Source organism: Larus michahellis, chromosome 10 (genome assembly GCF_964199755.1).
Source record: "Larus michahellis chromosome 10, bLarMic1.1, whole genome shotgun sequence".
Taxonomy (NCBI): Eukaryota; Metazoa; Chordata; class Aves; order Charadriiformes; family Laridae; genus Larus; species Larus michahellis.
Genome location: NC_133905.1, coordinates 23,669,678 through 23,740,268, shown reverse-complemented (window position 1 = coordinate 23,740,268; position 70,591 = coordinate 23,669,678). Strand labels below are relative to the sequence as shown.

General features: G+C 51.5%; 1 protein-coding gene across 4 annotated transcripts; it reads left to right on the top strand.

Moving 5' to 3' along the window:
- The first annotated feature begins 13,576 nt into the window (after window positions 1-13,576).
- On the top strand, window positions 13,577-37,905 carry PTPDC1 (protein tyrosine phosphatase domain containing 1). Of its 4 annotated transcripts, none has more exons than XM_074602748.1 (10): window positions 13,577-13,626; window positions 26,167-26,259; window positions 28,992-29,163; window positions 29,972-30,052; window positions 30,275-30,393; window positions 31,174-31,311; window positions 31,987-33,182; window positions 33,921-34,106; window positions 36,090-36,200; window positions 37,035-37,905. In XM_074602748.1, the coding sequence occupies exons 2-10, from the start codon at window positions 26,175-26,177 to the stop codon at window positions 37,149-37,151; spliced, it is 2,205 nt and encodes a 734-aa protein (XP_074458849.1). In that variant the 5' UTR covers window positions 13,577-13,626; window positions 26,167-26,174; the 3' UTR covers window positions 37,152-37,905. The 4 variants fall into 4 exon arrangements, with proteins under 4 accessions (XP_074458849.1, XP_074458850.1, XP_074458851.1 ...); XM_074602749.1 differs by lacking the exon at window positions 13,577-13,626 and adding an exon at window positions 13,794-13,931; XM_074602750.1 differs by lacking the exons at window positions 13,577-13,626; window positions 26,167-26,259 and adding an exon at window positions 27,948-28,439.
- Window positions 37,906-70,591: the final 32,686 nt, after the last annotated feature.

The following is a 70,591-nucleotide window of genomic DNA, read 5'->3' as shown; positions in this document are numbered from 1 at the left end:
TGACCTTTCTCAGGGAAAGCCTGGACCACGCTCTAGGTCTTTTATCCTAGTGGATAAAAGTGCAAATTTTTATCCTTGTGGATAAAAGTGGACTGGGATTCTCAGAAGGACTCAAGGCCCCTGATGCTGCAGCAGGTATTCTGAATTCTGTCTACGCGGGAAAACCTCACTCACACTGAAGTCACCAGAAGGAGATTTACTACCCGCCCCAGGCGAAACAAGAACCGATTTTCACACCACCCACGCTGCGATTCCTACATCTGATACGGCAAATTTCTATATACCGCGTCCAGAACTAAATTTCAAACCCATATATGGCCGTGACCGCTAAAGAAGTTTAAACAATTTTGCTTTCCGTATAGGTATTGTGGCGCTTGCAAATTTCTGGACTCTAATACGAAATTCCACGACCCCGCTGACAGTTCCTGGCCTGAGCTACAGCCGGATCGATTCCACGCGGCTCCGTACCCTTCTCGCCTTGCTCAGCAGCACTTCCCCCACTGGTTTGCTCCCTTCTCCCTTCTTCTCCCTTCTCTCCCTCCTTCTCCCTCCGTCTCGCTTCTTCTCCCTCCGTCTCCCTTCTCCCTTCTCCTCCCTCCGTCTCCCGTCTCCCTTCTTCTCCATTCTCCCTCCTTCTCCCTTCTCCCTCCTTCTCCCTTCTCCCTTCTCCCTCCTTCTCCCTTCTCCTCCCTCCTTCTCCCTTCTCCCTCCTTCTCCCTTCTCCTCCCTCCTTCTCCCTTCTCCTTCCTTCTCCCTTCTCCTCCCTTCTCCCTTCTCCCTCCTTCTCCCTTCTCCTCCCTCCTTCTCCCTTCTCCCTCCTTCTCCCTTCTCTTCCCTTCTCCCTTCTCCCTTCTCCCCCCTTCTCCCTTCTCCCTTCTCCCTTCTCCCTTCTCCTCCCTTCTCCCTCCTTCTCCCTTCTCCCTTCTCCCTTCTCCTCCCTTCTCCCTTCTCCCTTCTCCCTTCTCCCTTCTCCCTTCTCCCTTCTCCCTTCTTCTCCCTTCTCCCTTCTCCCTTCTCCCTTCTCCCTTCTCCCTTCTCCCTAGCCCAGCCTCTCCTGTTTTCCCCGAAACCCATCCAAGGGCTCCACAAGGCGAATTTAAACCCCGCGGCCGCGGCGGCGGGCGGAGGGACGGGCGGGAGCGGCGCTGCCCGGGCGGCGGCTGCCCTCTGCCGGCACCGGCACCGGCACCGCCCGCCACCGACACGGGGACAGCGCGAACATCCCCCCCAACCCCGGCGACATCCCGCCCCCTCCCCGCCACGGGGCTCCCAGTCGGAGGGCGGCCAGGGGAGTCCCCGCTCCCGTTCCATCCCGCCCCTGCAGCCAGCGCAGCCGGGGAGCTGCAGAGAGCGGGGAGGCGTTTGGGCACCGGTTTGTTGTTTTCGCGGTAGTGTCAGTCGAGAACAACTCCTCAGATTGCAATTAAAACCTCAAAAATAAAAAGAAAAAAAAAAGGATACTGTTGAATAGAAAGAATATTAGAAATATATTAGAAAAGGTAAAGAGGAAATAGAATCATAGAATCACAGAATGTGTTGGGTTGGAAGGGACCTCTCAAGGCCACCTAGTCCAACCCCTGCAGTGAGCAGGGACATCTTCAACTAGATCAGGCTGCTCAGAGCCTCATCCAGCCTGGCCTTGAATGTCTCCAGGGATGGGGCCTCCACCCCCTCTCTGGGCAACCTGGGCCAGTGTCTCACCACCCTCAGTGTAAAGAACTTCTTCCCAATGTCTCATCTAACCCTGCCCTGCTCTAGTTTAAACCATTGTCCCTCGTTCTATCGCTACCTGCCCTTGCCAACAGCCCCTCCCCAGCTTTCCTGTAGGCCCCCTTCAGGTCCTGGACGGGGCTCTAAGGTCTCCCCAGAGCCTTCTCTTCTCCAGGCTGAAAACCCCCAGCTCTCTCAGCCTGTCCTCACAGCAGAGGGGCTCCAGCCCTTTGATCATCTTTGTGGCCTCCTCTGGACCTGCTCCAACAGGTCCATGTCCTTCTTGTGCTGAGGGCTCCAGAGCTGGACACAGTGCTCCAGGTGGGGTCTCAGGAGAGCAGAGTAGAGGGGCAGAATCCCCTCTCTGGATCTGCTGGCCACGGTTCTTCTGATGCAGCCCAGGATGCCATTGGCCTTCTGGGCTGCAAGCTCACATTGTTGGCTCATGCCCAGCTTTTCATCCACCAGGACCCCCAAGTCCTTTTCCGCAGGGCTGCTCTCTATCACATCATCCCCCAGCCTGTATTGATAATGAGGATCATGTAGTAATAGCTTAGCCTTTAACTACTAATCACAGAATCATAGAACCGTCCAGGTTGGAAGGGACCTTTAAGATCATCAAGTCCCACCATTAACCTTATGCTGCCAAAACCACCACCAAACCATGTCCCTCAGCACCACGTCTGCCCGGCTTTAAATACCATTGAATACCTCCAGGGATGGTGATTCCACCACTTCCCTGGGCAGCCTGTTCCGATGGCTGACAACCCTTTCTAATATCCAATCTAAACCTCCCCTGGAACAACCTGAGACCGTTTCCTCTTGTCCTAAACTAAGTATTAGCCTGCGGAACAAGGGGAGATACACAGAAGAGCAAACTCAAAGCATGTTGCCAGGAAGGCAAGCGCAGAAATGCCAGCAGGTGACGGCTGGGCCCCAAAGCCACGCAGTAGGGCAGCGGCAGGTGGGGACTGACCTTTTTGTCTCCCGTTCTACAGATGGTTTTACAGATTTGGTACGCTTCTCACCGAGAGCCAGATCAGCCTAAAGCCTGCCAACTGCCGGGCGCTTGTACTCACGCAATAGAGCTGAACACCAAAGTCACCAGGAAAAAAGTACAAGCGCTTTAACATTAGAGACACATTCAGCACTACAACACTACACCACTATTAACACAAACATTTCGACTACTTTTAAGCAGGGAATTAGGCCCTTGGCTTACTCAGAAAAAGCAGCTGTAGATACTTCTTATTCCCTTCACGTCCCAAATAAAGTTCTAGCAACAGGCTTTTTTTTTTTTTTTATTAAGTCGATAACATCACAAGATTTTGGTTCAGAAAGGGAAAGCTCTACTTAACATATTTCAATGAATGGCAACATGAACACACAAAGGCTGCGATTTTAGCAATGAAATCATTGGGTTTTGGAAGGTTTTGCACGGTTTGGAAGGTTTTCAAACTGGAAGAAGGAATATTTAGATGACACCTCAGGAAGAAATTCTTTGGTGTGAGGGCGGTGAGCCCCTGGCCCAGGTTGCCCAGAGAGGTGGTCAATGCCCCATCCCTGGAGGGGTTCAAGGCCAGGCTGGACGGGGCTTGGAGCAACCTGGGCTGGTGGGAGGTGTCCCTGCCCAGGGCAGGGAGTGGCACTGGATGGGCTTTAAGGTCCCTTCCAACCCAAACCGTTCTATGGTTCTATGTAACTGGCAATACCAACGAATCAGCACATCCAACTGTTCTGACATTGGCTCTGGCAGATCATCAACAGCCTTTGCAAAACAGCAGGTACGTGCCCGCATGGCCCCACTCAGCAACGAACCTCCTGCTTGGCTCCACAGGCCTCGGTGTACGCGGGGGCCGAGAGCTGATGCTTCAGCCCCACAGCAAGCAGGATGCCGTGAAGTCCACAGGAGCATCTCCTCAACCCCACACCAGACCCTGCTTCTGCTCCCTCTTTCTTACATAGGACCTGCACACCACCTCACCCCTGTGGAGCTCCAGGTAGCATTACCACAGCACTGCCTTTCCAGTTCCGCCTCCCTCCCATCAACCGTGACAAGTAATTTTGCTCCTCCTAACTGCTACCGAGATCTTCCGCCTCAGAAGGCTGAGATCTCTCTACAACAGGCATTCCCAGGGAGATCACGTTTTGAATCAGGACACTAGTTTTCAAAGTCTTTTGTTATTTTGAAGCTCCTACATCAACCTCAGTTCTCCTAAATATCTCTGTAGATTTAGATATTGCTGATATTTTATTTGATTCCAAGGGAGGAAGCTGCTCAGTCACCGCTGGGATGGTGCCTGATGACTTCGAAAACTCTCCCACCTCATCCTGTGACCGGGCATTGCCTTCCAGCACCTACTCAGAGCTGTCGGTAAACGGCAGAGACACAGGACAACTCCATGACTTTTAATGATTTCTCATTTGTCATGTTGCCTGTGGAAGAGCTGAGCTTTTCAACACCCTGCCGCAACGGACCGTTGCATGACTGTCAGCTGCACCACGCTCAGAGCTGCTTCATGCCGAGCTTCTAAGCCCAAACCAAACACGGGAGCGAGCAAGAGCTACGTGCTGGAGAACTCAATCATCCCACAGTCTGTTTCGCATCTTTTAAACCATGTCCAGATTTCTCTGGTCTTCCTTCAGCATGGCTGCTGCTGATGCTCTGCTGAGGGATCACGCCAGTAACTCACGGGGGGAAACTCAGGATTAGCTTTTCTCTCTGGAGGACTTCTTGAATGACTGGCTTTTGAGTCTTAAATGATAGCAATCCTCTAACAAGTTATGGAAGAGCCTTTGAGTTTGACGTTTTTATAAACACCAACCTTTTTATCCTCAGTGTTTGTTGTTTAAGGAAATCCCTTCTAGTTCTTACGCATGTATAACACATAAAACAATTGAATTAATACCATATGAGGGTAGAGGGGTGAAAAATCACGTCTATAGCCAAAATACTTCAGCAAAACCGTACAGCTGAGGTTTAAGATTGCCTATAGTGACTTTGTATTTTGTTTAGACATGGTGTTAATACTTCATATAGATTATGTGCAGTACAGATTACAACAGTATGTGCTGTGTGCTGTATAATTTATGAACTATTAAACTTAATTCTTAGGTTTTGGGGTTGTGAGTTACAACTAAACAGACTCTAAACTACCAGCAAATGAAGATAGTTTTTTTTTTCTTTTTTCATGTGTGGATTAAACTGTTCTGTGGGGCGCGGGGGACATGGACCCAAAGCCAAACGCTTGCACACTCACCCTCGGCAAGCTGGAAAGCTCAAGCTTTATAAATTTAAATATCTTTTATGTTTTGCCCATGTATAAGCTCTACTGGTGGAGTTCCAAAACAGGGGTCATCTAGCTGGCTTTGTGCTGAGAAGACGACCTCGGCAGCTGAGGAAGGCAGTGGGGAAACACTTCTGCTTCCCCTGAACTAGAGGGATGCCAGAGGAAGGGCTAGTGGTTGCAGGACACAGGTAGCCCAGCAGCATTGACTACGAGTCTGCACTGCCCTCAAAAATGGAGTTGCAGCTTCTTGACTGTTGTTTTGATTGCCTAGCTCAATTAGACACCAAGAAACTTGTGACAGCATGGAGCTCAGGGGGCGTAATGCTCGCCCCACTCCTCTCCCGTATTCTCAGCCCACGCTAAATTCCATCCACGCTGCCGCAGGTACCTACAGCTACTGCCACCGTACCCCAGCTGCGAGTCCACAGCCCCACTGCTGTGTCTGTGGAAGTAGTGGGCAGCCTGGGAATACCAGAGGCAGCTGGGAAGCATATAAGGAAATAGCTGTGCAAGTAACTAGGGGAGGGAAGAAAGGATCTTACAAAGATTAACCTATTAATGCTGGTTTTCCTTGGTTCCCTATTGTCCTGGTTTCACCTGAGATAATTTTCATTCTAGTGGTTGCTGTGTTTTGAGATATGGTATGAAAGGAATATCAATACTGCATATTGGTTTAGTTGTTGCTAAGCGATGTTTATACTAGTCAAGGACTTTTTTTCAGCTTCCCATAGAAGCTGAGAAGGAGCGTAGACAGAACAACAGAATGGCCAGTGGAATATTCTGTACCACAGACATCATGCTCAGTACGTAAATGAGGGTTGGCCGGCAGGCAGAAATCCACAGTCTCTGCTCAGGTCAGGCTGGGCAACCAGTTCACCAGGTGGTGAGAGTAACTTGTGCCTTGTATATTCTTTTACCATTATTATTATTATTGTTGTTATTTTCCTTTTCCATTATTGTTCTATTAAACTCTCTATACCTAAACTCATGAGTTTTTTTTTCCCCCTGTTCCCTCCTTTTCTCCCTCTTCTCCCTACCCTTCTGGGGTCGGAGGGAAGGGGGATGAGCGAGAGGCTACGTGGTCCTAGTTGCTGGCTGGGGTTAAACCATGACACCTACGTAGTCAATGGAGATTCTCAGGTGCAACCTGTAACTCCAAGAAAATGTCCTCCTACAACTCAAATCCTGTCTTTTGGGCTCTCTCTCTCCCCCTTAGTGGCGACAGCCCTTAGTGATAAGCAGGTCCTAGTCAGAGATGCCACGGTGCAATTAAGTTTAGAAACAGACTTCCGCTTGCAGGCAGCTGAAGAGTAGTATTTACCAAGTAAAAAGGTCTTGTTGTTCCCTCATCTCAGCTCTCATATGTAAATACTACCTGCTGCTAGACTGCCCCAGACAAAGTTTTGCAGGGAAACACTTGCAGCTATTTTAGTTAATGACCAGTATAACCAGAACCTTGCCGTCAGTCACCGCTTTGCAACAGAGCACCAGGGACAGCTGGTCGAGGGTCTCCACTGAAGATGCTCAAATGATACTGGAGAGCTGCATTGTTTGACTTGGGCTCGCGAGGAGGAGCGGTATTTTTCACTCCCGTGCCTGGAGTTTACACAGCAGCATTTAAACAAACAGCTTTACGGGGAGGGGAGGAAGGAGGAACCCAAATAAAGAGCAAACCTGGAAACCCTGAGGAGCTAACAGAAGGTGAGCACCGCCCTCGGGGCACGTTGGCAATGGCGGTGGACACACTCCTCCTCCAGCTGCAGACAGCTGCTGAGGTAGCAGCCACTACCTTCTCCCCTGCTTACAGCTCACTCGTCTATCGTCAGGGCTCCGGAAAAAACCCAAGTCTTGGCCAGATCAGTCTCTTATTCCTCATGGATACTCAGCGTCTGGGGCTCTATCCAGCAGCTGAATCACCATAAGGATTTTTGCAAATTACACTTTTCAATAAATTCTATTTTACTTTGACGCGTTTTATTGTTTACAAGGTTTGCTCGGGAGATGAAACAAAAGTTAATTACATCAACTGATACGTCAAGAAAACGGATTGATTTGCTATCCCTTCCAGATGGGCTTCCTTTGCGTGGCAGTGCGCATACCACATCCCAAAGCCAGGAGACAGGGGACGCTGGGAAGGCACATTTGAGCCATCAGACTGACACGTCTTCATTACAGTGTATTTATTTTTTATCATGTGCTTTGACAGAAGTCTCATAAAGTGTTATGCTCCTTCTGTAGGGTCAAAGTCTTGTGACCTTCCATGATTTTAGAGAGAAGGAACATAATTTTAGAGGGCATGTTTATTATTTCTGTAAACAGTCTGTTTTCCATGCCAAGAGAACAGTTTTTCTGTATGTACTTAGATGACAGCTCAACTTTTCTGGCTCACTTTCCTGACCATGTCTTGCCTGCCAAATGTTTTTGATCATAGTCTGGCAAACAAAACAATATTAATAGGAGAGCTGAGCAAATAATCTCCAGAAAACTGCTGATTTTTTTAAACCTCTTTTTATTGCTTCCATAATATCCCTGAATCAAATGCAGTTTCCTTGAGTTCAATTACAATTTTAAAGCACCCTATTTTTAATTAAAAACAAAGTAGCTCCGCTCCATGGAATCAGAAAAGCCGCCCGCAAAACAGTTGTGACCGAGCAGGTCCATCACGTTGTGTTGCTTACTTCCCCAAGAAACAAGTGTCCCTGTGGTTCCGGCATGAATCCACACGCTTGTCAATTTAAACTCCGGACAGACAGCTCCCAAATCTGTTGTTACTGGCACAAATGGTGGTAGACACGGTGGTAGACAAGACCACAGCCAAAACAAATTTGTTTTAAAATCTGAACAGTCCGCTTTTGCAATATATACTGATTTCTGATAAATGCACTTATTTTCCCTTCAAATGATGAAGACGTTTTTCAAATACACCTTTCTGAATGTCCTGCATTCATGCATGACCCGATGCTTTGTTAATGAGGTTTTCGTACAATGTATGCTCCAAGTCTTTGCTCTCTGATGGTCCACAAAAACTCCTGCAGCACCCTGCAGATGTTGTGAGCCTGAAGCAAACGGACTCCTTACCTAAAGGTTTTGGGGTCTTTTGGAGTGGCACAGAGCTCACAGAATCTCTCCACGAGTACTATGTCAAGAAAGGGAGAATGACGGTACGTACATTTGGCTGCTTTTTGTCAAACAGCCATCTGGAAACCAGCACAGCTGAACACAAGACAAGCTTTAAGACAGGATGACAGTACTGATGACACCAAGCTAGACCATGTCCTGTTTTACTCCTGTTCCTGCACAGTGAACAATGGAAGAGGGACGAGGCTCGCTACCCGCTCCACAAACACCACAAACATTCAATCTCTTCTAGGGACGACTTTATTCAGGGACTTGGATGGGACTTAATGAAAAGCCTAACTAAACACATGCAAATCACCAGGCAGCTGTAGCTGGAAGGACCCTGCTTCTTAGACAATTTGCGATACAGCTCTCTAGAAATAATAATTCCATACCTATCAAGAGCCGCCACCTTCCCTCTGGCCACCCCGCTGCAGGCGTACCAATACATTCCTATTCCAATACATACCTGCAATTCTCTTTGTCGAAGTCCGACCCCTCCTGAGGTCCCTTTGGGTTTTGCACAGTGCCTTCATGGTCAGAAACCACAAGACTTCACTTCTGCAGCTCAGTCTTCCTGATCTACGTGTTTTACCTTCTTCCTACAGCAATCTTCTGGCGGGCAACCAAAAGGTTCACATTGACTCATTGCCTGACTCTGCTCCTTGGCCATTCCAGATGTTAAAAAGTAATTAATCTTCTTAGTCCTTATTCTTTCTTTCCTAACAAAAAAAAAACCCCAAAACCCCCCAAAATCCAACTCATCGCTTGGGTGAGTTGCTTCCATCCCTCTTCTTCCAGCATCTCCTTCAGGAAGCAGCCACTCCATTCTGCCAACGTGTTCTTCTTTGATGGAAAGAAAACTATTGTTTAGTCAATAATTGTTTCTAACCTGAGATACAGATAATACTGGCAGCACATTAGCCACTTTAGTGCACACAGTGGCCCATGGCAGCCGATCACTTTAAGAAATCGATCAAATTTTGTACAGATATGATTCTGAATTTTCACTGTCACTTATTACCTGTAGGTCAGAAACGCCAATCCAACCTAATGCAGAATTCACTGAAAATCCCCTTCAATTGAAGACTTATGATGTAAAAAGAAAAAGCTATAGACTGATAAGCTTTAAATATAAAAGAAAATTACCACTAGAATTACGACCAAAATGAACTACATCTCACTTAAGATATTTCTTACTAATGCTCAAGGCAGACTGGTAAGAGTGTATGGTTTAAATTAGCTCCCCGCAAACTTACAGCTGCTATGTATGCTATTAAAATTTATTTTCCTCCATTGTGGCTCGTATTAATTTGCAGCTATAGAGCTGCACGTAACTTCAACCATTACAGGCTTTATAACATGAAAAATACATAAGCATTTGTTTTAGAAAGTAAAATGGTTACACATATTTTGCGTGTAATGACAAATGATGAAAAGAGATTATTGAAATAAATGCAGCAGGTTACACCTTCAGCTACTGCAAAGTTATTTCTTTAACATCTTTCTGGAAGAACACAGACCGCATGAGAGGGGAGAAGAGGGTCTCAATGTCCCTGTATTCCCTACCCTGATCTGGGAAAGAATTCACCATAGTCAAAGCTGTAGACTTTGGCTATCAAATTTCTTAATCATCATTTTAAAGTATAGCCACTCGAAGCCCAGGACACTCAGACCTTTCCTTTTACCTGTGCTGTTGTAAAACGGGGGGCAGCTATTAGCTCTATGCTGAGGTATAGTTATTATTAAAAAAATTCCTTTAATGAAAAGTATGGGTAAGGTAAACTACAGAAATACCTACCCTTTTGTGACAACAAATTTACTTGGAACAACTTTTCACTTGACTTACCAGGCTACCGCAACTATAAAGGCCAAAGTACAGTTTTAAGGTCTTGAAGCTAAGAAATGTAAAGCACATAAAAACTGAAAAGAGAAGTAGAAGGAAATTCAATACAAAATCCCATTAAAAAAGTCAATTAAAAAAAAAAAGCAGTGAGAATAAGAAATCTCTACAGAACAGGGAAAAGACTGGTTACATGGCAGAGAAACACATCTTTTTAGAAGAAATAGGAACCAAATCCCCACAAAACCAAATGAAAGGACATGAAACGGGCATGACGGGAAGCAGAAGAGTATCTGCTGTGCTTGTCCCGCTCTGAAACCAAACCCAGCTCGCAGTGAGGGGTTTCCAGCCTCACGCTGTTGTGTGCAGGTCAGGAGGGAAGAGCGGGAGGTGTCACCAACACAGTACCCAGGCAAAATGTCTTGGAAAACCTGCGGTAGTAGGCATCACTCGTCTTTTCCAAGAAAAGGCAGAAAGTTAAAAAGATGAATGAGTTCCAGCAGAATACTCAGTATCTAGAAGATCCACCGGCTCCAGTGAATCTGCATATACCACATCCCACTGAGGACTCTTCTAACCCCAGAAGCTGCCTCTCCAGCTATTTTCTCTTGCCATTGGCATTGTTTCATTGCATCTGCTGATTATCCCTCCTAGTCTTTTGTTCCCTTCCCATCACGCTGACGCTCATCGCCAACAAGACAGATATTGTACAACGCGTGATGTGCCTGCATAAACAATGCAAATGAAAGGCTCGTAGCGAACACCGAAATCATCTCTGTAAAGGCTGTGTTTACGCTGGAAAGGAACACTGCTATCCCCAGCGAGCAAGTGGGATGACAGAAAGCAAAAAGAGGCATACAGCATTTAAATCCAGTGCTTGTGCAAGAGAGGTAAGCACCATGAACAATTTGGATGGAGACATGAAGGTAAAAGGTTAAAGGTAAACGTTCCACGTTCTTTACGATACCTTACTTTACGGATTATCTCCATACGGTTATTCTTCAGCCAGCTGCTCGCTTGGAATCGGAAAGCACTGAGAGCACCTTGCTGAAACGGTTGGCCTAACATCCAGGTGCAAAATACCACCGTGTTGAACAGGTGGGGGTTACAACAAAGCAGGAACTTCGGAGATGAAACCCGTCTTGCCCCCACAGCAATCCAAGGAATATAAAGAGAGGGCAGAACCTTAATAAAGAAAAAAGTGGTTTAGAGAGCTGGAAAAAGAGCAGATGCACCACGTGAATTTGCCACAAGGTGGCATGTGCAGATCTAAAATAAGTTCCAGTCAGGTAAAATCTGTAAGGTCTAACCAGCAAAACTCCGATGTGGGGTGAGGAGGTTCAGCTTCACCGGAGTTACTCCATTTGCGTCAGGTTTGAACTCGGCTCTACGGTATTAGAGAATCTCATCATATCCCTAGGATTACCACCGAACTTGATTTCACACTTCCTCCTGGAAAAGCAAAAAGTTTCATTTTCTCCGTTTCGCCCCTTATATTCTAGAGTTGCTCTAAGCAAAACCAACCTTTTCCTGGCTGTATCTGGGCGCCCGTATCTCATGTTCAATCTCCGTGAGTTTTCTGCTGGTTCTGGTTCATTCTCTGAACCAAAAAAGAAACCCCGTATCTTTGAAAATACGACATTTCTGAGCACTCCTGCAGCAGATTTCTCTGTGCTGCGGGATTGAGGGGGCCCTTCATGGTCCAGCCTGCGGAGAGGCACAGTGACAGAGGCGGACTCGTTCCCTCCGCACCACCGTACTGGCACAAGTGTTTATGCCGCTCCACCACGAGCCGGACTGTGGACGTGGTGTGGTGAAAACCAAACCTTTTTCCTTATTTCAGACAGAAAGGAGCAAAGCCAGCGTTTATTTTCAAGAAGTGCAGTATGCCTCTGTGGTTGTATCTTTTCAACAAAACAAAGAAAACGTTAAGCTTTCCTCTGTGAATTTTATAAATTCTTTCTGAAGTGCACAGGAAATTTGTTTATTCGTGTAATTATGTAATGATAAACACAAATTTTGGGAACAGATATCACATGGCGTGCTCACAGCTCAGCATTCCAGCCCTGAGCCAGCAAAACCCTAAACACATGAGAATGATAATCGATGGCAAAGGCACAAATCACACGCAGCGGGACTGAACACTAAATGTGTGTCCTGTAGTTAATTTAAAAAATGAAACTTGTAAACTTTAGCAATAGTTTCTGACAGGTAAACACAGGAAGGGAAACTGCATTGGAATCTTTTAAAGGGAGAGAGAGGTAAGAGTCACACAGCCATTTTTTTGCTTGTTTAGAAATCACCGTTATTGTAGGAAATGCGGTGCGCTAATGCTGTCAAAAACCAAGACACGTTTAAGACACTTCAGTACGAATAAGACTGACAGGTTTTAAGAAGCAAGCCCTGTCTCTCCAACACTGACAGCTCCTTTAGCTTAGGAGAAAGAAAAAGAGCAAGAGAGATCTCTTCAGTGCCTCCACCAAGTTCCCGAAACAGTTTTTATCTTTAAAAAAACATAACTTGAAAATTATATATGATATACTACAGACACTAATTCTCCAAGCTAATTTACTAATGTGGCTAATGAGACAGACACGTAATACTGTCAAAAACCTGCAAGTATTTTGATAACCACAACTTAACTTCACAAGTGTGTTACAAGGACACTCGCTCCAAAAATACCCTTATTACCCAGCAGACAGATGTTTCGGCCTAGCAACACACAGGTTTACAGCTCTTATTACTCCTTTAATCAGGAACTGTGTATTCAACTCTAATATTAAAACAAACCATTACAAAGCTATTCTGCTCTGTGTCCAAGACCCAACCACCTTTTATGTCTGTTAAAAATGCTAAAAAAAACTAACTAAGCCTCTCAAAACCCTAACCGATGTCTGTTTGGCATCTCTTTACCACCGGCACCTTTAATGAGTAAAATATAAAACAACCAAGAGAGCAGTTAGCTGGAGCTGAAACCCTTTGGGGTATAAATGTGGCTAATTCACCCCCCCACCCTCCCCGCCCAGCCCCATCAGCTGTAGGCACAATTTACCTCAATGGAAAGAAACTTTTGAAAATTTTCAATGAAGTCCCCAAATTTTAACCACTAAGAAGAATCCACGACTCACGATGATGCTAAAAACATTAAGCCGTGCCAGTGAATTTATTCGCTATTGTTTTGTGTACTTGTCGGTGGGGGGCAGCTACAGGAGGCCCGAGGCCTGGCTGCCAGGCCGGGCTGCAGGCGGCGGCGGCAGCCGAGGGCGACACCGACCCTTTGCCATCCCCGACCTGGAAGAAAACGAACAAGGAGACACCTCTGACAGCACGGGTGCCACGCTGCGGCAGTCAGCAGGCGGCAAGTTCTCCCTCGGGCAACCCTCCTCTGCCAGAGGAGGCCTGTGCTCCCCCGGCTTGGTGCCACGCCGCCTCAGCGCCTCTGAGGCCGCCATGAGGAGGCGGCTGCGCGGGGAAGGCTAAGGACAGCAAGGGCGTCTGGGACCGGGACAAGCCGCTGCCAAACCGCCGCCCTCCCCTCAGCCCTCAGCCCGCCGCCATCGCCCGCCCCTCAGCCCGCTCCCTCACAGCGGCGCATGCGCCCTCCCCCGCCACCGCCTTCCCCCCATGTCGGGCGGCGGAGCGGCGGCCTGAGGCGGCGGGAGCCAGGTGGGTCCGGTGCCGTCCCCACGCCCCCTGCCCGCAGCGGCGGCGGCCGCCGGCGGGGAGCACCGCCCCGCTCACCCCTTTCCCCCCCGGCCCGTCAGGGTCGCCCCGCTGCCGCCGTCCCTCGGGGCCCGCCCCCGTCGCCATGGCAGCGCGGCACGCCCGGCGGCGGCCCCTCGGCGGGGCGGCGGCCATTTCCCGGCCCCGAGGGTCCCGCTGCGCGGTGGGGGCCCGGCTGCTCGGGCGCTCCCTCTGCCCCAGGCCTCGCCCCCGGCCGCGGGGGGCTGCCCCCTCCCGCCCTCGCTGAGGTAAGCGACTGCAGTGTGCTCAGCACGGGCAGAAAAGCTTTAAAATACGCTTCCTTAGCTAGCGACTTTAAGTTCTCCAGCAGCTCCACGTTTTCTGCTCGGTGACACCCAGAGCAGAAGCTCTCCGTTAAGGAGCAGAGACCCCCAGACGCCCCTGTCTGCCCCCCGAGGGGGTGGGAGCTGCCCTGCTCCCTCCGGGGGGCTCGCCCGGCACCCGCAGCTCAGCGCAGCGGCCTGTGCCCCCCCCCGTTGGTAGCACTGCGGGGTAATCCAGCCCTTCCTGCCAGCCTTTGCTAAATTCCGCGGGGTTCAACCTCCGCCCAAGGCGTACGCCTGTCAGGGACTGAGAGGGCTGCGGATGAGGGCAGGGCAGCGCGGCTTTTGTAGACGATACCTGCGACGGAAAAGGGACTTGGCAGCAGCGTCTGCGTGTTTGGTGGCAGTTATACCCTACCTCTAATCGTCACTTCGTCACCTTCGGAAAAGGCAGCTCATCCAGTCCCCTTTGGAGTTGAAAAGGCAAACGTGCCTATGGCATATTCTTCAAACGCAGGATACTAATTTTTAGATGTAGCTATTGCTGCTTTTGCCAACAGACTGTAACTATGCTCTTCAGTATCCTGAGAAACAATTACCTGCTATATTAGTAATCTAGACTTAAGTATTTCCTTTTTGCACAGCTCCCTTGCTTTTCTGTTCTTCGAAAGAGCCGTGTTTTCAGGAGGCCTGCACCTCGATTAGTAAAACGGAGCACCACATCTGTGGAGTAATTAATCCCAAAAGAACACGTACAAAATAAGTATTTGCAACTACGTATCGCCTGAAAGCATCTTCCCGTCTCTTGTTTTGATCAGTAGTTTGTGTACCACATGTGTGTTACTTCCACGTAGGAGCCACACGTGCAAGACAACAAAGACAAAATAAGTTAGGGAGAGAGTCTTCAGGGCCAGATACTGTAAGAGTATAACCTCTGTGATATAATTAGCAATGTAATCCTCTCTCGTTATGTGATTGCTTGGGTGGCAGCATAAACGGATCTGAATAGATTTCTTCCACATGTTTGAGTAAATACTTTATTCATTGTAAATCCAGTTATACCACTATGAGTATTTTTTGTAACAGTAGTAAAATCACAAATGAAAGCCATGAGTAGAAATTGTGAAATCTGACATGTGAAGCTAGTTGCTGGGAAGGAATGTGCTACAAATACTATAAAAAAAATGGATTGCAAGTGCTCAGATAAGGTACAAGATTGCTTGTATCTTTTTGGATTTTGCTAGCTGGCAAATACATTCCCTCTTTCTGGCAATATATTCCTACTTTTCTGAATGGAGAATACAGTTTGCTGGCTTACTTTAGTGTTTCTTTCTCCTAGTATGTAATTCAGAATTAAAGGCTGACTTGTTTAAAGAGACTCGGTTCAACTAGGCAAGGTAAGTTTCTCATTTACTTCAGCGGGTGACTCAGAAGAGTCCCTGGTTGGGTATTTTTCTGCCTTGCTGCAGAGGCTGCTCAGCTGCTGCCTCCCAGAGCTGTTGCTGACTGCCACCCTCAGCCAGTTCACCTGTACAGGAAAATTAATACCTGTGGCTCCTTAAAATAAGTACGTTTCAAAAGGAACTCAGTCTTCTCCTGTTACAGCCACGTACGGTTAAAGACCACCTGCCTACTCTAAGCGGTTCATTGAAGGTCCTTTCCCTCTGTGTGAGGAAGGGTCCTGCCCACAGCGGAGCTCTGTGGGAACCCCGAGCAGCTCCGAGGTGCAGCGATCTTCTGCCGTCAGCAGGGACACAGTGATGCCCTGCTCCTTCCTCAGACACGTTGCCTAGGCATAGGTTTTCCGTTTCTTTGTGAAACAAGATTCAGGCTTCAGCACTGCTTAAGCAAATGTACAACAAAACGCCAATTATGCCTGACCTTGTATTCTGTAGTTGTTTTTCCAAGAAAATACAGAAATTTGTAAACATTTTTACTCCTGATCTCGGGTAGCTTGTTATTGCTGAAAATGATGAAAACATAAAAACATATCCATTTCCTCAGTTTTCTCTCAACGCTGGAGTTTTTCTTGGATTTAATTCTGTCACAGGAACATGAGGGAGATAGAGCCACCTGCAACTCTTGATCTCTGGCTACTTGGATTAAATTCCCTTGACCTTTTTGGTTCTTTAACTCAAACAGTTCCCTGTGTTACGGAGCTTGACCATTTTGTTCCTTAGCAAAAAGCACATGATAAAATGCCTGAAAGGACTGTCTGCCTTAGTGCTGCTTATTTTTCTTAACATTTCCTCGTTTCTTTTACTTAGTCTGCTGTTTTTGAACAGCTCAGTTTTATTGTGCATAAACTCGACAACCGTTCTGCATACCCGCAGCAGGTCCAGTGTTTCTTAGAGACGATATGTACGTTAAACAGTGCTTTTGCAAAGGTCATCACAAATGGCCTTCATATATGGTAGCTCTTCAGAAGTTCTAAAATTTGGGAAAGGATTTCTTCCTTACTTCTCTGTTTTCCAACAGCCTGACGTGTGACGGCTATTGCAAAGGCAGAGCTACCAACCCCAAGTAGACCGTTGCTGGACGAGGGCTTTGCAGCCGCACGGGTACCCCTGTGTCAGATATTGAGAGAATGAGCTCTCGCAATGCAGAGTTAGGCAGGGTTGCTACAGCTCTCCTTTCCTTTTTATGGCTATATCTAGTTTAAGTTGTGAATTTTTCTTTCATTTGAAAGACTGTGGCTACAAAGAGGTTCTAGACTATTTTCCTAGCCTTGCAGTCACCTTCTGCGTTGCAAGTCCATTGAATGACCTGCAAGTAATACCCGATAAATGTCTTCAGTTTTAGAACTGGCTTTTGAATCGAAAGCTTCGTATTACTATGCTGCCTTTACCTAACATTTCACTATCTTTCCATTTTATCATTTATTGGCAATTTTAGCTAACAGGGGAACAAACAGAAAAAGAGAGACTGTCAGAATTACAGAGGATGAAAGAGGATAGGGATCCCAGGTGGGCTGCTGCTCTGGGATCTCATTAAGCAGCTAAACATGTATATTTATCTCACAACTGTAACACTGCCGCTGTAGTCGAGGTCTGCCAAAGATAGGCTGTGACCCTGCTTTTATGTTTGCTTTGCAGTGGTACTGCATGATGCTTTAGGGGCAAAAATAAATGTATATATGTGTATACGTATAAAATCTAAAAGCAAAACTTACAAAAAGTCTTTAATAACATTTCATACAGTTTTAAAGTTGCACAAAACTAAAGCATTGCCTGCAGTATTTCAATACAAGCTGAAAGTAAAGCCACATTGAGCGATTTTTATTATCCAAACCATGAGAAGAGCAAAAAGCAAAAGGCAAAGCTGGAAATGTCCAAAGCCAGCTAGGAATCTAAGTACATAGTTTGTACTAAATTAAAAATAACCTTAATGTAAATTAGGTTTGAGTAAATTTTTTTAGAATAGTTTTGATGTTTTGATTCTGTCTATGTACCAGTGAAAACAGTGCAGCCTAAGCAATGGTCAAACATTTTAATTGCATCCAGCTCCTTATGAGACAATTTAGAGAGTTTTCTACCTGCCTAATCTGATAAATTAGTACCTGAGGTCGCGGGACAGGTGGATTTGCTAAGTCTGCTGTAAAGTAGCCATGAGGCAGCCCATGCAGTGCAAGAGGAATAAGCTGCCAGAAGCCTAGTGATCCCGTTCTACTTACCTAAAAAGCTTGTTAGTGTCTTTAAACGACAGTCACAGTTCAACAGAATTTTCCAGAGGATTTGGGATTCTTCATTTTGTTTAAACAGGAAAATGCCGAGCGCAGCGAGATGAAGATTATTAGTTTAGTCACTAGCATCCCACCTACTGTGTGTATTCTTTCCTTGGAAATGGCAAATTATTTCAACCTAATGGTTAACTCCCCCAAAAAGTCATCTCAGTTAGCGCAAAGCCTTGTCTTGACAAAAATATGATGTTTGAACAAACATGTTTGGCACCAGTTCCTGGAACTAGCTAAACTTTGCAGATCACTAGGAAAAATTAGTTCTTTAGCTGAATAAACTGCCATTAATACCAAAGAGTACAAATGTAGGAACAGATATAAGGGGCAACCCAGCAAACCTCTTAACACCTACAAACTGGTACAGGAGATTGCACCGAGAATCCAAACCGTCCAAGAATTACCCCCCTCTGGAATCAAATAGGTAAATAGTGTTATTTTATTATCCATATGAAAAGAAACACTAAGTATGTCAGTAACAGCTTCTCAAATGTGAGCATTTAGAACGCTCCCCAGAAGAGTATGCTTATATTAAGAATGTAATTTAATTAATATTTCTTAGTTATCCAAAGCTGCTCTTTGTTCTTTAGTCAACTAAAAAAAAAAATGCTAACCTCCTCCATGTCCTCCTACAAAATGTAGGATGCTCCGTTTGTTTAACACATTTTTTTGTGTGCTGACACTTGAAAAATGCATGCGCCCCTTTACTCTCATTTCTTAGATTCTGATTTCTAGAACCACTTCTGTAATGACTACGAACGATGCGTGATGAAACCAAGAAGCGATGCTGCTGTCGGGGAGATCTTCAGAGAGGGAATCTGCCAGTGCTTGATCTGAGTTGGGAGTCAGCCCTGCCTTGAGCAGGATGTGGGACTAGCTGACCTCCAGTGCTTTCTGCCCTACATTTTCCGTGATGCTAATACAGGTTCCTACGGAATTAAGTCACAGGAAGTCGACAGTGCATTCTGCTGGGCCTCTAAAGCAGTGACTTTGGTTACTGCTTGGGGTCTGCTCTCACAAATACCTGAGTGAACGCCTCATTCGGTGTGCTCACAGCCCGGGGCTGGGGCAGTAGGGCTGCTCACCAGTTCTTGTGACACTGGGACCCGCGAGGACCAGGGTCGGGGAGGTTTTGAACCCTCCAGTTCCACCTGCAGGCTGGGGGAGCTGCGGGTGCTTGGCACCTCTGGAACCCAAACGTCTACCACTGTACTAAAGAAAGATGTGCAACCGAGGATTTTAGGCTCCACAACCTGTTCGGGTTTTTGATTACCTAAGGCGTGTTGTTTTCCAGAATTGTGTACAAATCTTTTGAAGCCCCATTAAAGGTTTTTTCTTCGTACGAACATCCATACATGTATCTAAAAATGATATTTGCTGCTTACTAAAATGACTGGGTGAAGTTTAGTTCACTTTATTTTTTATTGTCCCTGCAAGATTAGTAAGAAACTGGGTGTGTAATTTTAAGGATTACTTTGTTAATTTGTCTCTGTTCTCAGTAAATTACCTTTTTTATAGAAAAGAAGTTGGATTCTTCTTCCTTCCAATTTTTATTAGCAGTATACGGCAAAAACCTGACTACAAAATTGTTTCTGAAAATTAACAAAACAGTTTAGTCCTGTTATATGCTCCATCTCTCTATTAGCCAAAATTAAGGCAAGTGTTTAGCCAAGATGATATTTCTGGAATTAATAAGGTTGAGTTGTCTCCTGTAGCTTGCTCTCCTTGCTTGTTTAAATAATACACATCCACAGAAGCTTGCACAAATATTTTGTTTCTAAACAATTGGGAGACATTTTTAATGATGAGCAGTGAGTACTGCTTAATTAATGCTAGGGATTTTTTAATAAGACGTGCAGGGAAAGTGATGGAAATAGTTGAAAGCCTTTTTTTTTTTTTTATTTGTCAGCTAATATTTAGTGGTTGAGATTGATTTAGTAAGATAGAATAAAATATTGCATCCTATTTTATTTAGCTTGTTTTATTACTTTATCTGGTATTTACCGAGGTCATCAAGGTCTTTGCTTTGGTTTTTAGTAGATTACATCCTTTACGTTCAGATGAACTTATTTTTGTTATGGTTTTGAGATACTGCTTTTACTGCAGTTAATTACTACTCAATGTAAATACTTTGCTGATAATCTGTGCTTTATTGGGTGAGGAAAAACAAGGTTTTGTTCAGGGTGTAACCACAGATAACAATGAAACATTCATCTCTGATATTCTTCTCATGGCATTTCAGAATTAATAATGTATTAGTGTAACTGCCATTAATGTACCTTCACAAAATTGTCTCTGTAGCTATGTGCTTAGTTGTCTGATGCACGTAGACACGCACATATCTATCTATACTGGGGGTTGATAATAGGAAAATGAGGTGAACAGAAAAAAAGAGGCGGAAGAGTCAGTTATTAAAACAGCAGCTTGACGTGGCCTGTTTGCCTCAATCCCTTGAAAATCTAGGCACACCCAGAAAGCAGTTTATGGGATGATTATCTGCAGAGTCCGTAAGGCACTCTTCATACAGTCTTAAGAAAAGATAGTTACTGGCTCCTCCCAGATTACCATCACGAATCCAATTAACTACAGGAAATACCGCGGCAACATCATCCACCTTCTCTTCTGTAAAATGTGAACTCCCTGCAACGCGCTTCTTGTGGGCGATACCGCAACAATGAAGGGGTCAACAATCACTTATTCTTTTTGCAGGGTAACAGGTAAGGTATTAAATTGAAATTATTGAAACTCTGTTAAAACTCACGTAAAGTTGCTGTGGTTTTGACTATAGGAGATTTAAAAATAATTCCTCTTAACTTGCAGAGTTCTTTTTTAAACTTTTCCGCTTCTGAAAGCTGTTAAAATGCATTATGGACAATGCTTCATTCTTTTGTATGTAGTCAGTCTTACAAGTCTGATAGCCTCTTAGTAAACATGATATTCATGATCAAGAGTATCTGAGTCACCAGTTTTGTTTGCAGAACAGTTAATATATTCATTTTACACCATCTCCTTTATAATTCTCAATAATAATTACTGGCTGCCAGCCTGTTCAAGGTAGTTTAAAATAACTTCTGTTAACTATTGGGTTAACGCTACCAAGGAAAGCTGAATTGACTTAAACAACATGAATCAAGTCAATTGGTAGAGCTGTCCATCACTTTAGCATGCCATTTCTTGCTATTTATGTCAAAAAAATCTATGAATAGCAAATACTGACTCACCAGAGCAACACCTACATAATCTTCTAATGAATTATATTCTTTTGTCTCTTTAGGACGTGAAAGCACTTACAGTCCTTCTTAAATATCAAACTTAATGATTAAATGACATTCACCTTTTACTAAAACAGATGGGGAATATTTTTTTCCCGAAGGGGGAAAAAACACATGCAGAAATAACAAATCCGTTCTGGTTGTGGTCCCAGTGCAATCACTGGAGTTTTACAACAGCCGTAGTATTGTTCTGCTCCGTGAATTACATCTAACTAAACTACCTGGTCTTCTCGCTGTCCTATATCTTTGTGTTTATTTTCTTTTTCCTGTTTTGTGGCGTTTGCTTCTAGGTAGCAAACATTTTACATTTCAAATAAGCCTTGGGAGTTGAGGTGCGTGCCTCCCGAAAGGTGTGTGCTCAGTGCTAAAACTGCCTTAACTGGAGCTTAAGTATTTGTGAAATATGTAGTATCAGCGAGCGTTTTTACTGATCTATACATTAGAACAACAACCTTTGCATTTTGTTTCATTATTCATAATTTAACAAAACCCAGTTATCTACCATTTTTACAAAACTTTACAAATAAATGGTTGTTATTCCCGGCAATGTTAAAATTAGATAGTCTGTTGTAATTTAAAACACAATTTCATTCACCAGTCCTTCCTGTAGAAGTGACTAACGGTCTCAGCAAATTTAGATTTTTCTTTTAAAAACTCCCGCGATCTGGCAATCTTAAAACATTGGTTTTAAAGCCTGAATTTCGAGACCACTTCTTTAAATATAAACAGTCCTCCTTACACTATCGTGTATTTGCTTAGTCTTAGTTATCTAAGTTATCTTTAGTTACGTATCTACAACGTTGTAATTAGTGCAGTTTACAGAACTTTGCGTTTTGGCAATGAAACTTTATCCCGTGTGATCTTATCTTTAGGCAGATACCCTGTGGACTTCTGTGGGGCTGCTCCCAAAAGCAAAGCTTCTCAGGGAGATACGCACCTGCGGAATCGGGCCACGGAATAAATTTTAGAGGTGTTACCTGAGTGCTTAGGTGCTGAGCTGACACGGTCCCTTACCTGCCTCTGTAGTCGGCTGCCCTCCGTTAAAAACTTGGCGACTGGGTAGTTACTTACACGTGGCTGCAACAGGGAGAAAACAAATTCACTTTAGAAGACAAGAAAACAGTAAAAATAACATCAAAATCCTATGTGACAGGCATCAGCGTTTGCCTATTGTATGCATGTATTTGAGGTTTAAAATAGCGTTCCTTATACACTGATATTTTAAAATTGAAAGCTGATCCAAGCTCTTTTTTCATGTTAACGCATAAAAGTAATCTTTTGAAATGTGTGGTCGGCTGCCGTAGCCTTGTTTACCGAATCCACACGAGTCTGGCGAGACAGGACCTCGCTGTCCGTAGGTAGTTCGGCAGAAGCGCAGCGGGGAGCTTCGCCAAGGGCATTACCCTTCCCCCTGAACCGCCCCAACTGGAACCGTTCCAGCCTGGAACGCGAGCTCTTCTCTCCCTTTCGAAAACGCGTTGTGAAGTAAAAGATAATAATTGCATTTCTTAAATAACCATCCTGACTGCTAAGGTGGAGCGGGACCAGCGTCTTCTTGTCTCATCGCTTTTTGGCTGTATAATTGTTTTCTGGCTGCTAAAACGCTAGACATTGCTCCTTTCTCTCATTTCGTTCTTGGGGCAACCTGTAACTTTACGAGAGAGGAGTGCTTTTGTTCCAGAGGAAATGCACGTGGACAAGAGTCTGCTTCCCTCCTTAAAAGAAGGTGGCTGAGCCCGCGACAGCGCGGTGTCCCTGTGCTGTCTCCTCTGTGAGAAGGTCACCTCCCTGCCCGTAGGAAGCAGTGAGTGACAGCTGTCACGTCACCAAATGCAACACGTGAATAATCAAGGGGGCAACTCAACAGGATGCAAAAAATGTTACATCCTTTCTGTTAGGAATTGGTCTGCTCAATAGTGAAAAAAAATAATCCACCTCAAAAATACATAGAGACATAAAAACAAGTCTAAGATCCAGGAGCGGACCTCCTGAAATGTCCCCCTTAGTGCCTGACATCTGGCGGCGTATCATGATTTCAAGACCCTTGTTCCCTCGGGCAGTGTGGTACTGCTATTTCCTTCAGTCAGCCAACAACCCAGTCGTTATTTTTACTATGTTTTGCTTCGTTAGCTGTGGTGTTTACGCACGCTTCATGACATCGCTTCCTGTGATAAAGCCTAAAGAGTTGCAGCATCACCTGAGACACCGTTCCACTTCTTGAAGGGGGAAAACGGGGATTAAAAGAGCAGCTTCTTTGCTGTCATGGCGATAGAAATGTGGGCCAGAGATAAGGGAGAGGATCTGATTAAGGTGGTGTCGGGACTGCCACGAGGCACGTGACTCGGCTCCCTCACACCGCTCAGGAGGAGCATGACCTGGAATAACGCTCCAGGCTTGGGTTTGTCTCCAGCAGCTATCAAGTGCTCGTGTGATGAACAAAATGCCGAAGAGGACCTTTTAAAAACTATCTGGGACATAGAAGAATCGGGAGAGAGTTGTTTCTGTTAGCCAAGCACTATTTTGACTTTCAGCACTCTTTTTTATCTGTGCAGGAATGTAATATCCCTCTCTAGTAACATCAACACCGAAATAGTACTTCCTCTCCTGAATGACAACATTTTCCATCTGTTTGAGGGAGCGCAGTACAACTCTGTGATTTGTCGCAAACTTACTTTTCTTTTCTTTTCTTTTTTTTTTTTTTCAGAAACCAGTATAAGGGAATCGGTCACGTTGATCGCACTGTGCAATTCAAAACACCTGTCAGGGCGTAAATTTAGCAAGCCGAAAGGCAGGCAGACAAAATATTTTAAGTCAATTGGAACTGCCTGGTTATACAGACCAGGAGATAGGGATTTGCTGTATCTTCGTTAATAAAACTGAGGGAAGGCTAGTTTGTTACGCAGCAAATAACCGCATTAGTTACTTCTGCCGTTTAGAACAATCTGTGGGTGTATTATCTTCTGCCTGAATCTCCATCTCTTCCCTTTTCGGTTAAGAGGCCTCGTTTGCCTTAATTCTGATTTAAAAAAAAAAAAGAAGTTTTCGATGATAGAAATGTCTCTGATATTTCATCTCATTTTTTCTAACGCTTGAGTGCAAGGAAATAGAAAACCTAAAGAGTCATACTGGTGGGGATTCTGCTGCCCAGATAATGAGACATGTCTTTTTCAAATGCTTGTCTATTATCCGGACAAGCTATTAATATTTTTTTTTTCCAACTCTATTAACTCTAAAAAGAATTTCTGGGGGTAAAATAAAGTTATTTCTCTAGCTACAAAATTTCCTCTGATCATGAAAGCCATCCCAAAGTCCGCTGGAAAAAGAAAAAAATAGAGGTTTTGGAGCTTCTCCAAATAGAATGCAATTATATGCAAATATTCCTGCATATTTATTAAAGGATCGGCGTTTGAAAGTGCAGAGTCTAGTAGTTGAGTAGGAAATGCTCCAGATACTCTTTAATCTCTATTAAGATTCATCTTAATTCATCTTCTTCTCGATATGTTTACGTTCGAAATGCATTTCTGAGCATCACGGAAGTTCCAAAAGGCCTTTTGGCTTTCACAACCAACCGTAATCCTCGCCTCTGAGGGGGCTGATGGAGCAGCATTAGCGGGTTATTCACGTGATGTGTGTTCCCGTCCCACCTTTACGCATCTTGGACAGGGCAGAGCTGCTCTAGGTGACTTTGTGGAGTACAGCCCGCTAGCATTATTGGAAGACTAATTTATTCAAGTACGTGGTAGGTAATGTAATCTCTAAATGAATGAAATCCTATTTGACTCTATTTAAGTATTTACTTTAAAAACAATTATGCAGAGTTATAGATATAAGGTAGACAATGAACAGCAAGCAGTTAACACCACACTTCAACGCAGCCCAGGACTGTTATACCGCCTAATCCCCACAATGCTATTTTATTAATTTTTTTTTTTTTTTTTTTTGGGCAAATCTGTCTTTTAAAACATTATTTGTGCTGCCGAATCCTAATACTGGTTTTGCAGAATTTGGGACCTAAGGTTTGTCTATTTAGTAAAGTTTCCATAGTTATACATACAGCAGAGACCTACTTAGTTTGGTATAAAAAATGCTTTTTTGTTATACTTGCAACTATTTTCCTACAGAGATAAGAGAAGCAGGATGGTAATCTTACACTGGGTAAGAATTTCCACTCAAGATCCATGTAAATGGTTTATCTAAACATCACCGTGACCGATTAATATGTTCACATTTTCAGCTTTCCTTTACCTTTCTTTTTGTCAGATAGAAGGTCTTCAGAGCAGGACTTACTGTGTATTAGAAATTATATTAAAGCATGAGAAAAAAACCCGTTTTCTGCTTAGACAGACTCTTGCGTTCAATTTTCTTGTTAGAGGAGAATCGTTACGTATTTGACTTCAAACTTGCCAACGGAGTGAAAACGAGGAGGGGAGGGAAGGGAGCAGAGAACGCATATAACTCGTGGACAGCCTGCTTGGGAAGCGTCGACGAAAATTACAAACAGGGGGATCTAGAAATTGTGCTGCCATGCCCCTTGCAAGATTGCAGTTTGAGACCTCTGGCTGTAGGTTTACTTTCAGGAATTTGAGAAAATCAAGCTGGCATTACATGAAACGCTTTGAGTTGAGTGATTCCTGGCCATCTGAAAGACGCAGTTCTGAAGCACGTAATCGGCCAAACTCTAGAGCTTGAAACACCCAATCGACTAAACTTTTAATTGCTAGGACAGTCAGAGAGGCCGTTGACTTTTAAGATGACTGCACACCAAAAAGAAAGCACAGTCCATGTTGTAGAATCATAGAATACTGTGTTGGAAGGGACCTCAAGGGTCGTCTGGTCTGACCTTTCTTGGCAAAAACACTGTCTAGACAAGGTGGCCCAGCACCCTGTCCAGCTGAGTCTTAAAAGTGTCCAGTGATGGGGAATCCACCACTTCCCTGGGGAGATTGTTCCAATGGCTGATTCTTCTCATTGGGAAAAATTGTCCTTTTGCGTCCGATCGGAATCTCCCCTGGAGAAACTTCCACCCATTACCCATTGTCTTCTCCATGTGACTGCGCGTAAAAAGGGAATCTCCATCTTCTTTATCTGCCCAAACCTTCAGCAACTCTCTAACCAGGTGCCAGGTACTCAGCTTTATTTCGCATTTTTGAGCTTCCGTTGTAGATTTTCAGTGAACGTATTCCTGTTTCCACAGGTACCGCCATGGCTGCAGGAGTTCTGCTGCAAAATGAGCTACCGTATTTTTCGTTGCTAGAGAGCAGTGTACATCTTGCAAATATGAGTTCAGGTAATACTTTTTCTCTGATACGCCATTCATAAAAAGTACTTAGAGAAATTCTGGGAAAAAAAAATAATATTTTCCATAGAAAATTAAAAACCCCGGAAACATTGTCCCCAATTATAAACATAAAGTGTCTCAAACCAAACGGCGTTACTTTGTCATCACCACAATGTGGTAATATGTCTCTTTAACTTTCATATTGTCAGATCTCTTAATTGAAGAAACTGTGTGATTTTTGTGTTCAGAAACTGCCTAGCTCTCTGAAAATAGAAACAGGCCTTCAGCAAAGTCCCCTTTCTAATAAAGCATTTAAACTCTTGTAGGATGTCATCCTCTCTTACTGGTTTGGGTGAGTACTTGCAAATCCTGCTAGATTCAGTCGGAAAATAATGATGTGCAGCATTTTATTTTGCTCATTTCTGGCCCCACTGTCATTTGATGTATCCTGAAGACAAGTTTCTGGGAAGAGAAGGAGAAAAAGAATTAAATATGAGGAAGCAATATAATTAATTAGAAAATATTTTTCACGTTTCTTGGATATAGGTAGCACTTGAAATAGCCTTTTTCATCCTTTCTTCCACCCTACCCCCAAAATAAAAGCGTATTTAAATACCTCCTCGCCTCTTGCTGGCAGCTTTATTGTTGAATTAGAATAGTCAGAGTTTTGAGACAACAGCTAACAGAGTCAGCTTTAATGTTTTCCTTTTCTCTATGACATCCCTGCTGATGTTTCAGGCCCGGTATCTCCAGCAAACCTTACCGCGGCTCCTTAGGAGCTGGGGCGCAGTATTTGAAATTCAGTCACTCGGTTCCTCTTCAGTACCTAGAGGAAACAGTAGATTTTTGCCTGATGAGTTTTTATCGGAAGAGAGCTTTCTCTTAACGCAGATTTCCTCTGTAAAGTTACCGGTTTTGCAGTACAAAAAGAAACAGAGTATACATATAGCTTTAGGAAAAGCAATGTGATTCATTTGCTTATTGAACAAAGTTTTGGTGGGTTTTTTTGATTTCCGCAGTCTCTCTCTTCAACGCGCAGTCTCGTGCGCAGGCAACGGGGCGACAGAGTTTATTTAGCATCGCTGTAGTCTGTTCTCCACCTAGCCGCATGGGAATTTTGTGCTCCTGAGAGCGTTGCGATCTTTCTGGCCAGCTCATTCTCCGTCTTGGCACACTGGAAGCAAAGTGGGAGGCAGTTTGCCACCTAATATCTACCTTCCAAAGCCTGAAGCACTCAACTGATACGTCTTCTCCTCCCCGTCATCTGCTTTATCTGTAGGGCTAACAGCTTTGCTTAATAAAATAGCTGCGCCCTGAAAAAATATATAAAAATAAGCCTTTTGTTTTGAATAACAAATTGTGTTTTGTTAGAAGATATGAATGGTCCAGAGCGAACAGGCTACAATTCATCATGTACTGAACAATTTCAGTAGGAACACACTAATCCCAATCATTACAGAGCTAATGATGCATTTTGGAGCGACTGAGTGGAGGAGGAGAGGTGGTTATGGAATGTTAAACCAAGAGGTGGGGGAGTATAATGTACTTACAGATTCCTCAGGAAGCAGAGCCTCCAGCTACATTTTGATTGTTCTTTTGACTCTCGCATTTTGTGTCTTAGCGAGTTCTGAATGCGCGTTATTTACAACTAGCTCAATGCTCGCATTGTTTATGGAAAGCGTTTTGGTTGTTCTCAGTCCGTTTTCAAAATTATCTGCTTGAAATGCGACTATTTTCATCAAGCGGTGGTACAGTTTGTCCCAAACAGACTCGATTCCTATCAAACGGAGCGGTCCCGAGCTGGCAGCGGCGCCTGCACTGTTAGTTACTATGGAGACAGCTCAGCCCGTGCTGACGAGCTGCTGGAGCGGGCGAAGGATGCTCAGCTCTCCCCAACTTCAGCGCCGAGCAACTTGAATTCCCCATCAGTGCGTCCTCAGCAGCCTTCCCAGACGGTAGCTGGGGCTGCTCAGTCATGCAGGGTTCACCCCGAAGGCGGTCGGCAGTGAGTATTTTTAGCAACTTTTTCCAGGGTCGGAGGCATTCTTCCTCCGATCCCCTTCTTCGCATAATCCAGAGGCGCCGGAGCTCAGTCGTAGAGCTACTCTCGTCATCGACTCACCGGGTTATGGTGGCGGTATCGTCTCTGAGCCCCGAGGAGCTGGACGCAACTTTTCCTGAAAAAAAAAGTAAAGTACTTTTCCTTAAAGTTGGCAGTTCTGTGTATTTTCTTGCTATTAAATTAATATACTTTTGTTCTGTTAACTATCTTTTATATAGATATGCATAAAATACCGGGTCTTAATTTTTTCCCCTGTGTTTTATATTTTGTTAACTGATTCCTTATTCAAGGATTAATATATGCTTTTCATTCTACCGGCTCGGTTATAAGGAACAGATACAACAGAAGCACACGTTCACACATACACCGAGTATACGGCGAAGAATTTTCCCTTTCAGGTGGAAGAGGACTGTGACCTTTTGTTCTGTTGCAAAGGATATCACACACCTCTAACTTCATCAGAAAAAACGAACTTACTCCGCGAGAAAACAACTTCTGCAGTGACGCAAGAAATTTTTTCCCCTCAGAATCCTTACTTTGTGTTGAAAAACGAGCCTGAAGTGCACGTTCCATATATTTATGCTGTTTGTAGCTTCATCAATTTAAGGTCGAACCTTTTAAGGTGGAGACGAATTTCTAAGCTTCCTTACGAAACGTGGGGTTTTTTCCTGTGTTCTAGGGAGTTCGAGGCGTCCAACAGCAAAATACACGAAAGTAGGGGAGCGCCTTCGCCATGTCATTCCTGGCCACATGCAGTGCTCGATGGCGTGTGGTGGACGTGCTTGCAAGTACGAAAACCCGGCTCGATGGAGTGACCAGGAGCAAGCCATTAAAGGCCTCTACTCTTCTTGGTAACCAGCAGCATTTAATCCCACTAAATGTAGCCACATTGATCGTGTTTATGTAAAAAGAGAATTCAAAGGAAAATAATGACCTTTTTTTTTTTTTTTTTTTAAATCAGCTACTGCTAAGTTAAGCATAAAACATAATGATGGCTTGATTCAGAATTACAGCTTAGCAGTAAACCATAATGGCTATTGTACGTAGCCCAGTAAAGATGATGAAAGATTTCTGTTGACTTACAGTAAGTCTGGCTCAGATCCAAAAGAATAAATACCTGTCTGTCATGAATTATAAAAAAAAAACCAAAACAAACCAAAACCATTCCGGGTTATAGACAGTTCTTGCTAAGGTTTCAAATGCAAATTAATTAAAACGTGTTCCTAATAGGATTTAAAAGTAAAAACATCTACTGAAGATGAACTAACAGAAGGTGTGTGTTCCAAAACATATTCCTGTGCAGTAACATTCACATGAAATGTATCTTTACATTCTTAACTGATTTTTTTGTAACAGCAAAAGCATACAAAACCTTACAGGGCCAAAGAGAGATTTCTAGTCAAAGGAATTTTTTAATATGTTCGTTGGCCTGGCATTTCAACAGTTCTAGTAATGGTCTTTTGGTATGTCCCATCTGTATCAGGTTAAGAAGGTTTATCACTAACACTAATAAAGTAGAATTTTTTCAAAAATTGCTTCTAGTTGATCAGCAGGTTATTTGTGTCTTTCTTGAATATGACATAGTATTCTTATTTTGGTAGATTCATGCCCGGGAAATTATTAATAACAACATTATTTTCTACTTTTCTAATTTCTCAGGATAACAGATAACATACTGGCTATGGCTCGACCCTCAACAGAATTAATTGAAAAATACAACATTATTGAACAGTTTGAAAGGTAACAAATTTATTCATTGTTTATTGTGGGTATTACCAGTGTAATTCCTGATCCATTTTCTCTTTCGACATAGATCGGGATTGTTGATAAAGATCCTTTCATTTTAACAATATACAGGTAAAGATTTATCCTCCACTGAGAATAAATGTGTGTTTCAGAAAAGAAGGGATAATGAGATTTTGGCTGCATATAATACTTTGACTCATCTGTTCCTTCCTTAAGATGTGGCATAAAAACCGTAATTAACCTCCAGCGTCCTGGGGAGCACGCGAGCTGTGGGAATCCGCTGGAACAAGAAAGCGGCTTCACCTACCTTCCCGAAGCTTTTATGGAGGCTGGAAGTAAGTTCACTCCTGCTGCTGCTCCTCATTAAGTATTGATTTGGGCACTTAACGATATTCTGACTTGAATTCTTGTGCGTTAAAAGCAGCTATGCAAGAAACGTTGCACAAAATGGGACGTAAACATGAAACTTGGCAAATATAATCAAGAGTGAGTAACATATTGTTAAGATCGTGTATATGTAGGGTGAGATGGAGGGTTTATGTTCAGGTGTTTGGAATAAAGAAAGGACAACAGCTACTTCAATGTTTCTTTTTCTTCTGAGTTCACAAATATATAAAACGTTAATGGTGTTTCAAATTGTGGTACAATCCGTGTTTTCTTATCTAGACCATAAAAGGTTATTTCATTTGAGGACATCTGTATCGACAGTATTTCTGTATTTTCATATGACGGTGAGATGAGAAAAAGTGCCTCTCTGTAGGAAACAGCTTTTGACTGAAGAAGTGCTTTCATTTCTAAAAGGAAAAAATTACCCTCTACCTATATATAGCTCAGTAATTTCTGTGTGAATCACTCAGTTTTGTTACACCTCTTACATTCTAGCTGAACTTTAGTTTGACAAATCTTTCCTAGCTTCATGTATTTATCAAATTTCAACAGCAAGCGTCCACTGGAATGGGAAAACCTCTTGCAAACAATATGTACTCACATTCCAAGATCCCTTGTTCGATTTTATACTATCGCTTATTATTAGTCATCTCCCCTCTGCATATAGTCCTGAAAAACTCACATTCGGCATGGCAGAAGATAACTCTCTCTCTCTCTTTTTATTTCAGTCTATTTTTATAATTTTGGGTGGAAGGATTATGGAGTGGCATCTCTCACTACTATACTTGATATGGTGAAAGTCATGGCTTTCGCCCTGCAGGAAGGGAGGGTGGCTGTTCATTGTCACGCAGGACTTGGTCGGACAGGTATGTGCTCTACTGCATTTTGGTTTTCTAAAACTGCAAAATGGTCTCGGGTTATAAATGATTCATAATTGGTTTAGATTCTTTATCCTTGCAAGATGTACACGTATAAAATGGTTAAAAATGCTAAACAAATCTGTGAAAATCATCTGAATGTCTAGAGGGGATCAGCTTTAGTATATTAAAAACAGAAACCCGTCAGGTTAGAACATTTTTGAATCTGCGTAATAATTCCCTGTTACAAACAAATGGGACAGCTTCTTTTTGATGGGAAAAATTCCCCTAGTACACCTGCATCGTCCACTATTTGTGAGACGTTTACAAATGTGCCACTTGTCGTTAGATCAGGTGGGTTCGGTCGAGCAGCTAAAATCTCACGTACTCCTTTCAAGACCTTTTTGGCTGTGCCTTCCCGTGGAAACCACCGTTGCTCCCGCGTTCGTAAATGGTGGAACTCTTAGAGATGCTGTGGTGGGAAACCAGCTCCCACTGACAGGGTAGTGAGAATGGGTTTGCTGTCTTGTGGTCCAGCGAATACAACTATACTTAGGTAACAGCGTCGCCTAATAGAGGGTGTGAAGCCTCTGTCTTTAGCTATATTATTTTTTTATCCTATAGTTCCACCGAGTGTTTTGGACTGAGAGTTCTTCAACTAATGCTTGTCTTCATATTTTCCAGGTGTTTTAATAGCTTGCTACTTAGTTTTTGCCACAAGAATGAGTGCTGATCAAGCGATTCTTTTTGTCAGAGCAAAAAGGCCTAATTCTATCCAGACTCGAGGGCAGTTGTTGTGCATCAGAGAATTCACTCAGTTTTTGGTTCCTCTGAGAAATGTATTTGCGTGCTGTGAGCCCAAGGCACACACAGTGACACTGTCCCAGTACCTGACCCGTCAGAGGCACCTGCTCCACGGCTATGAGAGCAGGCATCTCAAACACGTGCCAAAACTTATTCACCTGGTTTGCAAATTGCTGCTAGACTTGGCTGAAAACCGACAAGTGATAGAGGCGGAATTGTTAGACATACCAGATCTCTCCGCTGAAATTGAAAAGACTGTTTCTCAGCTGGTGTCCACCCAGCTAGACAGAGAACTCGCACGGCAGGACAGCGATGCGTCGGACTCCTCCCACACCCACTTGTCCGCTTTTGAGACCCAGGATTCTCTTTTCTCCCTGGGACATGAATGTGACCCTCTTTGGAAAAGAAGGAATGCTGAATGCCTCCAGCCTCTTACCCATCTGAAGAGGCGCCTAAGCTACAGTGATTCAGATTTAAGGAGAACTGAGTTTCTTCTAGAACAAGGAGAAACCGCATGGACAGTACCTGCTCAGATACTGCTGTGCAGCAAACTTAAGCAGAACAGCGGTGAGGAGGGCGAACAAAAGCCACAGCTGGATTTAAACAAAGAAGCGTTGGTGCGTAATACATGTATGTTCTGGAGCCAAGGGAAATTTAATTTGGATGGACGAAAAGACGGATCCTCACTTTACCACAGAAGGAACTCCACCAAAGAAGTACAACGCAGCAGAACCTTTTCTTCAGGTCTAGCATCTATCCACAATACCAGGGAGCCTGGAACACCAAGGCATAAGTTTGCCAATGAGATTGGTCACAGAAAAGACCACAAGACTAACATGTATGGCAGAAGAGTCTATGTCTCCGAGGACTCTGATTCTTCTTCTTCTTCCAAAGTGAACTTTTCCATTGGATACGAAAGCCAAGGTAGCAAAGATGTGTCAGAGGCAATTCCACACATTGTTGTGCAGTCAGAATTAAGTTTGGAAGCCCGAAGAGTTTTGGCAGCGAAAGCACTTGCAGATATAAATGAATTTCTGGGAGAGGATGAAGTGAAGCAGAAGGTAGAAATGTGGCAGGTAATTTTTAACTCGATTCAATATTACGGGCTCTGCATATTTCACCTAGGCTAATTCCTAGAAGGGCAAATATGCCACCATGTGCTTTGAAGTGGCCCGTTGGGCCACCAGTGTATACTGTTGGTTCAGTAAATGATTATATTTGTCAGTTACGGGCCAGTTCTTTCAAAGGCAAGCAAAATGCACCTACAAATTTTGGTCTCTAGCAGGAGATTAGAACATAGTTTCTGGTTGTGTTCGTTCATTTACTAACTAATGACAATTGATGTAATTATCTGTGGCTGTAACTTGGCTACTGGTAGCATAAAAGTCCTAGAGATTTTAAGGTAGAGCTGTGTTGGTTTTAAGCAGAGCTGTCTCAGAAGTCATCAGAGGATTCCGCGTGTAAAAGTAAAATAATTTAGTGGAAACTTAACTGCTTATCCTCAAAACCAGATCCTCCTCGCAATGTTTGCTTTGCAGTTGGAATCCAAAGCTGTTTTATGTATTCTAGGAGATAATTGGGAGGTTCTGAGCTGCACTGTTTATGTCATGTGCAAGAATCGCTTGTATTACTGCTGATTCATGTTGATGCTTCGGAAAAAACTAGAAAAAAATTTTTTTGTGACTCTGAAGTCTTGTTTTTTTGCGGAAAGGTAAACAGCCAAATACTGCTACAGTCAAAGAGGATGTTGGCAAAAGTAATAGATGATGCATTTTCAGGGTTTTCTTGTTTTGTTTTGTTTTTGTTTTTTTAAGAAAGAACTGAATTCTCGAGATGGCGCTTGGGATAAAATCTGTACCGAGAGAGATCCTTTTATCCTGTGTAGCTTGATGTGGTCCTGGATAGAGCAGCTGAAAGAACCCATTATATCCAAAGATGACATTGACATGCTGGCAAAAAATTGCACAGAATCACAGGACGCACTTTATTTACTGAGAAAGGTACATGTGTCAATTCATTCTTTAACTGCCAAGTACATTTTGTTAATGCCTGTTAAACTATTGATGTATGGCTTTTAGGCGAGGGAATTGAACTTTTAAAAGGCAACTTCGGTCTCTTTGAAAATCAGAATGAGGATTGTTTTGGTATTGAATAGTGTAAGTTGTAATCAATACTGTGACGATGAATATTAAAAGAGAAATACCAGATACGACCTTTGACCACCATTCATAGAAGCTCAACTTCAGCATATTTCCCTGCAAATTCTGCAGTTTGAGATCCAGAGGCAAAGATGAGAAACTTTTTCTCTGTGACTCCATCTATGGCTTTCATTAACGTCACATCAGGCAGCTGCGCTCAATGGTTGTGCTGTTTGCTGTGCAACCATGTTAATCCATCAGCTTTGGATGAGCTGGGGCAAGGAATAGGAAGAATTTGCCAATTCAAGGAATCAGAAGCCAGGGCAAATTATTCTACCTAATTCAGAACTGTGGCCATCTGTAGTCTGAAATTCCTACAAGAAACAGGTACTTCTGATCCAAACTGTTTAATTGTGCTTTCCCCAAAGGGCTAGATGAGGGGTAAATTTAAAAAAAAAAAACAACCCCAAAACCCCCCTCTTTTCTTGATCTCTTAATTACACAAATTCATTTCCTAACTCTCTGGGAATTCTTTGTTTCCAAAGTATTTATGAGGAAAATAGGGCCCCTTTTAACAGCTTCCAGATATCCAAGAATACACCTTCAGAACTTTATGTGCAGTCACCATCTTCATGACCTGACATTCAGAATTCCCAAGTTCATCTAAAAATGTCGTATTTCTTCCTGACGCCTTCTTCCTCGCTGTCGGAGTTTTAACTTTCTAATTGTATTACGTAAAAAAATAACTGCTGGACACCTGTTATAAATGAATGGGAAAGGAATAATAATTATGTTTTTTTTTTTTTAATTTAAAATGTTCATTTTAGCTTACTTAATCTTAAGCTATATTATTTCAGAATCACAGCATAGTTGAGTTGGCAGGGACCTCTGGATATCTTCTAGTCCAACCGCCCTGCTCCAAATGGAGTCAACTAGAGCAGGTTGCTTGTGTGTCGGATGCCCCAGTCCCTTAATCATCTTTGTGGCCTCTCGCTGGACTAGTTCTAGTATGTCGACGTCCTTCTTGTACCAAGGAGCCCAGAGCTGGACCTGGCACTCCAGATGTGTCACCTCAATTGGCCTCTAGTGCAGCCCAGGATGCTCTTAAGCTGCCTTGACCGCAAGGGCCCGTTGCCGGCTCGGGTTCAACTTTGTGTGCGCTGGGACACCCAGGTTCTCCCTGCTGATCCGCTCTCCAGCCAGTCAGCCCCCGCTACGTACGGGTGCATATTTACCTGCCCTTCCCAGAAATCCCTCAAGTGTTAATTGAGTTTTCACTGATAAGTGAACTGCCAGCGCGGAGATCTGTCTCCCTTGGAAAAGGGCCAGGAACCAGCAGCCACAAAGATACCGTCGCTCACTTTATGCATCCTTGCTAGCACTGCCCAGGTGTCTTTCTGCAAGCTTCCTTTAATGGCGAAGGAGATCTGGTAGGACGGAAAGATGCAAATCATCCTGTGTTAATTGGGGAAAGAGCCCTAAACACGCATAGCTTCTTGGGCTGAAAAGATCAAATCTCACTTTTTCTATGCCAATTCACATGAATGCTACTGTTTGTGTAGGGGACCTTGAAAAATAAGTCTCCAGCTGCATGCCTGACCTCCTAGAAATTTCCAGAGCAGTTTGTGGTACGCTACAAGGGAAGAGTTTCTCCCATCACGATGGAAATAATTATGTAGAGGCTCTTTAGGCTTGGGAAAATTCCCTCCCCAACTCCTGCACCTCGGGGTTTCAACACAGGAAGGCGCAGTCTGATAGTTAAACAGCAGTTAACAAAAACGGAAAGCGAGATGTTTTTCAGGAAAATATTTCTTCTAATGAGCCGCTGATCCTTTTACCCGCCAGGAACAGTGTCAGACCATCCTTTGTATTTTACACTGCGTGGTGAACTTGCAGACGCTCCCAGCCGACGTGGAGGAGGCCTTACTTGCTCGTGCTATTAAAGCTTTCACTAAGGCAAGTAACCATTTGTCCCTGACATCGCGTTTAGTTGATTTAAATCACGAAGGGTGAATCGACAGAGCAGGCCTCTGTGAGAAAAGTTGCAGTAATTCCTTCACACTTAGTGTCCTCCGGCTTATCTGTTTCGGAGTTTGCAGTTTATAATAATCGGCCTACATAAAGGATAGGAAATATTCTCACCGTAATTAAATTCTGCCACTACAGCCTTAATCTTTTAGTATCTTTTTTTTTTTTCTGTTTCTGGATCACTGCCAATTCATGGACTTCTTCAAATTAGGGAAAAGATAATTTTTAAGCGGTGAGAATAATTAGTCACTGGGAGTAGTTTACCAAAGGCCTTGGTAGATTCTGTACTACTTGGAGTCTTTCCATCAGATTAAATCATTTCCTGAAGTTACGCTGCAATTCAAGTTATGTTTCGGGCCCTTAGTATAGGATGTGTATAAATAATTTCTGCTTTTGGAATCATTTAGTCACAGTGACAGGTGAAGCTTGCTGTTGCTCAGCTCGGAGCTGCTTTCTTCTCAGATTCGGCGGGTGAAATGATTTGAACAGAACGTTCATCCCGCTGCTTCCTAATCTCTGCCGAACCTGCAGACGTGTCACCTGTTAAAACACTCACGACATTTCTCCTTCTGCTAGTTTGTTTTAACGTCTGGTCAGCATAAAGTTGGAAATACTTAGCGTTAAGTACTCCAGTGTGACGCGCATACTTTCTTTGATAAACCTTAAAATTTTTTTTTTTCTTTAAAATGGTGGTTATCTACTTTGCATTTTGCCGTGTGACATCTATTTAATAACTGAACTTAAATTTCTCCCTTTTATTAGACAAGCTTCGATTCTGAAAATGGACCATATGTTTACAATACCTTGAAAAAAGTATTTAAACAAACGCTGGAAGAAAAAAGAAAAAAGCTTAAAGAAGGAACAGAGAATTCCTCCTGATACCTGCACAGCTATGCCGAAGAACTAGATGGGCCTACCAAATTATTTTGCATTTTCCAGCTACTGTATTTTGTGCTGTCTGGCATGATTTACCGAACTTTAGGTAATACTAGTTATTAACAAAGTATTTTATTTTTTTAGAGGGAGTTTTAGTGACAATTGTTCTATCTACACCGTTGTAAAGAAGAGCTCCTGTGTGACCGTACTGTAGCGTTTGGGTTCAGGTACTGTGCTTTTATGTTGTGAACCGCTCTTGTGGTTTCAAATGTATTTATTGATTTAGAAACCTCTGTCATTGGCAAGCAACGTTATTTTCAAGTTACACAGTTGCCATAAGTTCAGTGCCATGCTACACAAAGGTTTAATAGATGGAGTTAATATTTATGTATCATCAAGTGCGTTTACGTTCATGTTATTTGATTTTACTTTGCAGAAAATAAACACTGACCGAACTTACTAAATTCCTCTTCCTTTTAGAAATTTTAAAATAAGACTAAGAGTAATAATGAACAGATTTTGAGGTCTCCTGTTAATGGCAGATAATTTTTTCTTTTAGATCTCTTAAATAATTGTCACCAATGCCAATGTGTTTCTAAAAGGTGTTGCAGTAAAGAAATACATGAAGCGTATTAAGTTATCAAAAGGCCTTAATTTAGACTTTTTTGGCTAAGAAAGCTTTAAAGTGGTTTTGACAGAATATCGATTGTGGCATTGTAAGTGATTTCAATAAGAGTAAAATTATACCTTATTAGCTAAACTTTTATAGATTTTATTTTAAGGGAGAAAAAACAATTATCAAAACTTAGTAAGGTTCTAATTCAGTCCGTACTTATGTGAAGCAAAAACTTGCATAAATAAGAGTTACATAATACTACTAAAAAATATAAAATAATATCAAGAAAAACTGCCCATCCAGTGAGATGGCGGAGGGGGATCTGTCACCGCCCCGAGCCCCACCCTGGTGTGGCTGGCTCCAGTCCTCGCTGGTGGGACGGAGCAGGGGGCTCATGGGGCGGGGGGGCCGTCGCGGCTCGCTGGAGGGATGGAGCAGGGGGCTGGTGGGGCGTGGGGGCCGTTGCGGTGAGCTCTGGGGCTGGAGGCCGCTGGGCTGGTCCTGCTGTCGGCGCGGGGTGGCCGGAGACGGGCTGCGGGGGCGTGGGGGCCCACGGGAGGGTGGCCGTGCTGGTGTTTCTGGCCGCGGCGGCGATTGCTGGCGCTGGGTCGATCGCTGCGGGCTGCCGGGGCGGCTGGTCCAGCCTTCTGGGCGCGAGGGGCGTCCGCCGGTTCCCAGGTGGGCTCTTGAAGCTGCCGAGGAGGATCTGTGGGGAGAGGAGGTTGCTGAGGCCTCAGCTGCAGATGGGACACGGGGACGCTCCTCCACGGCACGGCACGGCACAGCACGGCACGGCACGGCACGGCCCAGCGCTGGCTTCGTGGCTATGAGTTGCCTGTTCCTTGGGAGAAGAGACCGACCCCCCCTGGCTACCCCCTCCTTTCAGGGGGTTGCAGAGAGCGAGAAGGTCTCCCCTCGGCCTCCTTTTCTCCAGGCTGAACACCCCCAGCTCCCTCAGCCGCTCCTCACAGGACTTGTGCTCCAGACCCCTCACCGGCTCCGTTGCCCTTCTCTGGACACGCTCCAGCACCTCAGCGTCTTCCCTGTGGTGAGGGGCCCAAAACTGGACACAGCCCTCGAGGTGGGGCCTCACCAGTGCCCAGCACAGGGGGACCATCACTTCCCTAATCCTACTGGCCACACTGTTCCTGACACAGGCCAGGATGCTGCTGGCCTTCTTGGCCACCTGGGCACACTGCTGGCTCATATTCAGCCGCTGTCGACCAACGCCCCCAAGGCCTTTTCGGTCAGCACGCTCTGCCCCAAGCCTGTAACGCTGCATGGGGTTCTGGTGACCCAAGTACAGGACCCGGCACTTGGCCTTGCTGAACCTCACACCATTGGCCTCGGCCCATCCATCCAGCCTGTGCAGATCCCTCTGTAGAGCCTTCCGACCCTCCAGCAGATCAACACTGCTGCCCAACTTGGTATCCTCTGCAAACTTACTGAGGGTGCACGCGATCCCCTCGTCCAGGTCATTGATCACAGAATCGTAGAATGTGCTGGCTTGGAAGGCACCTTAAAAGTCATCTAGTCCAACCCCCCAAAAATCTCGATAAAGATATTAAACAGAAGCGGCCCCAATACCGGGCCCTGGGCAACACCACTTGTGACCAGCCGCCAACTGGCTTGAACTCCATTCCCCACCACTCTTTGGGCCCAGCCATCCAGACAGTGTTTCACCCAAGCCAGGAGCAGCCAGTTTCTCCAGGAGAATGCTGCAGGAAACAGTGTCAAAGGCTTTACTGATGGCCAGGGAAACAACATCCACAGCCTTTCCCTCATCCACTCAGCGAGTCACCTTGTCATAGAAAGAGATCAGGTTTGTCAAGCAGGACCTGCCTTTCATGAACCCATGCTGACTGAGCCTAAACACCTGGTCCTGCATGTGCCATGTGATGGCACTCAAGATGATCTTCTCCATGACCTTCCCAGGCACCAAGGTCAGACTGACAGGCCTGTAGTTCCCTGGATCCTCCTTCCCGCCCTTCTCGTGGATGGGCCTCACATTTGCTAGATGCTAGTCAACTGGGACCTCCCCGTTTTCTTTGCCAGGACTGCTGGTCAATGATGGAAAGTGGCTCGGTGAGCACCTCCACCAGCTCCCTCACACCCTCAGGTGCATCCCATCTGGCCCCATAGACTTGTTTGTCTTAGTGGCGTAGCAGGTCCCTCACCATTTCCCCTTGGATTATGGGGGCTCCATTCTGCTCCCCATCCCCGTCTTCTACCTCAGGGGGCTGGGTACTCAGGGAACAGCTGGTCCTACGGCTAAAGACTGAGGCAAAGAAGGCACGAAGTACCTCAGCCTTTTCCTCATCCTTGGTCACCATGTTTCCCCTCCCCTCCCCATCTAATAAAGGATGGAGATTCTCCTTCGTTCTCCTTTTATTGCTAATGTCTTTATAGAAACATTTTGATTGTCCTTAACGGCAGAGGACAGATTAAGTTCTCGTTGGGCTTTGGCCCTTCTCATTTTCTCCCTACGTAGACTCGTAGCATCTTTGTGGTCCTCATGAGTGGCCTCCCTTTCTACCAAAGGCCACAAACTCTCCTTTTTCCCCTGAGTCGCAGCCAGAGCTCTCAGTTCAGCCAGGCCGGTCTTCCTCCCCGACAGCTCGTTTTTCGGCACATGGGGACGGCCTGCTCCACCGCCTTGAAGACTTCCTTCCTGAAGTTCGTCCAGCCTTCCTGGACTCCTTTGCCCTTCAGGACTGCCTCCCAAGGGACTCTCTCAACCAGGCGCCTGAAAAGATCAAAGTCCGCCCTCCAGAAGTCCAAGGTGGCAGTTCTGCCGACCCCTGGCCTGGCTACTCCAGGCATCAGTGATGTCTATCGTTTCATGATGGCGATGCCCAAGACGACCTGCAGCCCTCATATCCCCCAGAGGTCCTTCTCTGTTCACAAACAACAGGTCCGGCAGGTCGCCTTCCCGAGTTGGCGCCCTCACGCTGAATGCTCCAGCCAGCCTTTCACCACGCTGCCGGAGCAGTGGGATGGGCTGGTCACCGCTTTGTTGCTCCCAGGGCAGTAAAAGCCTGGCCCAGGGAGTGTCTTAACAGGAGCCTCAGCACCCAGGTGTGGAGATACTTTGCAGCACCCCCAACTGGTGATGGCCTGTTCCCGTAGCCCATGGACCCTCACCAGTCTGCGTGAGTGGCCAGGTCGGGCTGCCGTCACCACCTGCCACAGCAAGCGTCGGTCAAGTTGGTGTCGCTGTCGGTGTCTGGCTGCGGCCATGGGCTCCCCCAGCCCCTGGGAACCCACCGCTGGTTGGAGGAGCCCCGTGCCTGGCTCCTGCCTGCCAACACAGTGGCCATGCATGGCTGCGCCTGGGAGTGGAGCTCAGCCAGTGCTGGTGCCTCGCCGGGTTTGCTCTTGGTACCACCCAGACACTTGTGTGGCTGCTCTGTCCCTCTATTTCTGGAAAAACCGCCCATCCAGCGAGATGGCGGAGGGGGATCTGTCACCGCCCCGAGCCCCACCCTGGTGTGGCTGGCTCCAGTCCTCGCTGGTGGGACGGAGCAGGGGGCTCATGGGGCGGGGGGGCCGTCGCGGCTCGCTGGAGGGATGGAGCAGGGGGCTGGTGGGGCGTGGGGGCCGTTGCGGTGAGCTCTGGGGCTGGAGGCCGCTGGGCTGGTCCTGCTGTCGGCGCGGGGTGGCCGGAGACGGGCTGCGGGGGCGTGGGGGCCCACGGGAGGGTGGCCGTGCTGGTGTTTCTGGCCGCGGCGGCGGTTGCTGGCGCTGGGTCGATCGCTGCGGGCTGCCGGGGCGGCTGGTCCAGCCTTCTGGGCGCGAGGGGCGTCCGCCGGTTCCCAGGTGGGCTCTTGAAGCTGCTGAGGAGGATCTGTGGGGAGAGGAGGTTGCTGAGGCCTCAGCTGCAGATGGGACACGGGGACGCTCCTCCACGGCACGGCACGGCACAGCACGGCACGGCACGGCCCAGCGCTGGCTTCGTGGCTACAAGCAGCCATCGAAGGAAGCAGTGTGGGGAAAAATCAACGACTCACTGCATTTTCTTTCGCCGTCGCTTGATGATGACACAGCAGAGCAGTATTGTCAACGGCAGGGAAACCACGACTGCTGCTGTGTCTACCATACAGCGCCTTCGCACGTCTTGGGGACAGACGACGCTTGCGGTGCTCTGCATACTGTCAACATTTGGGATTGCCTGGCCGCCCCTATCTGGAGGAGCAATTCGGAACGTTAGTCCATCCTGCGCACCCCTGGTGAGCTTGCGGCACGTTGGATATGGCCGGAGGGTCTCTGTGTCCCCAGTGCCGGCGCCTGGAGGCACACTCCCACCCTTTGGGACAGGGTGTCCCACCAAACAACACTCAGGAGAGCGTGGCGGGGAGCGCAGCTGCTTGACCAGTCGCTCCTTCGAGGGACACGGACAAAAGCCATCCCTGCAGCAGGCAGTGACACCCGCAACTCTCCCTCCCCGCGGACACGCTCCCACACCCCGAGGGCACGGAGTCAGGCCCTCTCAGGAGACGCTCGAGCCTTGCTCTCCCCTGCTGCCTCTTCTCCAGCATGGGCGCCGCCTGCAGCCGCTCCCAGGTTTCAGGACATGTCTCCCACTTAGGGACCCAGCCAGTCTGCTCAGTACCTGAGTCTGATCGATAAAATTCATACACGCTGCTGTGGTGGTGCTCTGCGGGCTTTGACAGCGCTGCCAAAAAGCAGAGAGGACAGGTAAAGGCTCAGCACGGCTCAGGCACAGAGGATGCAGGAGGACGGGGAGGTTCCCTCAAAGCCCCTGCCCAGGCTGGGAGTCAGGGCATCGCTGGGGCCCTCAGCTGACGGGAGGCATCCCGCCCTGAGCTGCTCCTCCGCCTTGGGCCTCCAGGGACTCCCGGACAGCTCTGGGATGCAGCTACAGCGGGAGGGACCTTTGTGCAAGAGTCACATTGCCCATCATCTGCAGAATGCGGTTCACATGCCTGCATCCCCAAAACACTTTCAGCTTTGGCTGCTGAGGTGACGGGCAGGAGCGGGCACTGGGGAAGAACCTGCTGACACACGGTCATCCTCCTGGGTGACACCGGCTCACCACGGGACAGCAATTACCTGGCATGGCCTCTGATTCTTCAGCAGAGACCGGCAGGGAGCCGCTGCTTCCTTCTGGAAACGCCACCTCCTGCGCAGCCTCTTGGTCCGTCTCTTGAGAAAGAAAGTGGGACAGTTGGATCAGATGGGAGCATTGCCCATCAGGGAGATGGCATCTTCAGGAGACAATACTTCTCAAAGACATCCATGAGGGTTGGAAAGAATGCCTGGGCTGGGGGACAAACCATCACCCACACTTCTCGGGGAGAAAAGCCCACCAGCCCGTCGGTGAAAGGCTGCACCAGCGCCATCTGCTCACCTGCTCCCCAAGCTCGCAACGGAGCAGCTCAGGCCACCCTGTTGTGCGGGGCCACCAGGAGGAAAACAACGAGGAGGAGGCGTTGGGCAGGCTCCATGGCCTCTCTCCATCTTGATATGGAGAGAAATGGTGGATCCCGGAAGCTGTGGGTGGTGGATCTGTGTCTGTCCCAGGCTGTACCCTGGTGTGGCTGGCTCCAGTCCTCGCTGGAGGGACGGAGCAGGGGGCTCGTGGGGCAGGGGGGCCATTGCGGTGTGCTCTGGGGCTGCAGGCCACTGGGCTGGTCCTGCTGTCGGTGCAGGGTGGCCAGGGACTGGTTGCAGGGGCGCGGGGGGCCCACGGGAGGGTTGCCATTTGGCTGCTGACGTGACGGGCAGGAGCGGGCACTGGGGAAGAACCTGCTGACACACGGTCATCCTCCTGGGTGACACCGGCTCACCATGGGACAGCAATTACCTGGCATGGCCTCTGATTCTTCAGCAGAGACCGGCAGGGAGCCGCTGCTTCCTTCTGGAAACGCCACCTCCTGCGCAGCCTCTTGGTCCGTCTCTTGAGAAAGAAAGTGGGACAGTTGGATCAGATGGGAGCGTTGCCCATCAGGGAGATGGCATCCTCGGGAGGCAATACTTCTCAAAGACCTCCATGGGGGTTGGAAAGAATGCCTGGGCTTTTGGGGCTCCTGCACCATGCCCTCCTGCCCTGCCCTGCAAGCCCCAGCAACGCTCACATCTGTCCCATCCCACCTACTGGTCTGCAGACGGGAAATGGAGGACAACCCCAAAAGCTGCCGCATCTGCATCTCCCCCCGACTTCCAGCACTAGGGAAGGGCAGCCAGCGTTGCCGGGGACCTCGCTCCCCCTGGCAGTGGCCCAGCGGGCGAGCAGAGCTGCGTGGGAGCTGAACACAAGTTCAGCACGTGCCAAGCCCTCCAACCTGCCCACCCACCTCTGCGCAAACAGCTCTGAGCCGCAATGGCCAAACTGGGGCAGCGGCTGCCCCTGGCACCCGGCCTGAGCCACAACTGGCAGCGGCGGCCCTGGACCATCTCTGGGGCTCGGCAGCGCCTGCAAGGCCTGAGACCCAGCGTGGCTGCAGCCAGGCTCTGATGGAGCCCTTCCCGCTCTGCAGGCTACAGCCCGGCCAGACGGGGACTGAAAACCTCTGGTGCCCGAGTCTCGCGGCTACCGCAGAGTGAAATACACCCACCGTGTCCTCTCTCCAGTTCCTTCACAATGTCCCTGAGGACTTCAGTTGGCTCCGGGGGCTTTTGTCCTCCTTCAGCTTGGTACTTTGCTCTCGGAGGACCTTAACAGAAAGCATCGGTTTGATTTCACACCAATAAAATAGAGAAAACCAGTGCACAGTCTGTGAGGTCGGCAGAGACAGACGACTCACCCCTGCGACGCCAGCCGGGCTGTAGCGCACGCTCCAGTCCAGGAGCTGGAAGAGCCTTCCCTACGGACACATCTGTCAAATAAACAGCCAGGAGAAGCCTCCGTCATCTCGTGGGATCTGCACTGGCAGATGCCAACCGCAGATGGGGTAAGGGGATCGGGTGAGGAGAGGGCACACGCCTGCAGGTCTCTGTCCTCACACCTGCAGCTCCCCAAGGGAGGAAAAAGCCGTGACGTACCCACGGGGGCCAGCAAAGAGCTTTGCAAGGCAAAGCGCCCCAGGGCACATCACTGAGCCCGGCCCCTTCCCTCTCGGCTCTTCTCCGTGTGCGCACATCGGCCACGGAAGGAGCAACGGGCATTTCACAGGAAAAAAAGATGGAAAGGTAGATGCTCCTTCCTCCCACTGACTTAGCTGTGGGATTGCTCTCAGGCTGGAGGACAGCAAGGGGGCAAGAAGGCAGGAAGCCGTCGGCCCTGCGAGGGTCTTCAGGAAAATTGCACCGGGATAATCGCTTGCCGCATTGTCAATGTTTCTGCTTGCAAGGAAAGGGACATTGAGAACTTGCCTGCAGGATGCCCTAAGGGCTCCAAAGCAACGTCCAGCCGAGAAGCAGAATAACCATTGCCACCATCCTCATCTAGAAGCAAGCACAGAGGAGAAATGTTTCCATTGCACGTTGGGACCCACTTCTGCCTTAGGGACCTGCTGGCACTGGAAGGAGCTGGGCTCCCCAGGTGGGAACCAGACGGAGGTGGAGATTACAGAAGCTGCAGATGGGGCTGGGGAGCTCTTGGCTGGCTCCTGGCACCTCTCCAAACACTCCTTCCAGGCCATGGGCAACAGCCCTTCAGGAGCCGGTGGACCAACAAACGGCCCCTCGGGGTGTTCTTCCTGGGAGAGCTCACGCACACAGAGGAAGCCCCTGATAAAGCCCTGGGGGACAAACCATCACCCACACTTCTTGGGGAAAAAAGCCCACCGGCGTGTCGGTGAAAGGCTGCACCAGCGCCATCTGCTCACCTGCTCCCCAACCTGGCAACGGAGCAGCTCAGGCCACCCTGTTGTGCAGGGCCACCAGGAGGAAAACAACGAGGAGGAGGCGTTGGGCAGGCGCCATGGCCTCTCTCCCTCTTGATATGGAGAGAAATGGTGGATCCCGGAAGCTGTGGGTGGTGGATCTGTGTCTGTCCCAGGCTGTACCCTGGTGTGGCTGGCTCCAGTCCTCGCTGGAGGGATGGAGCAGGGGGCTCGTGGGGCAGGGGGGCCATTGCGGTGTGCTCTGGGGCTGCAGGCCGCTGGGCTGGTCCTGCTGTCGGTGCAGGGTGGCCATGGACGGGTTGCGGGGGCGTAGGGGGCCCACGGGAGGGTTGCCATTTGGCTGCTGATGTGACGGGCAGGAGCGGGCACTGGGGAAGAACCTGCTGACACACGGTCATCCTCCTGGGTGACACCGGCTCACCACAGGACAGCAATTACCTGGCATCACCTCTGATTCTTCAGCAGAGACCGGCAGGGAGCCGCTGCTTCCTTCTGGAAACGCCACCTCCTGCGCAGCCTCTTGGTCCGTCTCTTGAGAAAGAAAGTGGGACAGTTGGATCAGATGGGAGCGTTGCCCATCAGGGAGACGGCATCCTCGGGAGGCAATACTTCTCAAAGACCTCCATGGGGGTTGGAAAGAATGCCTGGGCTTTTGGGGCTCCTGCACCATGCCCTCCTGCCCTGCCCTGCAAGCCCCAGCAACGCTCACATCTGTCCCATCCCACCTACTGGTCTGCAGACGGGAAATGGAGGACAACCCCAAAAGCTGCCGCATCTGCATCTCCCCCCGACTTCCAGCACTAGGGAAGGGCAGCCAGCGTTGCCGGGGACCTCGCTCCCCCTGGCAGTGGCCCAGCGGACGAGCAGAGCTGCGTGGGAGCTGAACACAAGCTCAGCACGTGCCAGGCCCTCCAACCTGCCCACCCACCTCTGCGCAAACAGCTCTGAGCCGCAATGGCCAAACTGGGGCAGCGGCTGCCCCTGGCACCCGGCCTGAGCCACAACTGGCAGCGGCGGCCCTGGACCATCTCTGGGGCTCGGCAGCGCCTGCAAGGCCTGAGACCCAGCGTGGCTGCAGCCAGGCTCTGACGGAGCCCTTCCCGCTCTGCAGGCTACAGCCCGGCCAGACGGGGACTGAAAACCTCTGGTGCCCGAGTCTCGCGGCTACCGCAGAGTGAAATACACCCACCGTGTCCTCTCTCCAGTTCCTTCACAGTGTCCCTGAGGACTTCAGTTGGCTCCGGGGGCTTTTGTCCTCCTTCAGCTTGGTACTTTGCTCTCGGAGGACCTTAACAGAAAGCATCGGTTTGATTTCACACCAATAAAATAGAGAAAACCAGTGCACAGTCTGTGAGGTCGGCAGAGACAGACGACTCACCCCTGCGACGCCAGCCGGGCTGTAGCGCACGCTCCAGTCCAGGAGCTGGAAGAGCCTTCCCTACGGACACATCTGTCAAATAAAGAGCCAGGAGAAGCCTCCGTCATCTCGTGGGATCTGCACTGGCAGAACCCAACCGCAGATGGGGTAAGGGGATCGGATGAGGAGAGGGCACACGCCTGCAGGTCTCTGTCCTCACACCTGCAGCTCCCCAAGGGAGGAAAAAGCCGTGACGTACCCACGGGGGCCAGCAAAGAGCTTTGCAAGGCAAAGCGCCCCAGGGCACATCACTGAGCCCGGCCCCTTCCCTCTCGGCTCTTCTCCGTGTGCGCACATCGGCCACGGAAGGAGCAACGGGCATTTCACAGGAAAAAAAGATGGAAAGGTAGATGCTCCTTCCTCCCACTGACTTAGCTGTGGGATTGCTCTCAGGCTGGAGGACAGCAAGGGGGCAAGAAGTCAGGAAGCCGTCGGCCCTGCCAGGGTCTTCAGGAAAATTGCACCGGGATAATCGCTTGCCGCATTGTCAATGTTTCTGCTTGCAAGGAAAGGGACATTGAGAACTTGCCTGCAGGATGCCCTAAGGGCTCCAAAGCAACGTCCAGCCGAGAAGCAGAATAACCATTGCCACCATCCTCATCTAGAAGCAAGCACAGAGGAGAAATGTTTCCATTGCACGTTGGGACCCACTTCTGCCTTAGGGACCTGCTGGCACTGGAAGGAGCTGGGCTCCCCAGGTGGGAGCCAGACGGAGGTGGAGATTACAGAAGCTGCAGATGGGGCTGGGGAGCTCTTGGCTGGCTCCTGGCACCTCTCCAAACACTCCTTCCAGGCCATGGGCAACAGCCCTTCAGGAGCCGGTGGACCAACAAACGGCCCCTCGGGGTGTTCTTCCTGGGAGAGCTCACGCACACAGAGGAAGCCCCTGATAAAGCCCTGGGGGACAAACCATCACCCACACTTCTTGGGGAAAAAAGCCCACCGGCGTGTCGGTGAAAGGCTGCACCAGCGCCATCTGCTCACCTGCTCCCCAACCTGGCAATGGAGCAGCTCAGGCCACCCTGTTGTGCAGGGCCACCAGGAGGAAAACAACGAGGAGGAGGCGTTGGGCAGGCGCCATGGCCTCTCTCCCTCTTGATATGGAGAGAAATGGTGGATCCCGGAAGCTGTGGGTGGTGGATCTGTGTCTGTCCCAGGCTGTACCCTGGTGTGGCTGGCTCCAGTCCTCGCTGGAGGGATGGAGCAGGGGGCTCGTGGGGCAGGGGGGCCATTGCGGTGTGCTCTGGGGCTGCAGGCCGCTGGGCTGGTCCTGCTGTCGGTGCAGGGTGGCCATGGACGGGTTGCGGGGGCGTAGGGGGCCCACGGGAGGGTTGCCATTTGGCTGCTGATGTGACGGGCAGGAGCGGGCACTGGGGAAGAACCTGCTGACACACGGTCATCCTCCTGGGTGACACCGGCTCACCACAGGACAGCAATTACCTGGCATCACCTCTGATTCTTCAGCAGAGACCGGCAGGGAGCCGCTGCTTCCTTCTGGAAACGCCACCTCCTGCGCAGCCTCTTGGTCCGTCTCTTGAGAAAGAAAGTGGGACAGTTGGATCAGATGGGAGCGTTGCCCATCAGGGAGACGGCATCCTCGGGAGGCAATACTTCTCAAAGACCTCCATGGGGGTTGGAAAGAATGCCTGGGCTTTTGGGGCTCCTGCACCATGCCCTCCTGCCCTGCCCTGCAAGCCCCAGCAACGCTCACATCTGTCCCATCCCACCTACTGGTCTGCAGACGGGAAATGGAGGACAACCCCAAAAGCTGCCGCATCTGCATCTCCCCCCGACTTCCAGCACTAGGGAAGGGCAGCCAGCGTTGCCGGGGACCTCGCTCCCCCTGGCAGTGGCCCAGCGGACGAGCAGAGCTGCGTGGGAGCTGAACACAAGCTCAGCACGTGCCAGGCCCTCCAACCTGCCCACCCACCTCTGCGCAAACAGCTCTGAGCCGCAATGGCCAAACTGGGGCAGCGGCTGCCCCTGGCACCCGGCCTGAGCCACAACTGGCAGCGGCGGCCCTGGACCATCTCTGGGGCTCGGCAGCGCCTGCAAGGCCTGAGACCCAGCGTGGCTGCAGCCAGGCTCTGACGGAGCCCTTCCCGCTCTGCAGGCTACAGCCCGGCCAGACGGGGACTGAAAACCTCTGGTGCCCGAGTCTCGCGGCTACCGCAGAGTGAAATACACCCACCGTGTCCTCTCTCCAGTTCCTTCACAGTGTCCCTGAGGACTTCAGTTGGCTCCGGGGGCTTTTGTCCTCCTTCAGCTTGGTACTTTGCTCTCGGAGGACCTTAACAGAAAGCATCGGTTTGATTTCACACCAATAAAATAGAGAAAACCAGTGCACAGTCTGTGAGGTCGGCAGAGACAGACGACTCACCCCTGCGACGCCAGCCGGGCTGTAGCGCACGCTCCAGTCCAGGAGCTGGAAGAGCCTTCCCTACGGACACATCTGTCAAATAAAGAGCCAGGAGAAGCCTCCGTCATCTCGTGGGATCTGCACTGGCAGAACCCAACCGCAGATGGGGTAAGGGGATCGGATGAGGAGAGGGCACACGCCTGCAGGTCTCTGTCCTCACACCTGCAGCTCCCCAAGGGAGGAAAAAGCCGTGACGTACCCACGGGGGCCAGCAAAGAGCTTTGCAAGGCAAAGCGCCCCAGGGCACATCACTGAGCCCGGCCCCTTCCCTCTCGGCTCTTCTCCGTGTGCGCACATCGGCCACGGAAGGAGCAACGGGCATTTCACAGGAAAAAAAGATGGAAAGGTAGATGCTCCTTCCTCCCACTGACTTAGCTGTGGGATTGCTCTCAGGCTGGAGGACAGCAAGGGGGCAAGAAGTCAGGAAGCCGTCGGCCCTGCCAGGGTCTTCAGGAAAATTGCACCGGGATAATCGCTTGCCGCATTGTCAATGTTTCTGCTTGCAAGGAAAGGGACATTGAGAACTTGCCTGCAGGATGCCCTAAGGGCTCCAAAGCAACGTCCAGCCGAGAAGCAGAATAACCATTGCCACCATCCTCATCTAGAAGCAAGCACAGAGGAGAAATGTTTCCATTGCACGTTGGGACCCACTTCTGCCTTAGGGACCTGCTGGCACTGGAAGGAGCTGGGCTCCCCAGGTGGGAGCCAGACGGAGGTGGAGATTACAGAAGCTGCAGATGGGGCTGGGGAGCTCTTGGCTGGCTCCTGGCACCTCTCCAAACACTCCTTCCAGGCCATGGGCAACAGCCCTTCAGGAGCCGGTGGACCAACAAACGGCCCCTCGGGGTGTTCTTCCTGGGAGAGCTCACGCACACAGAGGAAGCCCCTGATAAAGCCCTGGGGGACAAACCATCACCCACACTTCTTGGGGAAAAAAGCCCACCGGCGTGTCGGTGAAAGGCTGCACCAGCGCCATCTGCTCACCTGCTCCCCAACCTGGCAACGGAGCAGCTCAGGCCACCCTGTTGTGCAGGGCCACCAGGAGGAAAACAACGAGGAGGAGGCGTTGGGCAGGCGCCATGGCCTCTCTCCCTCTTGATATGGAGAGAAATGGTGGATCCCGGAAGCTGTGGGTGGTGGATCTGTGTCTGTCCCAGGCTGTACCCTGGTGTGGCTGGCTCCAGTCCTCGCTGGAGGGATGGAGCAGGGGGCTCGTGGGGCAGGGGGGCCATTGCGGTGTGCTCTGGGGCTGCAGGCCGCTGGGCTGGTCCTGCTGTCGGTGCAGGGTGGCCATGGACGGGTTGCGGGGGCGTAGGGGGCCCACGGGAGGGTTGCCATTTGGCTGCTGATGTGACGGGCAGGAGCGGGCACTGGGGAAGAACCTGCTGACACACGGTCATCCTCCTGGGTGACACCGGCTCACCACAGGACAGCAATTACCTGGCATCACCTCTGATTCTTCAGCAGAGACCGGCAGGGAGCCGCTGCTTCCTTCTGGAAACGCCACCTCCTGCGCAGCCTCTTGGTCCGTCTCTTGAGAAAGAAAGTGGGACAGTTGGATCAGATGGGAGCGTTGCCCATCAGGGAGACGGCATCCTCGGGAGGCAATACTTCTCAAAGACCTCCATGGGGGTTGGAAAGAATGCCTGGGCTTTTGGGGCTCCTGCACCATGCCCTCCTGCCCTGCCCTGCAAGCCCCAGCAACGCTCACATCTGTCCCATCCCACCTACTGGTCTGCAGACGGGAAATGGAGGACAACCCCAAAAGCTGCCGCATCTGCATCTCCCCCCGACTTCCAGCACTAGGGAAGGGCAGCCAGCGTTGCCGGGGACCTCGCTCCCCCTGGCAGTGGCCCAGCGGACGAGCAGAGCTGCGTGGGAGCTGAACACAAGCTCAGCACGTGCCAGGCCCTCCAACCTGCCCACCCACCTCTGCGCAAACAGCTCTGAGCCGCAATGGCCAAACTGGGGCAGCGGCTGCCCCTGGCACCCGGCCTGAGCCACAACTGGCAGCGGCGGCCCTGGACCATCTCTGGGGCTCGGCAGCGCCTGCAAGGCCTGAGACCCAGCGTGGCTGCAGCCAGGCTCTGATGGAGCCCTTCCCGCTCTGCAGGCTACAGCCCGGCCAGACGGGGACTGAAAACCTCTGGTGCCCGAGTCTCGCGGCTACCGCAGAGTGAAATACACCCACCGTGTCCTCTCTCCAGTTCCTTCACAGTGTCCCTGAGGACTTCAGTTGGCTCCGGGGGCTTTTGTCCTCCTTCAGCTTGGTACTTTGCTCTCGGAGGACCTTAACAGAAAGCATCGGTTTGATTTCACACCAATAAAATAGAGAAAACCAGTGCACAGTCTGTGAGGTCGGCAGAGACAGACGACTCACCCCTGCGACGCCAGCCGGGCTGTAGCGCACGCTCCAGTCCAGGAGCTGGAAGAGCCTTCCCTACGGACACATCTGTCAAATAAAGAGCCAGGAGAAGCCTCCGTCATCTCGTGGGATCTGCACTGGCAGAACCCAACCGCAGATGGGGTAAGGGGATCGGATGAGGAGAGGGCACACGCCTGCAGGTCTCTGTCCTCACACCTGCAGCTCCCCAAGGGAGGAAAAAGCCGTGACGTACCCACGGGGGCCAGCAAAGAGCTTTGCAAGGCAAAGCGCCCCAGGGCACATCACTGAGCCCGGCCCCTTCCCTCTCGGCTCTTCTCCGTGTGCGCACATCGGCCACGGAAGGAGCAACGGGCATTTCACAGGAAAAAAAGATGGAAAGGTAGATGCTCCTTCCTCCCACTGACTTAGCTGTGGGATTGCTCTCAGGCTGGAGGACAGCAAGGGGGCAAGAAGTCAGGAAGCCGTCGGCCCTGCCAGGGTCTTCAGGAAAATTGCACCGGGATAATCGCTTGCCGCATTGTCAATGTTTCTGCTTGCAAGGAAAGGGACATTGAGAACTTGCCTGCAGGATGCCCTAAGGGCTCCAAAGCAACGTCCAGCCGAGAAGCAGAATAACCATTGCCACCATCCTCATCTAGAAGCAAGCACAGAGGAGAAATGTTTCCATTGCACGTTGGGACCCACTTCTGCCTTAGGGACCTGCTGGCACTGGAAGGAGCTGGGCTCCCCAGGTGGGAGCCAGACGGAGGTGGAGATTACAGAAGCTGCAGATGGGGCTGGGGAGCTCTTGGCTGGCTCCTGCCACCTCTCCAAACACTCCTTCCAGGCCATGGGCAACAGCCCTTCAGGAGCCGGTGGACCAACATACGGCCCCTCGGGGTGTTCTTCCCGGGAGAGCTCACGCACACAGAGGAAGCCCCTGGTAAAGCCCTGGGGGACAAACCATCACCCACACTTCTCGGGGAAAAAAGCCCACTGGCCCGTTGGTGAAAGGCTGCACCAGCGCCATCTGCTCACCTGCTCCCCAAGCTGGCAACGGAGCAGCCCAGGCCACCCTGATGTGCAGGGCCACCAGGAGGAACACTACGAGGAGGAAGCGTTGGGCAGGATCCATGGCCCTCTGCACTCCGATCGTGCTGCTGCACTGGGGACCGTGGGCGCAGCGGTCAGTACTTAAGGCTGGCGCGGCACCGCGGGGCTCTGTGACCTCACAACCGAGACGTGATCTCACAGCTGGGCCGAGGCTGCGTGGGGACGGCTCTCAGTGCACTCATGGAGAGCTGCTGGAGCTCGGCTGGGGGAGCTGCCCTCCCGGGGAGTGGAGCACGTCCCATCGGGCAGCTCCGTCCAAGGGCAGGGACACAGCCCCAGCCGGCGCTGAGCCCGCAGCTCTGCCCTTTTTTGAGGGCATTGAGGCAGCGAGGAGCTCACAGTGCCCCGGCACAACAGGAAAACACAGCCAAGGGATTTCTGACCTCCTCGGGTGCTGCCGTCATGAGGTTGAAGAGTGAGTGATTTCAGTCTGGAGACAAGTGCAAGGTCCCCTCCTGTAGGCAGCTCCGCGAATGGAGCCCACTCTTCTGCCTTGGGGGAGCCCAGGGCTAAGGAGTCACTTTTGCTTTATGGGAAGGAAGGACAAAGCCTTTCTTTTCCATTTCTTCTTCATGTGAAATTGAAGGGCCTACTTTCTGTCAGGGTCCTCAAAGAGCAAAGTCAATCAATAAAACAGAAAAAACCATTCTCTTCAAGCATTTGACATGCAAAAGGAAACCTTGAGAGAGCACACGTTGGCTGTATGCTTCCTGACGAACCTAGTGGCCTTCTAGGATGGAGTGACTCCATCAGGGGACAAGGGCAGAGCTGGGGATGTCATCTCTCTGGACTTCTGTAAGGCCTTTGACACAGTCCCCAACAATATCCTTCTCTCTAAGCCGGAGATGATTTGATAGGTGGACTCTTTGGCGGATGAGGAACAGGTTGGATGGCTGCATCCAGAAGCTATTGGTCAACGGCTCAATGTCTGCATGGGGACCAGTGATGAGGGGACCAGGGTGGCCGGGGATGGGCTGCGGGGGCACCGGGACCCACAGGAGGGTGGCCGTGCTGGTGTTTCAGGCCGCAGTGGCGGTTGCTGGTGCTGGGTCCATCTCCACGGGGCGTCGGGGCAGCTGGTCCAGCCTTCCGGGCACAAGGGGCGTCTCCCGGTTCCCAGGTGGGCTCCTGAAGCTGCTGAGGGGGATCTCTGGAGACAGGGGGCTGCTGAGGCCTCAGCTGCAGATGGGACATGGGGACACTCCTCCACAGCACGGCCCAGCGCTGGCAAGGCTCACCACCGTGGGCTGAGCTGCTGGCACTGCTTGGCCCAGGTGGACACCTGCACCTCCTGGCACCACCGAGCAGGGCCATTCCTGCGGGCAGGGTCACCGGTCAGAAGCGGGCGCTGGTGCGAGTGTGGCTTTCTAGGGCTGTCTCATGCCCTGCTCTGTCTCCTCCTGACCGTGCTTGGCCTGTGCCCGTCCTCCTGGGGGCTGCTCTTGTCCAGGCCGAGTCCCCGTTCTGCTTTGGTCCCTGGCACAGAGGCAGGCTGGGTCTTTTCTCTTACATGGACCTTAGCTGAGGCTCTTGCCTGGTTTTTATCCCGTGGGGTGTGCGGGGTGGGACACGGGGATGCTCCTCCACAGCACAGCCCGGCGCTCGGGACACAAGGTGGGAGCCAGACGTTGGTGGAGGCTGCAGAAGCTGCTGAGGGGCCTGGTGAGCTCTTGGCTGGCTCCTGGCAGCTCTCCAGACACTCTTTCCAGGCTATGGGCAACAGCCCTTGAGGAAATGGTGGACCAACATACGGCCCCTCGGGGTTTTCTTACCAGGAAAGCTCCCATGTGTGCAGAGGAAGCCCTCGCTAAAGCCCTGCGGGGAAAACCATCACCCACGGTTCTCGGGGAGAAGCTTTAAAACCCTCTCCCCCTCCATACTTTGACACCTTGCTGGGAATAGGAGCTGCCGTCGGAGCCAAGGCCTCAGAACTAACAACAGGCCCAGCCTCCCTTGAGCCTCAAAAGCCACGTGCTCGCTGTTGTAGCCCTCAAAAGCTGCCTTCTCTGTACTAACGAACGGCCTTGCTTGTCAGCATGTGCTTGGCTTCGGTGTTCTGGGAACAGTGGCCACAGCCATAGCACCACGTCTGCCCGGCTTTTAAATCCCTCCAGGGATGGCCATTCCACCACTGCCCTGGGCAGCCTCTTCCAATGTTTGATAACCCTTTCCGTGAAGAAATGTTGCCTAATATCCATCCTAAACCTCCCCTGGCGCAACGTGAGGCCCTTTCCTCTTGTCCCGTTGCCTGTTCCTTGGGAGAAGAGACCGACCCCCCCTGGCTACCCCCTCCTTTCAGGGGGTTGCAGAGAGCGAGAAGGTCTCCCCTCGGCCTCCTTTTCTCCAGGCTGAACACCCCCAGCTCCCTCAGCCGCTCCTCACAGGACTTCTGCTCCAGACCCCTCACCGGCTCCGTTGCCCTTCTCTGGACACGCTCCAGCACCTCAGCGTCTTCCCTGTGGTGAGGGGCCCAAAACTGGACACAGCCCTCGAGGTGGGGCCTCACCAGTGCCCAGCACAGGGGGACCATCACTTCCCTAATCCTACTGGCCACACTGTTCCTGACACAGGCCAGGATGCTGCTGGCCTTCTTGGCCACCTGGGCACACTGCTGGCTCATATTCAGCCGCTGTCGACCAACGCCCCCAAGGCCTTTTCGGTCAGCACGCTCTGCCCCAAGCCTGTAACGCTGCATGGGGTTCTGGTGACCCAAGTACAGGACCCGGCACTTGGCCTTGCTGAACCTCACACCATTGGCCTCGGCCCATCCATCCAGCCTGTGCAGATCCCTCTGTAGAGCCTTCCGACCCTCCAGCAGATCAACACTGCTGCCCAACTTGGTATCCTCTGCAAACTTACTGAGGGTGCACGCGATCCCCTCGTCCAGGTCATTGATCACAGAATCGTAGAATGTGCTGGGTTGGAAGGCACCTTAAAAGTCATCTAGTCCAACCCCCCAAAAATCTCGATAAAGATATTAAACAGAAGCGGCCCCAATACCGAGCCCTGGGGAACACCACTTGTGACCGGCCGCCAACTGGCTTGAACTCCATTCCCCACCGCTCTTTGGGCCCAGCCATCCAGACAGTGTTTCACCCAAGCCAGGAGCAGCCAGTTTCTCCAGGAGAATGCTGCAGGAAACAGTGTCAAAGGCTTTACTGATGGCCAGGGAAACAACATCCACAGCCTTTCCCTCATCCACTCAGCGAGTCACCTTGTCATAGAAGGAGATCAGGTTTGTCAAGCAGGACCTGCCTTTCATGAACCCATGCTGACTGAGCCTGAACACCTGGTCCTGCATGTGCCATGTGATGGCACTCAAGATGATCTTCTCCATGACCTTCCCAGGCACCAAGGTCAGACTGACAGGCCTGTAGTTCCCTGGATCCTCCTTCCCGCCCTTCTCGTGGATGGGCCTCACATTTGCTAGATGCCAGTCAACTGGGACCTCCCCGTTTTCTTTGCCAGGACTGCTGGTCAATGATGGAAAGTGGCTCGGTGAGCACCTCCACCAGCTCCCTCACACCCTCGGGTGCATCCCATCTGGCCCCATAGACTTGTTTGTCTTAGTGGCGTAGCAGGTCCCTCACCATTTCCCCTTGGATTATGGGGGCTCCATTCTGCTCCCCATCCCCGTCTTCTACCTCAGGGGGCTGGGTACTCAGGGAACAGCTGGTCCTACGGCTAAAGACTGAGGCAAAGAAGGCACGAAGTACCTCAGCCTTTTCCTCATCCTTGGTCACCATGTTTCCCCTCCCCTCCCCATCTAATAAAGGATGGAGATTCTCCTTCGTTCTCCTTTTATTGCTAATGTCTTTATAGAAACATTTTGATTGTCCTTAACGGCAGAGGACAGATTAAGTTCTCGTTGGGCTTTGGCCCTTCTCATTTTCTCCCTACGTAGGCTCGTAGCATCTTTGTGGTCCTCATGAGTGGCCTCCCTTTCTACCAAAGGCCACAGACTCTCCTTTTTCCCCTGAGTTGCAGCCAGAGCTCTCAGTTCAGCCAGGCCGGTCTTCCTCCCCGACAGCTCGTTTTTCGGCACATGGGGACGGCCTGCTCCACCGCCTTGAAGACTTCCTTCCTGAAGTTCGTCCAGCCTTCCTGGACTCCTTTGCCCTTCAGGACTGCCTCCCAAGGGACTCTCTCAACCAGGCGCCTGAAAAGATCAAAGTCCGCCCTCCACAAGTCCAAGGTGGCAGTTCTGCCGACCCCTGGCCTGGCTACTCCAGGCATCAGTGATGTCTATCGTTTCATGATGGCGATGCCCAAGACGACCTGCAGCCCTCATATCCCCCAGAGGTCCTTCTCTGTTCACAAACAACAGGTCCGGCAGGTCGCCTTCCCGAGTTGGCGCCCTCACGCTGAATGCTCCAGCCAGCCTTTCACCACGCTGCTGGAGCAGTGGGATGGGCTGGTCACCGCTTTGTTGCTCCCAGGGCAGTAAAAGCCTGGCCCAGGGAGCGTCTTAACAGGAGCCTCAGCACCCAGGTGTGGAGATACTTTGCAGCACCCCCAACTGGTGATGGCCTGTTCCCGTAGCCCATGGACCCTCACCAGTCTGCATGAGTGGCCAGGTCGGGCTGCCGTCACCACCTGCCACAGCAAGCGTCGGTCAAGTTGGTGTCGCTGTCGGTGTCTGGCTGCAGCCATGGGCTCCCCCAGCCCCTGGGAACCCACCGCTGGTTGGAGGAGCCCCGTGCCTGGCTCCTGCCTGCCAACACAGTGGCCATGCATGGCTGCGCCTGGGAGTGGAGCTCAGCCAGTGCTGGTGCCTCGCCGGGTTTGCTCTTGGTACCACCCAGACACTTGTGTGGCTGCTCTGTCCCTCTATTTCTGGAAAAACTGCCCATCCAGCGAGATGGCGGAGGGGGATCTGTCACCGCCCCGAGCCCCACCCTGGTGTGGCTGGCTCCAGTCCTCGCTGGTGGGACGGAGCAGGGGGCTCATGGGGCGAGGGGGCCGTCGCGGCTCGCTGGAGGGATGGAGCAGGGGGCTGGTGGGGCGTGGGGGCCGTTGCGGTGAGCTCTGGGGCTGGAGGCCGCTGGGCTGGTCCTGCTGTCGGCGCGGGGTGGCCGGAGACGGGCTGTGGGGGCGTGGGGGCCCACGGGAGGGTGGCCGTGCTGGTGTTTCTGGCCGCGGCGGCGGTTGCTGGCGCTGGGTCGATCGCTGCGGGCTGCCGGGGCGGCTGGTCCAGCCTTCTGGGCGCGAGGGGCGTCCGCCGGTTCCCAGGTGGGCTCTTGAAGCTGCCGAGGAGGATCTGTGGGGAGAGGAGGTTGCTGAGGCCTCAGCTGCAGATGGGACACGGGGACGCTCCTCCACGGCACGGCACGGCACGGCACGGCACGGCACGGCACGGCACGGCCCAGCGCTGGCTTCGTGGCTACAAGCAGCCATCGAAGGAAGCAGTGTGGGGAAAAATCAACGACTCACTGCATTTTCTTTCTCCGGCGCTTGATGATGACACAGCAGAGCAGTATTGTCAACGGCAGGGAAACCACGACTGCTGCTGTGTCTACCATACAGCGCCTTCGCACGTCTTGGGGACAGACGACGCTTGCGGTGCTCTGCATACTGTCAACATTTGGGATTGCCTGGCCGCCCCTATCTGGAGGAGCAATTCGGAACGTTAGTCCATCCTGCGCACCCCTGGTGAGCTTGCGGCACGTTGGATATGGCCGGAGGGTCTCTGTGTCCCCAGTGCCGGCGCCTGGAGGCACACTCCCACCCTTTGGGACAGGGTGTCCCACCAAACAACACTCAGGAGAGCGTGGCGGGGAGCGCAGCTGCTTGACCAGTCGCTCCTTCGAGGGACACGGACAAAAGCCATCCCTGCAGCAGGCAGTGACATCCGCAACTCTCCCTCCCCGCGGACACGCTCCCACACCCCGAGGGCACAGAGTCAGGCCCTCTCAGGAGACGCTCGAGCCTTGCTCTCCCCTGCTGCCTCTTCTCCAGCATGGGCGCCGCCTGCAGCCGCTCCCAGGTTTCAGGACATGTCTCCCACTTAGGGACCCAGCCAGTCTGCTCAGTACCTGAGTCTGATCGATAAAATTCATACACGCTGCTGTGGTGGTGCTCTGCGGGCTTTGACAGCGCTGCCAAAAAGCAGAGAGGACAGGTAAAGGCTCAGCACGGCTCAGGCACAGAGGATGCAGGAGGACGGGGAGGTTCCCTCAAAGCCCCTGCCCAGGCTGGGAGTCAGGGCATCGCTGGGGCCCTCAGCTGACGGGAGGCATCCCGCCCTGAGCTGCTCCTCCGCCTTGGGCCTCCAGGGACTCCCGGACAGCTCTGGGATGCAGCTACAGCGGGAGGGACCTTTGTGCGACAGTCACATTGCCCATCATCTGCAGAATGCGGTTCACATGCCTGCATCCCCAAAACACTTTCAGCTTTGGCTGCTGAGGTGACGGGCAGGAGCGGGCACTGGGGAAGAACCTGCTGACACACGGTCATCCTCCTGGGTGACACCGGCTCACCACGGGACAGCAATTACCTGGCATGGCCTCTGATTCTTCAGCAGAGACCGGCAGGGAGCCGCTGCTTCCTTCTGGAAACGCCACCTCCTGCGCAGCCTCTTGGTCCGTCTCTTGAGAAAGAAAGTGGGACAGTTGGATCAGATGGGAGCGTTGCCCATCAGGGAGATGGCATCTTCAGGAGGCAATACTTCTCAAAGACCTCCATGAGGGTTGGAAAGAATGCCTGGGCTGGGGGAAAAACCATCACCCACACTTCTCGGGGAGAAAAGCCCACCAGCCCGTCGGTGAAAGGCTGCACCAGCGCCATCTGCTCACCTGCTCCCCAACCTGGCAACGGAGCAGCTCAGGCCACCCTGTTGTGCGGGGCCGCCAGGAGGAAAACAACGAGGAGGAGGCGTTGGGCAGGCGCCATGGCCTCTCTCCCTCTTGATATGGAGAGAAATGGTGGATCCCGGAAGCTGTGGGTGGTGGATCTGTGTCTGTCCCAGGCTGTACCCTGGTGTGGCTGGCTCCAGTCCTCGCTGGAGGGACGGAGCAGGGGGCTCGTGGGGCAGGGGGGCCATTGCGGTGTGCTCTGGGGCTGCAGGCCGCTGGGATGGTCCTGCTGTCGGTGCAGGGTGGCCATGGACGGGCTGCGGGGGCGCGGGGGGCCCACGGGAGGGTTGCCATTTGGCTGCTGATGTGACGGGCAGGAGCGGGCACTGGGGAAGAACCTGCTGACACACGGTCATCCTCCTGGGTGACACCGGCTCACCACAGGACAGCAGTTACCTGGCATGGCCTCTGATTCTTCAGCAGAGACCGGCAGGGAGCCGCTGCTTCCTTCTGGAAACGCCACCTCCTGCGCAGCCTCTTGGTCCGTCTCTTGAGAAAGAAAGTGGGACAGTTGGATCAGATGGGAGCGTTGCCCATCAGGGAGACGGCATCCTCGGGAGGCAATACTTCTCAAAGACCTCCATGGGGGTTGGAAAGAATGCCTGGGCTTTTGGGGCTCCTGCACCATGCCCTCCTGCCCTGCCCTGCAAGCCCCAGCAACGCTCACATCTGTCCCATCCCACCTACTGGTCTGCAGACGGGAAATGGAGGACAACCCCAAAAGCTGCCGCATCTGCATCTCCCCCCGACTTCCAGCACTAGGGAAGGGCAGCCAGCGTTGCCGGGGACCTCGCTCCCCCTGGCAGTGGCCCAGCGGGCGAGCAGAGCTGCGTGGGAGCTGAACACAAGCTCAGCACGTGCCAGGCCCTCCAACCTGCCCACCCACCTCTGCGCAAACAGCTCTGAGCCGCAATGGCCAAACTGGGGCAGCGGCTGCCCCTGGCACCCGGCCTGAGCCACAACTGGCAGCGGCGGCCCTGGACCATCTCTGGGGCTCGGCAGCGCCTGCAAGGCCTGAGACCCAGCGTGGCTGCAGCCAGGCTCTGATGGAGCCCTTCCCGCTCTGCAGGCTACAGCCCGGCCAGACGGGGACTGAAAACCTCTGGTGCCCGAGTCTCGCGGCTACCGCAGAGTGAAATACACCCACCGTGTCCTCTCTCCAGTTCCTTCACAGTGTCCCTGAGGACTTCAGTTGGCTGCGGGGGCTTTTGTCCTCCTTCAGCTTGGTACTTTGCTCTCGGAGGACCTTAACAGAAAGCATCGGTTTGATTTCACACCAATAAAATAGAGAAAACCAGTGCACAGTCTGTGAGGTCGGCAGAGACAGACGACTCACCCCTGCGACGCCAGCTGGGCTGTAGCGCACGCTCCAGTCCAGGAGCTGGAAGAGCCTTCCCTACGGACACATCTGTCAAATAAACAGCCAGGAGAAGCCTCCGTCATCTCGTGGGATCTGCACTGGCAGATCCCAACCGCAGATGGGGTAAGGGGATCGGGTGAGGAGAGGGCACACGCCTGCAGGTCTCTGTCCTCACACCTGCAGCTCCCCAAGGGAGGAAAAAGCCGTGACGTACCCACGGGGGCCAGCAAAGAGCTTTGCAAGGCAAAGCGCCCCAGGGCACATCACTGAGCCCGGCCCCTTCCCTCTCGGCTCTTCTCCGTGTGCGCACATCGGCCACGGAAGGAGCAACGGGCATTTCACAGGAAAAAAAGATGGAAAGGTAGATGCTCCTTCCTCCCACTGACTTAGCTGTGGGATTGCTCTCAGGCTGGAGGACAGCAAGGGGGCAAGAAGTCAGGAAGCCGTCGGCCCTGCGAGGGTCTTCAGGAAAATTGCACCGGGATAATCGCTTGCCGCATTGTCAATGTTTCTGCTTGCAAGGAAAGGGACATTGAGAACTTGCCTGCAGGATGCCCTAAGGGCTCCAAAGCAACGTCCAGCCGAGAAGCAGAATAACCATTGCCGCCATCCTCATCTAGAAGCAAGCACAGAGGAGAAATGTTTCCATTGCACGTTGGGACCCACTTCTGCCTTAGGGACCTGCTGGCACTGGAAGGAGCTGGGCTCCCCAGGTGGGAGCCAGACGGAGGTGGAGATTACAGAAGCTGCAGATGGGGCTGGGGAGCTCTTGGCTGGCTCCTGCCACCTCTCCAAACACTCCTTCCAGGCCATGGGCAACAGCCCTTCAGGAGCCGGTGGACCAACATACGGCCCCTTGTGGTGTTCTTCCCGGGAGAGCTCACGCACACAGAGGAAGCCCCTGATAAAGCCCTGGGGGACAAACCATCACCCACACTTCTCGGGGAAAAAAGCCCACCGGCGTGTCGGTGAAAGGCTGCACCAGCGCCATCTGCTCACCTGCTCCCCAAGCTGGCAACGGAGCAGCTCAGGCCACCCTGATGTGCGGGGCCACCAGGAGGAAAAAAACGAGGAGGAGGCGTTGGGCAGGCTCCATGGCCTCTCTCCCTCTTGATTTGGAGAGAAATGGCGGATCCCTGAAGCTGTGGGTGGTGGATCTGTGTCTGTCCCAGGCTGTACCCTGGTGTGGCTGGCTCCAGTCCTCGCTGGAGGGACGGAGCAGGGGGCTGGTGGGGCGCGGGGGCCGTTGCGGTGTGCTCTGGGGCTGCAGGCCGCTGGGCTGGTCCTGCTGTTGGTGCAGGGTGGCCGGGGATGGGCTGCGGGGGCACGGGGACCCACAGGAGGGTGGCCGTGCTGGTGTTTCAGGCCGCAGTGGCGGTTGCTGGTGCTGGGTCCATCTCCACGGGGCGTCGGGGCAGCTGGTCCAGCCTTCCGGGCACAAGGGGCGTCTCCCGGTTCCCAGGTGGGCTCCTGAAGCTGCTGAGGGGGATCTCTGGAGACAGGGGGCTGCTGAGGCCTCAGCTGCAGATGGGACATGGGGACACTCCTCCACAGCACGGCCCAGCGCTGGCAAGGCTCACCACCGCAGGCTGAGCTGCTGGCACTGCTTGGCCCAGGTGGACACCTGCACCTCCTGGCACCACCGAGCAGGGCCATTCCTGCGGGCAGGGTCACCGGTCAGAAGCGGGCGCTGGTGCGAGTGTGGCTTTCTAAGGCTGTCTCATGCCCTGCTCTGTCTCCTCCTGACCGTGCTTGGCCTGTGCCCGTCCTCCTGGGGGCTGCTCTTGTCCAGGCCGAGTCCCCGTTCTGCTTTGGTCCCTGGCACAGAGGCAGGCTGGGTCTTTTCTCTTACATGGACCTTAGCTGAGGCTCTTGCCTGGTTTTTATCCCGTGGGGTGTGCGGGGTGGGACACGGGGATGCTCCTCCACAGCACAGCCCGGCGCTCGGGACACAAGGTGGGAGCCAGACGTTGGTGGAGGCTGCAGAAGCTGCTGAGGGGCCTGGTGAGCTCTTGGCTGGCTCCTGGCAGCTCTCCAGACACTCTTTCCAGGCTATGGGCAACAGCCCTTGAGGAAATGGTGGACCAACATACGGCCCCTCGGGGTTTTCTTACCAGGAAAGCTCCCATGTGTGCAGAGGAAGCCCTCGCTAAAGCCCTGCGGGGAAAACCATCACCCACGGTTCTCGGGGAGAAGCTTTAAAACCCTCTCCCCCTCCATACTTTGACACCTTGCTGGGAATAGGAGCTGCCGTCGGAGCCAAGGCCTCAGAACTAACAACAGGCCCAGCCTCCCTTGAGCCTCAAAAGCCACGTGCTCGCTGTTGTAGCCCTCAAAAGCTGCCTTCTCTGTACTAACGAACGGCCTTGCTTGTCAGCATGTGCTTGGCTTCGGTGTTCTGGGAACAGTGGCCACAGCCATAGCACCACGTCTGCCCGGCTTTTAAATCCCTCCAGGGATGGCCAGTCCACCAGTGCCCTAGACAGCCTCTTCCAGTGTTTGATAACCCTTTCCGTGAAGAAATGTTTCCTAATATCCATCCTAAACCTCCCCTGGCGCAACGTGAGGCCCTTTCCTCTTGTCCCGTTGCCTGTTCCCTGGGAGAAGAGACCGACCCCCCCTGGCTACCCCCTCCTTTCAGGGGGTTGCAGAGAGCGAGAAGGTCTCCCCTCGGCCTCCTTTTCTCCAGGCTGAACACCCCCAGCTCCCTCAGCCGCTCCTCACAGGACTTCTGCTCCAGACCCCTCACCGGCTCCGTTGCCCTTCTCTGGACACGCTCCAGCACCTCAGCGTCTTCCCTGTGGTGAGGGGCCCAAAACTGGACACAGCCCTCGAGGTGGGGCCTCACCAGTGCCCAGCACAGGGGGACCATCACTTCCCTAATCCTACTGGCCACACTGTTCCTGACACAGGCCAGGATGCTGCTGGCCTTCTTGGCCACCTGGGCACACTGCTGGCTCATATTCAGCCGCTGTCGACCAACGCCCCCAAGGCCTTTTCGGTCAGCACGCTCTGCCCCAAGCCTGTAACGCTGCATGGGGTTCTGGTGACCCAAGTGCAGGACCCGGCACTTGGCCTTGCTGAACCTCACACCATTGGGCTCGGCTCGGCCCATCCATCCAGCCTGTGCAGATCCCTCTGTAGAGCCTTCCGACCCTCCAGCAGATCAACACTGCTGCCCAACTTGGTATCCTCTGCAAACTTACTGAGGGTGCACGCGATCCCCTCGTCCAGGTCATTGATCACAGAATCGTAGAATGTGCTGGGTTGGAAGGCACCTTAAAAGTCATCTAGTCCAACGCCCCAAAAATCTCGATAAAGATATTAAACAGAAGCGGCCCCAATACCGAGCCCTGGGCAACACCACTTGTGACCGGCTGCCAACTGGCTTGAACTCCATTCCCCACCGCTCTTTGGGCCCAGCCATCCAGACAGTGTTTCACCCAAGCCAGGAGCAGCCAGTTTCTCCAGGAGAATGCTGCAGGAAACAGTGTCAAAGGCTTTACTGATGGCCAGGGAAACAACATCCACAGCCTTTCCCTCATCCACTCAGCGAGTCACCTTGTCATAGAAGGAGATCAGGTTTGTCAAGCAGGACCTGCCTTTCATGAACCCATGCTGACTGAGCCTGAACACCTGGTCCTGCATGTGCCATGTGATGGCACTCAAGATGATCTTCTCCATGACCTTCCCAGGCACCAAGGTCAGACTGACAGGCCTGTAGTTCCCTGGATCCTCCTTCCCGCCCTTCTCGTGGATGGGCCTCACATTTGCTAGATGCCAGTCAACTGGGACCTCCCCGTTTTCTTTGCCAGGACTGCTGGTCAATGATGGAAAGTGGCTCGGTGAGCACCTCCACCAGCTCCCTCACACCCTCGGGTGCATCCCATCTGGCCCCATAGACTTGTTTGTCTTAGTGGCGTAGCAGGTCCCTCACCATTTCCCCTTGGATTATGGGGGCTCCATTCTGCTCCCCATCCCCGTCTTCTACCTCAGGGGGCTGGGTACTCAGGGAACAGCTGGTCCTACGGCTAAAGACTGAGGCAAAGAAGGCACGAAGTACCTCAGCCTTTTCCTCATCCTTGGTCACCATGTTTCCCCTCCCCTCCCCATCTAATAAAGGATGGAGATTCTCCTTCGTTCTCCTTTTATTGCTAATGTCTTTATAGAAACATTTTGATTGTCCTTAACGGCAGAGGACAGATTAAGTTCTCGTTGGGCTTTGGCCCTTCTCATTTTCTCCCTACGTAGGCTCGTAGCATCTTTGTGGTCCTCATGAGTGGCCTCCCTTTCTACCAAAGGCCACAGACTCTCCTTTTTCCCCTGAGTTGCAGCCAGAGCTCTCAGTTCAGCCAGGCCGGTCTTCCTCCCCGACAGCTCGTTTTTCGGCACATGGGGACGGCCTGCTCCACCGCCTTGAAGACTTCCTTCCTGAAGTTCGTCCAGCCTTCCTGGACTCCTTTGCCCTTCAGGACTGCCTCCCAAGGGACTCTCTCAACCAGGCGCCTGAAAAGATCAAAGTCCGCCCTCCAGAAGTCCAAGGTGGCAGTTCTGCCGACCCCTGGCCTGGCTACTCCAGGCATCAGTGATGTCTATCGTTTCATGATGGCGATGCCCAAGACGACCTGCAGCCCTCATGTCCCCCAGAGGTCCTTCTCTGTTCACAAACAACAGGTCCGGCAGGTCGCCTTCCCGAGTTGGCGCCCTCATGCTGAATGCTCCAGCCAGCCTTTCACCACGCTGCTGGAGCAGTGGGATGGGCTGGTCACCGCTTTGTTGCTCCCAGGGCAGTAAAAGCCTGGCCCAGGGAGCGTCTTAACAGGAGCCTCAGCACCCAGGTGTGGAGATACTTTGCAGCACCCCCAACTGGTGATGGCCTGTTCCCGTAGCCCATGGACCCTCACCAGTCTGCGTGAGTGGCCAGGTCGGGCTGCCGTCACCACCTGCCGCAGCAAGCGTCGGTCAAGTTGGTGTCGCTGTCGGTGTCTGGCTGCAGCCATGGGCTCCCCCAGCCCCTGGGAACCCACCGCTGGTTGGAGGAGCCCCGTGCCTGGCTCCTGCCTGCCAACACAGTGGCCATGCATGGCTGCGCCTGGGAGTGGAGCTCAGCCAGTGCTGGTGCCTCGCCGGGTTTGCTCTTGGTACCACCCAGACACTTGTGTGGCTGCTCTGTCCCTCTATTTCTGGAAAAACTGCCCATCCAGCGAGATGGCGGAGGGGGATCTGTCACCGCCCCGAGCCCCACCCTGGTGTGGCTGGCTCCAGTCCTCGCTGGTGGGATGGAGCAGGGGGCTCATGGGGCGGGGGGGCCGTCGCGGCTCGCTGGAGGGATGGAGCAGGGGGCTGGTGGGGCGCGGGGGCCGTTGCGGTGAGCTCTGGGGCTGGAGGCCGCTGGGCTGGTCCTGCTGTCGGTGCGGGGTGGCCGGAGACGGGCTGCGGGGGCGTGGGGGCCCACGGGAGGGTGGCCGTGCTGGTGTTTCTGGCCGCGGCGGCGGTTGCTGGCGCTGGGTCGATCGCTGCGGGCTGCCGGGGCGGCTGGTCCAGCCTTCTGGGCGCGAGGGGCGTCCGCCGGTTCCCAGGTGGGCTCTTGAAGCTGCCGAGGAGGATCTGTGGGGAGAGGAGGTTGCTGAGGCCTCATCTGCAGATGGGACACGGGGACACTCCTCCACGGCACGGCACGGCACGGCACGGCCCAGCGCTGGCTTCGTGGCTACAAGCAGCCATCGAAGGAAGCAGTGTGGGGAAAAATCAACGACTCACTGCATTTTCTTTCTCCGCCGCTTTATGATGACACAGCAGAGCAGTATTGTCAACGGCAGGGAAACCACGACTGCTGCTGTGTCTACCATACAGCGCCTTCGCACGTCTTGGGGACAGACGACGCTTGCGGTGCTCTGCATACTGTCAACATTTGGGATTGCCTGGCCGCCCCTATCTGGAGGAGCAATTCGGAACGTTAGTCCATCCTGCGCACCCCTGGTGAGCTTGCGGCACGTTGGATATGGCCGGAGGGTCTCTGTGTCCCCAGTGCCGGCGCCTGGAGGCACACTCCCACCCTTTGGGACAGGGTGTCCCACCAAACAACACTCAGGAGAGCGTGGCGGGGAGCGCAGCTGCTTGACCAGTCGCTCCTTCGAGGGACACGGACAAAAGCCATCCCTGCAGCAGGCAGTGACACCCGCAACTCTCCCTCCCCGCGGACACGCTCCCACACCCCGAGGGCACGGAGTCAGGCCCTCTCAGGAGACGCTCGAGCCTTGCTCTCCCCTGCTGCCTCTTCTCCAGCATGGGCGCCGCCTGCAGCCGCTCCCAGGTTTCAGGACATGTCTCCCACTTAGGGACCCAGCCAGTCTGCTCAGTACCTGAGTCTGATCGATAAAATTCATACACGCTGCTGTGGTGGTGCTCTGCGGGCTTTGACAGCGCTGCCAAAAAGCAGAGAGGACAGGTAAAGGCTCAGCACGGCTCAGGCACAGAGGATGCAGGAGGACGGGGAGGTTCCCTCAAAGCCCCTGCCCAGGCTGGGAGTCAGGGCATCGCTGGGGCCCTCAGCTGACGGGAGGCATCCCGCCCTGAGCTGCTCCTCCGCCTTGGGCCTCCAGGGACTCCCGGACAGCTCTGGGATGCAGCTACAGCGGGAGGGACCTTTGTGCAAGAGTCACATTGCCCATCATCTCCAGAATGCGGTTCACATGCCTGGATCCCCAAAACACTTTCAGCTTTGGCTGCTGACGTGACAGGCAGGAGCGGGCACTGGGGAAGAACCTGCTGACACACGGTCATCCTCCTGGGTGACACCGGCTCACCACGGGACAGCAATTACCTGGCATCGCCTCTGATTCTTCAGCAGAGACCGGCAGGGAGCCGCTGCTTCCTTCCGGAAACGCCACCTCCTGCGCAGCCTCTTGGTCCGTCTCTTGAGAAAGAAAGTGGGACAGTTGGATCAGATGGGAGCGTTGCCCATCAGGGAGATGGCATCTTCAGGAGACAATACTTCTCAAAGACCTCCATGAGGGTTGGAAAGAATGCCTGGGCTGGGGGACAAACCATCACCCACACTTCTCGGGGAGAAAAGCCCACCAGCCCGTCGGTGAAAGGCTGCACCAGCGCCATCTGCTCACCTGCTCCCCAACCTGGCAACGGAGCAGCTCAGGCCACCCTGTTGTGCGGGGCCACCTGGAGGAACACTACGAGGAGGAGGCGTTGGGCAGGCTCCATGGCCTCTCTCCCTCTTGATATGGAGAGAAATGGTGGATCCCGGAAGCTGTGGGTGGTGGATCTGTGTCTGTCCCAGGCTGTACCCTGGTGTGGCTGGCTCCAGTCCTCGCTGGAGGGACGGAGCAGGGGGCTCGTGGGGCAGGGGGGCCATTGCGGTGTGCTCTGGGGCTGCAGGCCGCTGGGCTGGTCCTGCTGTCGGTGCAGGGTGGCCAGGGACAGGTTGCGGGGGCGTGGGGGGCCCACGGGAGGGTTGCCATTTGGCTGCTGATGTGACGGGCAGGAGCGGGCACTGGGGAAGAACCTGCTGACACACGGTCATCCTCCTGGGTGACACCGGCTCACCACAGGACAGCAATTACCTGGCATCACCTCTGATTCTTCAGCAGAGACCGGCAGGGAGCCGCTGCTTCCTTCTGGAAACGCCACCTCCTGCGCAGCCTCTTGGTCCGTCTCTTGAGAAAGAAAGTGGGACAGTTGGATCAGATGGGAGCGTTGCCCATCAGGGAGACGGCATCCTCGGGAGGCAATACTTCTCAAAGACCTCCATGGGGGTTGGAAAGAATGCCTGGGCTTTTGGGGCTCCTGCACCATGCCCTCCTGCCCTGCCCTGCAAGCCCCAGCAACGCTCACATCTGTCCCATCCCACCTACTGGTCTGCAGACGGGAAATGGAGGACAACCCCAAAAGCTGCCGCATCTGCATCTCCCCCCGACTTCCAGCACTAGGGAAGGGCAGCCAGCGTTGCCGGGGACCTCGCTCCCCCTGGCAGTGGCCCAGCGGGCGAGCAGAGCTGCGTGGGAGCTGAACACAAGCTCAGCACGTGCCAGGCCCTCCAACCTGCCCACCCACCTCTGCGCAAACAGCTCTGAGCCGCAATGGCCAAACTGGGGCAGCGGCTGCCCCTGGCACCCGGCCTGAGCCACAACTGGCAGCGGCGGCCCTGGACCATCTCTGGGGCTCGGCAGCGCCTGCAAGGCCTGAGACCCAGCGTGGCTGCAGCCAGGCTCTGATGGAGCCCTTCCCGCTCTGCAGGCTACAGCCCGGCCAGACGGGGACTGAAAACCTCTGGTGCCCGAGTCTCGCGGCTACCGCAGAGTGAAATACACCCACCGTGTCCTCTCTCCAGTTCCTTCACAATGTCCCTGAGGACTTCAGTTGGCTCCGGGGGCTTTTGTCCTCCTTCAGCTTGGTACTTTGCTCTCGGAGGACCTTAACAGAAAGCATCGGTTTGATTTCACACCAATAAAATAGAGAAAACCAGTGCACAGTCTGTGAGGTCGGCAGAGACAGACGACTCACCCCTGCGACGCCAGCCGGGCTGTAGCGCACGCTCCAGTCCAGGAGCTGGAAGAGCCTTCCCTACGGACACATCTGTCAAATAAACAGCCAGGAGAAGCCTCCGTCATCTCGTGGGATCTGCACTGGCAGAACCCAACCGCAGATGGGGTAAGGGGATCGGGTGAGGAGAGGGCACACGCCTGCAGGTCTCTGTCCTCACACCTGCAGCTCCCCAAGGGAGGAAAAAGCCGTGACGTACCCACAGGGGCCAGCAAAGAGCTTTGCAAGGCAAAGTGCCCCAGGGCACATCACTGAGCCCGGCCCCTTCCCTCTCGGCTCTTCTCCGTGTGCGCACATCGGCCACGGAAGGAGCAACGGGCATTTCACAGGAAAAAAAGATGGAAAGGTAGATGCTCCTTCCTCCCACTGACTTAGCTGTGGGATTGCTCTCAGGCTGGAGGACAGCAAGGGGGCAAGAAGTCAGGAAGCCGTCGGCCCTGCGAGGGTCTTCAGGAAAATTGCACCGGGATAATCGCTTGCCGCATTGTCAATGTTTCTGCTTGCAAGGAAAGGGACATTGAGAACTTGCCTGCAGGATGCCCTAAGGGCTCCAAAGCAACGTCCAGCCGAGAAGCAGAATAACCATTGCCACCATCCTCATCTAGAAGCAAGCACAGAGGAGAAATGTTTCCATTGCACGTTGGGACCCACTTCTGCCTTAGGGACCTGCTGGCACTGGAAGGAGCTGGGCTCCCCAGGTGGGAGCCAGACGGAGGTGGAGATTACAGAAGCTGCAGATGGGGCTGGGGAGCTCTTGGCTGGCTCCTGCCACCTCTCCAAACACTCCTTCCAGGCCATGGGCAACAGCCCTTCAGGAGCCGGTGAACCAACAAACGGCCCCTCAGGGTGTTCTTCCTGGGAGAGCTCACGCACACAGAGGAAGCCCCTGGTAAAGCCCTGGGGGACAAACCATCACCCACACTTCTCGGGGAAAA

Coding starts and splice junctions, on each gene's coding strand:
- PTPDC1 (XM_074602750.1), top strand. CDS start 28,226: ATGCAGGGTTCACCCCGAAGGCGGTCGGCAGTGAGTATTTTTAGCAAC. Junction 33,183..33,920: donor AGAAGGTAGAAATGTGGCAG/GTAATTTTTAAC, acceptor TGTTTTTTTAAG/AAAGAACTGAATTCTCGAGA. Junction 34,107..36,089: donor CACTTTATTTACTGAGAAAG/GTACATGTGTCA, acceptor TTTACCCGCCAG/GAACAGTGTCAGACCATCCT.